Source organism: Barbus barbus, assembly GCF_936440315.1.
Source record: "Barbus barbus genome assembly, chromosome: 22".
Taxonomy (NCBI): domain Eukaryota; kingdom Metazoa; phylum Chordata; class Actinopteri; order Cypriniformes; family Cyprinidae; genus Barbus; species Barbus barbus.
In genome coordinates, this window is record NC_136750.1 from 15327893 (window position 1) to 15390143 (window position 62251).

The 62251-nt window shown below is 38.0% G+C and overlaps 1 protein-coding gene across 1 annotated transcript; it reads left to right on the forward strand.

Annotated features, from left to right (window-relative positions):
- Nucleotides 1-36311: 36311 nt before the first annotated feature.
- LOC306888323 (centrosomal protein of 126 kDa-like) lies at nt 36312-54553 on the forward strand (the record flags this gene model as incomplete). The annotated part of the gene is given in 13 exon segments (XM_079446539.1): nt 36312-36338; nt 36341-36381; nt 37865-37984; nt 39823-39968; nt 40110-40224; nt 40822-41011; nt 42469-44473; nt 50046-50201; nt 50512-50633; nt 51015-51072; nt 53948-54124; nt 54302-54366; nt 54467-54553. Coding segments are annotated over 13 exon segments (3309 nt in total).
- Between the last annotated feature and the right edge of the window lie 7698 nt (nt 54554-62251).

Here is a 62251-nt window from a genome sequence, read left to right on the forward strand (position 1 = left end):
TCACTTTTTCACTAAGTGAACAACATTTACTTGGCCATTTAACTATAGATTTACTGATAACCAAGTTTAAAGATAACACTGGCTCACCAATCAATAGCTCAGCTCCAGTCAGATCAGTGGTTTCCATGGTGATCATGAATGTACTTTGAGAGGAGCAATGGTGAGAAATGGCTAAGAAATATTCAGTCTCTTCTGATTAGAACATTTGTTTGAAAACGCAACAGGGGAAAGTGTATGTTTTGACATAGCTGTTATGCCTTACGGTGCCTTTCCTGGCAATGCTCTTTGGCACTCACTTTCAGAGCATTCTGGGCCTGATTGATTGCACTCTGTAAACTATCTGCAAGAAGGAACAATTCACTTAATCAGTGGATCGCAGAGATTGACAGCAGAATTTTAATAAGAACACAAGCTGTTTCTCTCATTCTTTTAAATGGGTATTCAGTTGCTACTTTGTAAACCTTAAAGGGATATTTCACCCAAAAAAAATACAAATTAGCATTTTTACTGTATTTACTCACTATAATGTGGTTCCAAAACTGTGTAACTTTCTTCTGTCATTGACAAAAAATAGAAGACATGAAAAAATAGGATTTTGAAGAACTGGACTTCTGTACATGCAATTTAAAGATTCAAAAAGGCCCTAGGTCTACCGGTTACCTTCATGATAGTTTATTAGAGAATTTGTAATTATTTTTACTCATATCTTTTCAATGAATGATTTGTTCACGACTTGGAATATATGGACCTGGTGTCCATTTTTACAACACCAAAAATGAGGACATATTGCAGAAATAAATTTTTCCATTATAAGAGGTGACATTTGCGGCCTTAAACTGAGTTTAAAGTTTAAATATAAAATATATTGAATAAAGAAATATAAAATATTTAAAAAGTAGGTGGTGGCAAATCATTGTTTCATTCAACCAATTCATTCCAAATTACTGATTCTTTCAAGCAAGTGACTGAATGGGTCATTGAATCATTGACTCATCCAATTCATTCGGAAATTCATTCAGAAAACTCTGAAACACTAAACACAACTGTTTTAGGAAATACAACGGTTCTACTGTGACTCTTTTTCTTGGCGGCACAAAGAAAAAAACAGTCAATACTGACAGTATTGTGTCTAAAAGGCCAATGCCAACAGTCTCTAGATTACAGTATGTCCCTACTCAGACATTTCAAGACCCAACAAACACCGATTCAACAAATTCAACCTGTGAAAATAAGGGCCAATCAATGCCAACAGATGCTGACTGGGTTATTAGCACTTGTAAGACTTGAAGAACCTAAGACACTTTGATCTTCTGAGATATGGAAAATACACACACAGCGCTTTAAGATATAGACTTCTGTTTCGACATCTCACTGAGAGAAGAAGCAACAAAAGTCCCTTCTCACCTATCCTTTTCATCCACTTCCTTCATCTCACCCATCTCCCTTCACTCAGCTCACTCAGAATGGTCGACAGTGTTCTACATGAATGAAAGTGAAATTCACAGCCATGTTTGGTATCATTTGAATTGTCTCTGTGTGACTGGTACAATGGTCTTAATCTTACAAGATGTAGGCTAAAAGGTAATAAAGATCCTAAGAGTTTAGAGATATTTTGCTCACTGTAGAGCAATGGTCTCAAACTCAATTCCTGGGCCACAGCTCTGCACAGTTTAGCTCCAACCCTAATCAAACACACCTGAACCAGATAGCCAAGGTCTTCAGGATCACTAGAAACTTCCAAGCAGATGTGAGTTGGAGCTGGCTAGAGCTAAACTCTGCAGAGCTGTGGCCCTCCAGGAATTGAATTTGAGACCACTGTTGTAGAGGGTGTGCCCTTTCCCAGTGTCTTTCAACCAAATGATAATTTGCCCCCAAAAGTAGATCTTGATCAATGCAAATTCCAATTGTTTCCAATTCCAATCGTATTTACACTGCATGGTTCAAGTGACCAAATTTAGATTTTTTCATCCCATGTGGCACAGATCGGATATGGCCCACGATTGCAGGAAAAAGATTGCATGGATTCCGATATTCTCAGATCGGTTTAATTCAGATCGGCCTCATTCAAATGTGCAAATAAATCAGATATGAATCCGCTGCATGCATTTGCGCCTGCCGTGTAAGATATTCCCCTGTAAATGCGACTCCTACGTCATTGAAAAGGGAGTTTTTTTGCTGCTGTTGTCAGTGACGGTGGCTCATGCACAGACGAGCGCTTCAGTCCTGTTTGTTCCATTGAAACCACAAAATAAATTGCACACAAACATGTCCCTGCCTTTGATATACAATCACTGATGAACAAATTTGGATTTCATTTCTAAAAAAAAAACACAGACGATGTGACATGCTTAACAATATCTACCACTTGAATCTTATTCCACTCGCAAGCTTTCAGCGGAGCTGCGTACATCACTGTCCTGAAGAATTTGTATTATTTTGATGTATAGATGTAACTATTGCATTAAAAACGTTTCTATTTGAATTCCATGTTAATAAATTAAGCTCAATGTACTATTCAAATTGATTTGTGATGTCATATGCTATTTTTGGCTTGTTTCACCAAGTGCAGTGTAAAATGCACACATCAGATAACGGGTAACAAAATTGAAATTGGTCATCAAGACTTGCAGTGTAAATGCAGCCTTAGAGATCCGGCTAACACTTGGTATTAGTTCAAGTGTACTTGGACTGTAAGAGCTAAAAGAGAATTTTCGTTTAGGTCAACTGGATGTTAGTCAACCAACCTAAATAGGGTGAGCCTAACCTCTGTTTACTGTAATGTTACTCTAGCTAAGTGTACATGGGAAGCATGGCACGACCAAACCAAAGCTACTATCATAGAACGTAATGTTGGTCGGCTTATATCTTATTAGTGGTCGTGACCTCTGACTAGAGATAATGTTGCTTTATTCAAGTGTGTTAGAAAAAAAAGAGTCCAGCACTACTTGTGATGAAGGAGACTTTATTTAAACAATAACGACACGTTTCGGCCACACATTATACACAAAAAGCACTGGATTACTCATTCAAAAATTAGCAACAGCTGAGAAGCTTAACTCAAGTCATCTCACTGATTAATAGGAGTTAACTCTCCAAAAGTAACAATCACCCAATCAGAGTAAGCCCACATCAAATTAACACACATTAAAAAAAATAAATTACAAAAACATACTTAAAACCATCATTGAAACTCTTTAAGAGAAAAATCATTGTTCATATATTTTGGGAAAAGACTTTTCAAATACAAAATCCAAAAAGCTTCCCACTTCTTTCTTATACAATCAATGTTACCACCTCTTGAATTCTGCTTAACCTTTTCAATTCCAAGAAAGAAGAAAGATTACATTTTATGGTTATATTCACAAACATGTATTGCAACAGGACTCTTTAGATCCTTTATATTCATTGCACTTCTGTGCTCTGTGATCCGTTCCTTTAATGAACGGGATGTTTCACCAACATTAATTTTATTACATGGACATTGAATTATATAAATCACATTGTCTTACATGTTATAAAACTCTTGATAAAATAGGACTTTTACTATCAGGATGATTAAAAAAACTTTAAATTTTTTGTGAATTTACAATTAACACAATTGCCACATTTAAAATTGCCAAATGAAACCTGACCTGTAAGAGTATTTTGTGGAAGTTTTTTTTTTTATAGAACACACTTTTACAACTCTATTCCTTATATTACTAGCCCTTTTATATGTATTTTATATGTTCTTGGTTTGTAATTAATGGTTCTTTATTAAATACCGCATTAAGTTTTGAATCATCTTTCAGAATGCACCAATACAATAAAATATCTTTAATGTTAGTTGCCTTTGGGGTATATGTAGTACAAAAGATAAGGTCTGGAGTAGTCTTCTGTAATTTTTTAGAATTCACAAGCAGATCGAGAGTCACGTGACGTGCTCATGAACCTAGTCGCACCTGAGTAGAGCTCTGTACGTTGGCCCCTTTTTGCTGATTTTTTTTTCGTTTTATTTTAAGTTTTATTTGTTAAGAATACTTTCCCTGATGGCATACAATCGGAAACAGCAGGAGTTGTCTCCATCAGCTTCTCCGATTAAGAAGAAATCCAAAGCCACCGAACACGAGCGATATGGACAAGATGGCGAACACTGTTACACACTTTGAGGACATTCTAAGAACTGAGTTAACGGCGATGCGGAACAAGTTCGCTTCTCACATGTCAGTTGTTCAGTCGCTATGCTCTAAACTGGATCTTCTTACAGGGGAGATGAGAGAACAAAAGAAAGTTGTTGCAGATCACGATAGGTGAGTTGCTGCGCTCGAACAACAGGTTGTGGATTTACAGGATCGCAATAGGCGCAGCAATCTGGTTGGTTTGCCTGAAGTTTCCGAAAAGGACGACCCTATGGGCTTTTTGAAAAGATCGCTACCGACATGGCTCCCGGCTCTGGCAAAGAGATTGAAGTGGAGCGAGCGCATTGCGTGTGCACAAGGCTCTCCTCAGATCGCGCTAAACCACGGGTTTTCATCTTTAAACTGCTGCGGTACACGGACAGGGAGATCATTCTGCGGGCCACCAGACTTCACACCCCGGTGAAACACTGTCTTTCTTTCCAGATTTTTCTCCCATCACCGCAAAAAGAAGTAGTGCATTTGCGCCAATCAGGAAGGAAATGAGAGAAGCTGGCATCCAGAATTTTCTTCTTTATCATGCAACGCTGAATGTCATTCTCAATCAAGGTGAACTAAAATGCTATAGTCCCCAGAAGAAGCAAGAGTTTTTCTCAGATCCCATTCATCCAACTCTCAGTGAGCTTCAACTGGACATTTGCTGTCTAATCGGAGAAGAGATGCTCTAAATGGTTAGGTGACTGTGTCTTTCACTGTTCACTTCTTAATTCATAGTTACTATAAGCTTTCAGTATCGCTTACTGATTATGATGTTATTTTATTTGTTTTAGTTGTATTCTTTATCTCTATTTCTTTCTTTTTTTTCTTTTTTTTATATAGAGATACTATCTGGTCAATATGTGACTATGGGCCAATGTTGGTGCTACAGTAATGTGCAGGTTTTTGTTGACGCCACGAATCATATTAAGGGGTGCTGGCGGATAAAGGTTTGTTCTTGGTTTGATCTGCCATAGTCCATGGTAATGTGTTTATGTTTTTTTTTAATAGTAAAGGTGGAGGTGGGGGGTGGTATAATGGTAGACTCAACTGGTTTAATTTTCAAACTTGTGTTTTGTCTTATTATGCAGTAATTCTGTTTAATTCTCAATTCTAAAATTTATTCCATGTCAACTTTCTATATCTATTCCATTGGTTCAAAACATTAAGTACTTGGGGATAGATGTTTTTCCTTCCCTGCAGGAAATCGTCTCAAAAAACTATAATGGTATTCTATCCAAAGTATCCTCAGATTTGGAAAATTGGTCTCGTCTTCCTACTTCTTTTCAGGCCCGTATATCGGTGATTAAAATGAATGTTCTCACACGCAGGGCTCGAAGTGAGGGGGGATGCGGGAAGATGGCATCCCCCTGGTCGAAAAAAATGACAAAAAGCATCCCCTCTGTAAAACCACCATGCCCACTTACCATCCCCTTTGGATTATTAATTTTGTGCATTACTTACAACTTATTGGCCAATCAGAACTCGGTACTGTAACAATCTGCGCACAAGTGGAAGCAATTTCGTAATTTTTCGCGCAAAATGGTTCAAGCGCAACTTGAGCAACTTGAAGTTTTTTAAAAAGACAACAGAAGGTATGATTTTTTCTTGATTAGAATTTAAAGACATTCTCCTGACAATGTATGTGTGACTGTGAGGTACCGAGAGATAGGAGAACTGATATTATCCAACTTTAAGAGAGAGAAAAGATGTATAAAAAACACGCCTTGAAAGTCCAAAGGCATTCAATTTGTGATGAAGCCCATTAGAATACAGTTAGAATGCCCTTATAATTCCAGCAATGAAACAAAAAATACCAATGAATGAGTTTTTACGTTTTTATATCCATTGCACAAGCAATGTACTTTTCTGCATATCAGCATGTGCGTGGGGCCGCAAGCACAAATGTGCTATTTGTTTTATACAACAGTGCAGAGCAACACGATGTTTCATTCAATGAATGAATTAGTTTTTGAACGAATTGAGTGAGCCAGTGATTCAACTGGCTCACTTGTTTGCTTTTCTATTTAATCAGCCATTTTGAAGGAATCGTTTGATATGAATGATTCAGTAAGTCATTTATTGTCCTATTTATGTATCCATGACAGACCTAAACCAGCCAAGGTACCAGCACAAAAATACATTCAGCAAAATATTGTTTAATTATCAATATTGACCAAAATTCCTCTATTTCTGGCCCCAGGAGGGGAAAAAAACTTATAAATAATAGTTCATTTAATAAGGCTAATTTTTCATTACACAGAAAACTTTTTAAAAATGAGGCCAATTTTGTAATCATTGTTTCAAATTAAAAACAATTTAACAATTCCCCCCACCGGACCACACCATCCCCCCTGAAATTCTTTTACTATTCGACCACTGTTCACACGTATTAATTTTTTTTTCTTCTATGATTCCTCTCGCTCCACCGGTTGGCTACTGGAATAAACTAGATGCATGTGCTTCACGGTATATATGGGATGGGAAACGTCCTCGTCTTAAACTGACTACCTTACAACGATGTTGTCAGACTTGTGTCCATGTGCCCTGTGTTTTTCCTCCCTCATGTTTCCTCATGCCCTTATTTGGTCTTCCTGTTCCTGTCCTCGTTTAGTGTCATTATTAGTTCATTGATTTCCAGGTGTGTCTCTTCATCCGCTCATCTTGTATTGTGTATTTAAAGAGTGTTCTGTTCTGTAGTCCTTCGTCTGCTGTTAAATAACATCTTGGTGTTTCCTTGCCTTTGAGTCATTGAAAGACTACTTTGAGAATCTGATTCCCATGTTTCCATGCTCCAGCGTAACATGACAAATGTAGATTGCATGAAGGTCTTTCTTTCCCTAATTTTAGACTGTATGCTCTTTTTCCTCCACCATCAGTTTGGTTTGATCCTGATGCTTCTGTGTCTTGGAGAGCAATTGAGGAATCTATTGTTTATCCGTATAAATTGAAGCATCTTGTTTTTCGGGAGTTCTGCTTAGGCAGTGTAAGTCTCTGTTTGGTCCCATTGTAACCCACCTCCTCTCCACATGGAAGGATGTTGAAAGACGTTCACAACTAGTTACAATATGACATAGGCATTCACCTATTTTCCACAATAATAACCTTTTTTCAGGCAGTACTCCATTTCATTGTCCGCAATGGAATTATAATAAAGTAAACACTCTGGGAGATATCTATGATGATAGTGGTTTAAAATCCTTCCAGAATCTCAAAACTCAATATAATTTGCCAGACACCTCCTTTTTTTATGTATTTGCGCAATAGATCAGCCCTACGGGTATATGGGGTGCCGTGGAGCTCTCAGCTGCCTGTTCACCCTTTGCGCAAACTAATCCTTCCTTCTGAGGAATCTCCCTCCTCTGCTTCAGTCATCTATCTTGTTCTTCTTGAGCATTCATACAAACCTTTATCTATTACAACTTGTGATACAAGTGTGATCTCTGTTCCCAAGGAGTTTTAGGCACATTTTTGCATTTTTTGGGAGTGCCCCTCTCTCTCACCTTTTTGGACTCACAGCTCTCACAGAACTCATCATATTTGTTGGGTACTGAGATATGTTTGACTCCACACCATTTTTTCATGAATGACTTTTGAGACCACCTTGTCCATCCATCAAAGATGATTACTGTTAGCTGCTCTCACAGCAGCAAAAAAATTGCTGGTCAACCGTTGGAATCCTCCTCTCACAATGGACAGACGAACCTGGACTGTGTATTTGTTGGACATTATCTCGATGGAACTCTCAACTTCTCGTATACATGGATCTAATGTGAAAATTGTAAATTCATGGCATTCAGCTTTTAATGTTGTCATCTTTTCTAAAATCTTTGTAAAAATTATTTTATTGTTATTTATCTATTAATATGAATTTATTTTGATTATTATTATTTAATTTTATTTTTATTTTAAGTCTACCAGGGGGTGGGTTCCAAATTTGTACAGCTGCTTTTTGTTTTGTACTACTGTTTCCAGAATAAAATTCAATAAACAAAAAAAAAACATGCATCACAAGCATAACTCGACTTTTAACCTTATAGCCAATCCTCCTTATATTGATGTTCTTTGAATTTTTACATTATATTTCTCTCTTTCTAAAATTCCTCATCATCTTCACAAATCCTTTTGATTCTGGTTAACTGGCTAATGGATAAACCTTTTTTCAAGGCAACCAGATAATAACTCTTTGCGTGAAGGAGTGTATTTCTGTGTGTAGGTTTATAGTGAAGAAATTAAAACTGTTCCCCTTCTACATACACTCCTGCTGCGGTACACGGACAGGGAGATCATTCTGCGGGCCACCAGACTTCACACCCCGGTGAAATACTGTCTTTCTTTCCAGATTTTTCTCCCATCACCGCAAAAAGAAGTAGTGCATTTGCGCCAATCAGGAAGGAAATGAGAGAAGCTGGCATCCAGAATTTTCTTCTTTATCATGCAACGCTGAAGGTCATTCTCAATCAAGGTGAACTAAAATGCTATAGTCCCCAGAAGAAGCAAGAGTTTTTCTCAGATCCCATTCATCCAACTCTCAGTGAGCTTCAACTGGACATTTGCTGTCTAATCGGAGAAGAAATGATAACTCCTTCGAGTTATCATTTGTCATCATCAACATATACCCCAAAAACACCTAACATTAAAGATTTTATTGTATTGGTACATTCTGAAAGATGATCCAAAACTTAATGGGGTATTTAATAAAGAACCATTAATTACCTATAAAAGGGTTTGCAATATAAGGAAGAGCGTTGTAAAACCGTATTCTATAAAATAAAATAAAACTTCCACAAAATACTCTTACAGGTCAGGTTTCATTTGGCAATTTTAAATGTGGCAATTATGTTAATTGTAAATTCACAAAAAAAGTACTTTTTTTTTTTTATAATCCTGATAATTAAAGCCCTATTTTTATCAAGAATTTTATAACATGTAAGACAAATAATGTGATTTATATAATTCAATGTCCATGTAATAAAATTAATGTTGGTGAAACATCCCGTTCATTAAAGGAACGGATCACAGAGCACAGAAGTGCAATGAATATAAAGGATCTAAAGAGTCCTGTTGCAATACATGTTTGTGAATATAACCATAAAATGTCATCTTTCTCCTATCTTGGAATTGAAAAGGTTAAGCAGAATTCAAGAGGTGGTAACATTGATTGTATAAGAAAGAAGCAGGAAGCTTTTTGGATTTTTGGATCTTTTTCCAAAAGGTATGAACAAGGATTTTTCTCTTAAAGAGTTTCAATGATGGTTTTAAGTTTGTTTTTGTAATTTATGTTTTTTAATGTGTGTTAAGTTGATGTGGGCTTACTCTGATTGGGTGATTGTTACTTGTGGAGAGTTAACTCCTATTAATCAGTGAGATGAGTTTAGTCAAGCTTGTCAGCTGTTGCTAATTTGTGAATGAGTAATCCAGTATGGAGATGTGCTTTTTAAATGTCTGTGTATAATGTGTGTTGAATACCCTGAGGAAGGCTCTTAGGCTTACAGCTATTTAAAGTCAGAAATCAGTATCTCAAAATATTAGAATATTTCCTAAAATCAATCAAAAAAAGGATTTGAAAAACAGAAAAGTTCAAGTTCTTTAAAGTATGTTCATTTTATGTATCATGATCAGCAAAGCACTTGGAAGTGGTTTTGGCATTGTGGGCCGGTGCTAAAGTCCTGCTGGAAAAGGAAATCAGCATCTCCATAAAGCTTGTCAGCAGATGGAAGCATAAAGTGCTCTAAAATCTCCTGGTAGACAGCTGCATTGACTTTGGATTTGATAAAACACAATGGACCAACACCAGCAGACGTCACGGCACCCCAAATCATCTCTGACTTTGGAAACTTCACACTGGACTTCAAGCAGCTTGGATTCTGTGCCTCTCCAGTCTTCCTCCAGACTCCAGACCTTGATTTCCAAATTAAAAGCAAAATGTACTTTTATCTGAAAAGAGGACTTTGGACCACTGAGCAACAGTCCAGTTCTTTTTCTCCTTAGCCCAGGTAAGATGCTTCTGACGATGTTTCAGAATTCAGAAGTGGCTTGGTAGCCCTTTTCATGAAGCCGTCTGAGCGTGGTGACTCTTGATGCACCAACTCCAGCTTCAGTCCACTCCTTGTGAAGCTCTCCCAAGTGTTTGAATCGTCTTTGCTTGACAGGATTCTCAAGATTGTGGTCATCCCTGTTGCTTGTGCACATTTTCCTACCCAATTTCTTCCTTCCAGTCAACTTTGCATTCAATATGCTTTGATACAGCACTCTGTGAACAGCCACCCCTTTCAGTAATGACCCTCTGTGACTTACCCTCTTTGTGGAGGGTGTCAATGATCGTCTTCTGCATCATTGCCAAGTCAGCAGTGTTCCTCATTATTGTGGTTTCAAAGAACAAGATATACCCAGAATTTATACTGTATGGATGGTCATTTATTGAAACTCAAATGTAAATATTCTAATATTTTGAGATACTGATTTTTTTACTTTCATTAGCTGTAAGCTCTAATCATCAAAATTAAAACAAAAAAAAAACTTTTGAAGTGTTTTACTTTCATATATTTTAGATTCAGTACATGTAAAGTTTCACTTTTTGAAATAACAAGAAAAAATGAACTTTTTCGCCATATTCTCATTTTCTGATATGCACATACATACACAATCGTGGTCAAAATTATTGGCACCTTGGTAAATATGATCAAAGAAGGCTGTGAAAATTAATCTGCATTGTTAATCCTTTTGATCTTTTATTTTAAAAATTCACAAAAATCTAACCTTTCATTGGAGAATAAGAATTTAAAATGGGAGGAAATATCATTATGAAATAAATGTTTTTCTCTAATAGACATTGGCCACAATTTACGGCACCCTTTTATTCAATACTTTTTAAAACCTCCATTTGCCAGTTTAACATCTCTAAATGTTCTCCTATAATGCCTGATGAGGTTAGAGAATACCTGACGAGAGATCAGAGACCATTCCTTCATCCAGAATCTCTCCAGGTCCTTCAGATTCCCAGCTCCTGACGGTGCTTCCTCTCTTCAGTTCACCTCACTCATTTTCTACAGGGTTCAGGTCAGAGGACTGGAATGGCCATAGCAGAAGCTTGGTTTTGTGCCCAGTGACCCATTTTTGTATTGTTTTTGTGTTTGGATTATTTTGTCCGGTTGAAAGATCCAAACATGGCCCATTATAAGATTTCTAACAGAGTCAGTCACTTATTGATTTTTTTTATCTGGCGGTATTTGATTGAAACCCACAAAGTCCATCACTGTCCGGGCCAACCAGAAGCCGTGGATGACAGGGGAGGTCTACAGACTTCTGAAGGCTCGGAACGCTGCCTTTAGAGCTGGAGATGAGGAGGGCTGAAGACAGCTAGGGCCAACCTATCCCGCGGCATCAAAGAGGCCAAGAGACAGTACTCCAGGAGGATAGCCCATCGTTTCAGCGACAGCAGAGACACGCGGAGCCTGTGGCAGGGGATACAGACCATTACGGATTACAAGCCCCCACCACAGACCTGTGACAACACCATCCCCCTGCTGAACGAGCTGAATGCCTTCTTTGCTCGCTTTGAGGCACAAAACAGCACCACTGCACAGAAGACTCCACCTCCTCCCGGTGACCAGGTGATGACACTGTCCCCGGACACTGTGAGGAGATCCCTCAGCAGGATCAATGCACGCAAAGCTCCGGGTCCTGACAACATTCCTGGGCGTGTACTGAGAGACTGTGCAGTGGAACTCACTGAGGTCTTCACAGACATCTTCGACATCTCACTAAATCAGGCTGTTGTCCCCACATGCTTCAAAGCTACCACCATCATTCCAGTCCCTAAGAAGTCATCTCCATCCTGCTTCAATGACTACCGTCCAATAGCACTCACTCCCATCCTCATGAAGTGCTTTGAACGGCTAGTCTTGCACCACATCAAGTCTGTCCTCCCCCCCTCCCGGGACCCCTTCCAGTTTGCATATAGGTCCAACCGCTTGACCGATGATGCCATCACCACTGCCCTCCACCCAGCCCTCACACATCTGGAGAAAAAAGACTCATATGTCAGGATGCTGTTCATAGATTTCAGTTCAGCATTCAACACAATCATCCCTCAACAGCTCACTCACAAACTGGCCCAGCTGGGGCTCAATACCTCTCTGTGCAACTGGCTGTTGGACTTCCTGACCGGGAGACCTCAAGCAGTACGGGTCGGCAGTAACACATCCAGCACCATCACACTGAACACTGGGGCCCCCCAAGGATGTGTGCTGAGCCCCCTCCTCTTCACTCTGCTGACCCACGACTGCACACCATCACACAACTCCAACATTTTCATTAAGTTTGCGGATGACACGACTGTGGTGGGTCTCATCAGCAACAGAGATGAGACAAACTACAGGAGCGAGGTGAGCCGCCTGGCCGGGTGGTGCAGTGACAACAATCTCTCTCTGAATGTGAAGAAGACGAAGGAGATTGTTGTTGACTTCAGGAGAGTACACACTCAGCATGCCCCTCTGACCATCAATGGTGCGACTGTGGAGAGAGTGAGCAGCACCAAGTTCCTGGGTGTGCACATCACTGAGGACCAACAAACTGTGACTGGCACCTGTCACTTGTGCAGCATTGGCTGATCACTACCCATCCAACATTGACTGCAAATTACCTCTTCGGATAGTCTGACAAAAATCTATCCGAACAGTCACTTCGACTTGTCACTTTAACAGACTGATAAGCTCTTCTTGCACTACACTCATAACAAAACAAAACAAATCTGCACAGTTTTGTTTTTGTACATTCAACTGGTTTACACTCCCATCTATTCTGCCATGTGCCTTATGCACTTTATCTATCTCTCTTTTTTTATTTTCTACAATGTCCTCAGACTGATAAGCTCTTTTGCACTACAAATATATCTACACAGTGTTGTTTTTATTTAACTGGTTTTGCACTCTATCTGCCATGCGCCTTTTGCCACTTTATCGATCTAATTCTTTTTTTTTTTTTTTTCTACAATATCCTCATTTGTATATTTGTATAGTTGTATGTACATATGTCTAACCTGTATTTGAACGTGTTTAATGTTAACTGTATGCACCAAGGGTCTGAGAGTAATGCAATTTCAATTCTCTGTATGTATGTGCTGTACATGTGGAAGAATTGACAATAAAGCTGACTTGACTTGACTTGATACTGTCTCGGAAGCTAGATTTGTGTAGTTGCTAGATTTGTTTTTTGTTTGTTTTTTTTAGAAAAAAGTCACTAAAGGGATCTGAAAAGTCATTAAATTTCACAAAAATATTAAGTTGGCTACACAGTCTAAACACAGTATTTGTGTTTTGTTCCAGTGAACCAGTGTTTTTGAGTGAATCGCTTTGAGTGAATGTTTAGGGGTTTTTTTTCTTTGCAACTGGAAAAATGCACAGACTTGGCAGTCCATCTGGAACATATCATATTTGATCTTCCTTTTAAACAAATATGTTTGCCTTTTCAAATACTATAAATTAGAAGACTCAACACAAATCACTTATGATTCTGTTCATAACTGATTTGTGCTGAGTCTGACAAGATATGTCAGATTTGCTTTAAATATACTGCAAACTCCAGCAACATTTTTAGGGCCAAATTTAATAACAGCTTGTGCCAGCATAAACCCTCTTCAGATGTAAAAAAAATACCGGCAGGATTTACTAAAGACTCGAGGTGGAAAAGGTTATATTCTGCCATGTTGTGTGTTGCACATTCTCCCATTCATAAGTAATGTGAATGCACGGTCTTTGTATCTCTAAATTCTTTGATTGCATATGCATTTGTAGGAGTTTCCTATTCAGGCACACATTTTATGGGAGCAGAGTATTTGAATGAATCATGCAAGGTTTTCAGTAGTCAGTTTACTGCTATTTGTGCCATTAATGCCCACAAAACATGTCTTATCCCATTTTGCTTCTATGTTGTTAGTAGTTCACCCACATCTGATTATCATCCACAGTGTCCGAAATCAAATACTTCCCTACTATATAGTTCATGAAAAACATTTTACCAATGGAGTAATATGTAGGAATTCATAGTAACCTAAAAAAAGCAGGTGAAATGTACCCGATGACCAACTAGTTCTGGCGAGAGATTCTGAAATGCACATCTGATGGACACTTTACTATCCTGTGAGGCCATGGAAGAGAATTTATAAATGACAGTGAAGCGGCAAATGCCAAGTTCTGCCTTGAAACTCTAGATGGCACAGGTTGATGGGTCGTTAACGCAAAATGATTTATATATAAAATATATAATGTCATACAATGTTTTTTGAGTTCCATTTTGTATTGTGGTCTAAAACGTGCATGCGGTAAAGAAATTATAAATCTTTTCTCTCCTTTCTGTGCACCCAGGGTGATCGGTTTAATGGTGAGTGCCAAGGGAGTGATGACATCAAGCTGACACCTGCTGTGATAGATTCATGATTGTAGAGGGCATTTTCTCTTTCATGTCATACAGTATTGCAGGGAGATCTCCCTCCTACAGAATGGTGACACCAGATTTGAAAAGCTCTTTGAATAAGGAACATTATGAAAAGGAATAAGAGATGAAGACTCAGCGAGTATCCTGTTGAATCCTCCTAGTAATTGGATCACGGCAGATCTGCATCTCAGCTCCGCTGGGGCCAGGGCTTAGGTTTGCTTTCGACATTGGTGGGGACATAAATCCGACTACACACCCCCCGTTATAATTCATATCGCTTACAGAGTTTCTTTTTCTTTCTTTTTTAAATAGCATGTTTAACAGACAATAATTGCACAATTATGATTTTGTGAACCAACAACATCAGCATCAGAGCGCTGGGTGTCTTAAAGGGATAGTTCACCCAAAAATTAAAATTGTCATCATTTACTCACCCAGTATGAATTTCTTTGTTCTGCTGAACACAAAGGAAGATATTCTGAAGAATGTGGGAAACAGAGCAGTTCTGGGGCACCATTGACTTTTTTTCTACTATGGAAGTCAATGGTGCCCCAAAACAGCCTGGTTACAAACTTTCTTCAAAATATATTCCTTTGTGTTCGGCAGAACAAAGAAATTCATACAGGTTTGGAACTACTTGAGGGTGAATAAATGATGACAGAATTTTCATTTGTGGGTGAACTATCCCTTTAATCACACATCACTTTATTTTAATATTAATTGAATTGGACCCAGGATGATTCTGAAAGAATAGGCTACACTTCTGTTGTTGTAGTAACGAAACTCGTGCCCATCTGATTGACAGATAAACTGCACGCTCTTATATCAGTGTTGTTTTTTTTATTTTGTGGATATTTCAGCTAACAGTTAAACAACATTAAAGTAATACTGTCCGCGCCGACTCAGGACGCATGTTCCAAATCCTGCTGCACCACAGAGTGCCACTTACATAGTTTAACAAAAAAGAAAAATCACATTATATTTATCCCAAATTATTGTTGATGTTCATGACTTTATCCTAGGCTGAAAGATGTTGTGTATCTTTCCGAACAACGTTTGTCTTTCTGTCCGTATGCATTATATAGGGAGCTAATGATAGCCATAGATAGTGTGATGCCTTGTAGAGCAGGACACACACACAAAATAATTTCAAGACAGCACATTCCTTAGCAGGAGTTAAGACTTCCTCTCCCAGCATCTGCATTTGACTGGCTGGCCGATTTCCTGCCCTAAATCTCCTTATCTCAGGAGACCTCCAAAAACCAAGATAAATTTGAGAGAACATTTGGAATGGATTTAGAACACAACCTTCAATGTTGTTCCTGACTGGTTTACCACAAATAAAAGTCGCATAATCAACAGTAAAAAGCATGTGACATCTGGAAAGGCTCCAGCACAGACCCTCCCTGATATCTCCTGATCGTTTAACGCAGTAATTCAATAATGGTATCAACAAAGATGATGGTTTTACAACAGACGTCCGAGCTAAGAAAATCACCAGATCTCCATTCGGAGTGACATTCCCATGAACTCCCGTCTCTCCCCAGCAGAGAAACGTGCCTTTTCTTCTTATTGGCAGAACAAAGAAGATCGGACCTTTATGGGTGTTCTGAAAGAGATAATTGTTGCTGCTACCAAAAGTATCTAAAAGTAAGTAGAGCCAAAAATGTTAGAATTGTGTCGATGTCCCAATATTTATGGACCTGACTGTATATATATATATATATATATATATATATATAGACAATATATACTGAGGTTGTGTTTATTTTATGTCTTTCATATGCTTAGTGTGATTATTTAGAAGGTAGCATGTTAATCGATGCATTAACCCATGTAGTATATAAAATTACGGTATGTACTTTGTGTATACCAAATACCTTTTGTTTGATTTTGAATGAAAGCTAGTTGCGTCAGCAATAATTTGGTGTGGATGAAAGTTGACTTTTCTCATCATAATATATGATTAAAACACTTATAGGGATCTGCTAGGACATATTCTTCATTTACGCACGGAAAACTGAGCCGTGCGTGGCGGGGCTCTGCCCTACAGAAACACTTGTGATTGGATCAAGCAGCAAAATGGGCGGACTGAAATCAGCCCGTTAAAGACAGATGCCCAGCTTTGCTAGTCGTTTGCTGCTTGCTCGCGCGCTGTTTGAAAACCTTGGCTTCGTCTCATTGAGTTGCGCCAAAGCGCTTACAGCCATTAACATCTGGCCGAGCATTGAACAACTATTAAGACTTAGTCAAACTTCTGAAGAAACCCTTGAAAGTCTGAAGCTACGCGAAAGGAACTCAAGGAAGAACTTCGAGCGTCTTCATTTCACAGAGAAACCAACCAATTGCAAGAGGGCATCCCCAGTGACATCACGCGACGACGACACATCAGCAGGCAATCAGTCAGAGGTTCCACCAGAAACACCCGATCAGCTGTCAGACTCTGCTGGAAATTCTGCTGGAAACTGGTTGAAGTAATTTAAGATCAAAGATAGACAAGTTCTCTGCTTGAAACTCCCTCAGGGAAGGTTCAGCACCTAGCAAAAGAGTGCTAGTTTAAGCTTTCTTCAAGTTCATTGCCTGCAATGTTTGTGTGTGTACGTATTCTGTTTTGTGTTATTTTAGCTTAGTAGTGTTGTAGAATAGCAAATAAACTTTGATTTATAAAGAAATCTTCTGTCTGGTTTTAAGTCTGAAACTATTTGCCAAAGATTGCGTTACCTATGCTAAAGTTACCTATGCTCAAAATTACCTAACCAATTCTGTATTACTGTGGCCATGGGAATAATCTGAATTGTTAAGACATTCTGATTTTAATGCTTGCTGGACGAGTCGTTAATGAGGTATCGTTAACAAGGTATAACTTGGACGTTTGATTAATATCAATTAATCATAAATATCTAATCAATACGACCCGACTTCCAAGAGCTAAAATTAAAATAACAGTTCTAAAATTACTACAATAGCGCTTTCTCTTTCAGTTTGCTCTGTTTTGTCAAACAAACACCACTTCAAACTCATCGATGCAACTTAGTTAATTCCTGAAGTGGGCTTTTATATTAACTGTTTTAGACTGCTGTCTTGAATTGGGTGCAATACCTGTGAGTTGTTCTAAACACGGCTGTACTTCTTGTCTGGTGTGCGACTACATTCCGCATATGTATTAAATGTGCATCCTTGAGAGCGCGCAGATTTCGAATGTATTTTCTTTAACTTGTTAGGTAATATCAATGATATGACGTTTCAGATGCATCTGAAATGACAAAAACATATACATATATTTAATTATTTGATTAAAATATTGCTAGGGACAGTTTGATAGTGGCTGGATATTGGTAGGGACACGTCCCTAGCGTCCCCCCCTACTTCTACGCCCCTGGCTGGGGCAATGTGACCCCCATGATCAGTTCCGAACGTGATATGATGTGTGCTGCTGAATGTTCAAAGGAGAATAGGAACATGGGAAATGCAGCTCAGATATTGGAGACAGAGGTTAAAGATAATGGATTTTGCAGATACCAACAAATTTTATATTAGCCTCTAGGTTTTAAAATCAAGATATTGAATTTAGGAGTTTTTCATTCATTTAAAATCCATTTACATCTGGCCTAGTCTAGCTTCATTTCACAATATGGTCTCCAGATGCTTAAGTGTGCATAACAAGGTAACAATTCTTAATTTCAAGTTGACATTACTGTTGAAAGTTGTCTTTATTTGGTGAATGATTCATTAGAATGATTATTTAGAATGATTTAAGCATCTTATGCTCACCAAGGCTGCATAATTTGGTTATGAATACAGTAAACATAGTAAACTGCGTTATATAGTAAAAAATAAAACAGTAAAAATAAAGATATTGTGAAAGTTAAAATAACCAGTTTAACATTTGAAAATGTTGTTTATCCATGTATACTGTCATGGCCAAAAATATCGGCACCCTTGGTAAATATGACCAAAGAAGGCTGCGAAAATTAATCTGCATTGTTAATCCTTTTGATCTTTTATTTTAAAAAATTCACTAAAATCTAACCTTTCATTGTATAGTAAGAATTTAAAATGGGGGGAAATATCATTATGAAATAAATGTTTTTCTCAAATACATATTGGACACAATTATTGGCACCCCTAGAAATTCTTATGAGTAAAATATCTCTGAAGTATATTCCATCATATTCACAATTTTGAGCACTCCAAGGTGATTATGAACATGAAAATATCCAGTCATGGCTTCCTGTTTCACAGAAATATAAATATGAGGGAAAACAAAGCCCAAATTCCCTTAATCATCCATCACAATGAGAAAAACCAAAGAATATATTTCTGATGTGTAGCAAAAGATAATTGAGCTTCACAAAAAATTAGTGGAGTCTCTTTAAGAAAAGAGCTAAAGCTGTGAAAATTCCCATTTCCACCATCAGGACAATAATTAAGAATTTCCAATCAACATAAAATGTTACGAAACTGCCTGGATGAGGACATGTGTCTATATCGTCCTAATGCATGGTGAGAAGGAGAGTTTGAGTGGCTAAAGACTGGGGACTGGCTTCTATGGTCAAATGAAACTAAAGAATTAGATTTTTAGCAGCAAACACTCAAGATGGGTTTGGATAAAAAGTACCCCATGTGTACAATCAAATATACTGCTGTATTTTTTATGTTGTGGGCCTATATTTCGGCTGGAGGTCCTGGACATCTTGTTTAGACATATGACATCATGGATTCTATTAAATACCAACAGATAAAAAATCAATAAGTGACTGACTCTGTTATAAATCTTATAATGGGCCATGTTTGGATCTTCTAACCGTACAATAATACAAACAAAAAACCTCAAAAACAACACAAAAATGGGTCACTGAGCACAAAACCAAGCTTCTGCTATGGCCATTCCAGTCCTCTGACCTATAAATTTTAGTTCTTAAAAAGTGAATTTTTACTCTCTATGCTACTCCAGCAATTTACCTGTATGCTTACCGCCATAGTATACTTACTCCTGCGTTCTCCTCTGCTCCATTCCAATGTCTGTTCCCTCCAGCGTCTTCAAGTGTGTCTCCATCGTCCATTATTGAGCTCCATCCGTCTTATCCACGAGTCCCTGTGAAATCAAGATAACCTTCATTATAAACCTCATCATTCCATTGAACTGCATATTTGAACTGAATACTCGCCTTAACCAGCTTCCCGTTGACTCTGCTGTTTTAAGTTACCTGTTGAATTCTAATCCCCTGTTTGAGTCTGCTTCCACAACACATATTTTAGCATGCCTTTTCTGTGAAGCTGCTTTGAAACAAACACTGTAAAAAGCATTAATAGACTAGAACGGGTAGGCAATGTCAGCCCTGGAGTGCCTCTGTCCTGTAGAGTTTAGCTCCAACATCAAACACACCTGAACAAGCTAATCAAGGTCTTCAGAATTAGTAGGGCTACAGGCAGGTGAGGTTTCTTTCAGGGTTGGAGCTAAACTCTGCAGGACATCGGCACTCCAGGATTAGCGTTGCCTATCCCTGGACTAGAATATTCTAGAAGTCTCCAGCACTGCCCGAAAAGAAACCATCACATTATTTTTTACAGATATTTGATAAACCCCCCAACCCCCCTAAAAAATAATTGAAAGAGCTATTAGGAGATACAAACTATCAAAGCTATTCTGTAATGTGATGTAATAAAGCAATAGGCTTATAAAAAAAATTAACAATGTATTTGCATCTTTGGGTGTCTCATGAACAAATCTGTGTTCTAACTTGAGATTGTAGTGTTGTCATATACTGAAACACTGTTTTAATATTTGAGTCAACAGCCTTAATGGTGGATGCATTCATGTTTATTTGCTCTTATGAGAACCGCATAATTATTGCTTCAGTCCTGATTAAAATTTCATCTTGGCATGCGGCTGATTAACAATAGTTGTTTCACCAACTGGTCTCTCTTTTACAATAGCTAAGTATTAATATTCCACTACAGAAGAGAATATTCTATTTATTCAAGAGAGAAACTGAACGTAATGTGACAAAGATCCTTGAGGAAAAGATTGCGATAATTAGTATTAACCCTCTACTGCATAGCGTTGCCCTCAGGCAACAGAAGGTTTTCTTAAGCCCCATTTCCATTACATGTTTTTTTAAAAGATTTCAACCAATCAAAACGGTCAAATAATTGTTAAAAAACAGTCCAAAAAGGTGTGGCACTCTCTATCAAGCATTATTTGAAGGCGGGACTTCCTTTTCTGACACGTGGTCACAGGAGTGCATGCTGTGAGAAGAAGGTAAGATTATTTGCTTTAGTAATCTTATTTAACATGACATAAATTGTAAATAAAAAATATGTACGTGTGCATGAAGGAGTAGATTAGCATTTTGTCAGGTTTTATTCTCTTTTTTTTATTTAGCATGTTAATCAATTCAGTTTTTCTTTTTGTTGCCTCAGGGCAACGTTATGCAGTAAGGGGTACTTTTCAAGGAGGTCTTCATTGACTGTTTTTTGATGTAATCACATATCATTACATGTATTTGTGCTCAATATAATAATAAAGAAATATATATAATTTTTACTTTATTTTTGCAGGCTAGTTTTCAATGCAATAACATGCTAAATACAGACATTTTACGTTTTTAAACGCCAATATCAGTGTTTCTGATTTTGCTTTGTTTTGTGCACTGATGTTTACAGGAAAATGGATGCAGGGACATTTTATGGTAGAAAGAACAGAGAGAAGCTATTTGTCAGAAATATAGCAAACAATGGATTTTGTAGTGAGGACAGTGAGCTTGAGGGAAGTGACAGTGATGAAGAATGGACCCCAGAAAGAGGTTTGAAAAGCAGAAAAAAAACATGTTTAAAAATAAAAGGCATGTTTAAATATTATATACCATAACTCCTGAAGAAAATAGGATTTTAGAAAGCTATTGGGGAAAGGAAGGCAATTCTATCAAAGTCACAATTTGCAATTCATTTAGCCACAAATGTTCTCTTATTCTAGGTGATGAAGAAAACGATAATGAGGGGAGTGAAGAAGAACAAGAATCTGAGGATGATGATGGTGAGGATGTCCCTCGGCAACCAAGGTGGAAAACCAGCCATGATTCTAGTTTCCCTGCATACCCTGATTGGCAAGACAGCCTTCCAAATGCTGATGACATCTTATCCCCTTATCAATACTTCAAGACATTCTTCTCTGATGATATACTTGACGTTGTTGTAGAACAGTCAAATTTGTATGCAGCACAGGTTAATCTTAACAAGCCCCTTAACCTAACCACAACCGAACTGGAGAAGTTCTTGGGCACTACCTTGTACATGTCCTTGTTTGGACTGCCAGCAACACGAATGTTTTGGCGCCCTGAAAGCAGAATTTCTCAAGTAGCAGATACACTCACTCTAAACAGATGGGAGGAAATCAAGAGATTCCTGCATTTCAATGATAATGATGACCAACCAGTTCGATCTGATGACAATTTTGATGAGCTGTTCAAGATCCGACCCTTGATTACTCATCTTGTCTCTAAAATGAATACAATACCCATGTCAGAGAAGCTGAGTATTGATGAACAAATGGTCCCATTTAAGGGACGAAATCGCCTGAAGCAATATCTGCCGAAGAAGCCCAAAAAATGGGGGTATAAGCTTATGGTTTTGGCTGGCTCTGATGGTATTCCACACAACATTGAAGTATACACTGGAAAAGTAGTGCAGCCCACCCATTTGGTAGATATAGGAGCCAGTGGAAATGTTGTCCTCCGCCTTGCTCAACCAGTGCCACAACACAAAAACTACAAACTGTACTTTGACAACTGGTTCACCAGTGTCCCACTACAACTTGAGCTAGCTCGTCAAGGGGTGCACTGTCTTGGTACTGTTCGCTCCACCAGATTACCAGGCAGCAGCATGGTTTCTGATGCTGAACTGAAAAGATCTGGCCGTGGGTCTTTTCAAGAAAAGACAGCAATTGTTGGCAATACCACTTTGTATGCAGTAAAGTGGTATGACAATCGCTCAGTGACCCTTCTGAGTGATTACGTGGGAGCACACCCAGTCACTCATGTCCAGCGATGGGACAGAGGAAGCAAGGCAATCATTGATGTCCCCTGTCCTGCTGTTGTAAGAGACTATAATCAGCACATGGGAGGGGTGGACCTCCTCGACTCACTTATAGCCCTCTACCGAGCCAAAATCAGATCAAAAAAGTGGTATCATCGTCTGGTTTTCCACTTTCTAGATATGATTGTGGTGACCTGCTGGTTGTTGTACAAACGGCATTGTAAATGCAATAACCTGTCAGATGCTGAGGTCATGCGGCTGTATGCATTCAAATCCTACATTGCACAGGGTCTCTGCAAATCTGGGAAAAGTCTGGAAAAGAAAAGAGGACGGCCCAGTGGTGGAATTTCAAGTGATTATGAGACAAAGAAGAGGCAGGGACCCACTGCTCCAATCCCAATTCCAGATGTGAGGTTGGATGCTACAGCCCACTGGATCATCATGAGTGAGAAGAAGGGCAGGTGCAGGGTACCAGGCTGCAAAGGCACTCCAAAAGCTAAATGCAGGAAGTGTAATGCCCACCTCTGCTTCACAAGCACTACAAACTGCTTCTTGAAGTTTCACACCGAGTGAGAAAATGAACACTGCAAACATGTCTACAGCATGATTTAAAAGGAAATGGCCACTATTTGTTGAATTTGTATGGACTGAGAACAAGTTTTGGTTAAATAAAATATTTGTTAAGTCATATTTGAAGTGGACAAATGTCAATTTGAAACACATTTTCAGTTCAAAAGATTACCTGTTCCCTCAAGTTTCCTAATAAATGTTGAGACAATATTACATTTTTCTCTGTGATTTACTACCTATACTGCATAGCGTTGCCCTGGGGCAACAAAATAAAATCTACTAAGGGGGGGGTGGTGTTTTTAATTTTTTTTGATTTTGTTAATCTGTTATCTTAAATCTTCCATAAAATTAGATAAAAAAAATTTTTTGAGTACAAAACCATAATTCATGCATTAGAGGGTGGAATCCACCTTAATGGTGGATGCATTCATGTTTATTTGCTCTTATGAGAACCGCATAATTATTGCTTCAGTCCTGATTAAAATTTCATCTTGGCATGCGGCTGATTAACAATAGTTGTTTCACCAACTGGTCTCTCTTTTACAATAGCTAAGTATTAATATTCCACTACAGAAGAGAATATTCTATTTATTCAAGAGAGAAACTGAACGTAATGTGACAAAGATCCTTGAGGAAAAGATTGCGATAATTAGTATTAAAATAAAATAGCTGAAGTTACATACCCAGCATTTCAAACTACAGAAAGTGTTGTCCTGGCGAGATTTTACAGTATACACATTTCTTTACAAGTATTACCTGTTTACCGCACTCCCCCCCCCACTATTAGTCACTGTCCACGTGGCTCCTTTATAAATGGTCAGGGATTGCTATAATCAGTGGAGTTGTGTAGTCATTCCCAGAGTTATAATTTGTTTTCAGTCATACATTGTTAAACTCATGCGCACGGTTCTCGCCCAGATATGGGCCATTAGTCACCGCCACACGTGTCTCCCCTCATTGAGCGCAATAAGGTCACTTCACCCTCTCTGATTTTGTCTCCTATTTCAGTGTTTTACCGTCAGAAGATGCTGAGAAGAGCAGCAAGGCTGAACATGAGCGCAGACGAGAATCAGAACAGCAGCCTCACACCACTCAGCCTCAAACACACCTCAGTCTCATGCTGATTACACAGGACGAGTGATAGCACAGATATCACCCAATCTTCCACTTTCACAAAACACACGGGCACGGCTAACGCTAGCAAAGGGATGGAAGCCTTAGAAGCGAGTGCCAACACTGATACACAAAAGGGTAAGCCTAAATGTGAGGAAAACCCAATATCATTCAAAGATCATGCAATTCTCACCAATAGTGACATTAAAACACATTTTAGGTTTAATATTTAAAAATATGCATTGTGCACAGGTAGTACTCCAAATAAAGTTTAATTTTAATTTTTATATCTCGAGTCTCTAGCAATATGTTAGTAAATGTTAATAGATTTGAACTAATTAGTATGAAACAAATAAACATAATACATTTTTTAGAATTCTGAATAATAGAAAATTCAAAAGAGAAAAAAAATAGAAGTCTGAAATAGATTTGAAACAAATCTTTGTAACATTATTAATCGATTTGCTGTCACTTTTTATCAGTTTAATGCTTCCTTGCTGAAAAGAGAAAGGACATGACGTGTAGCCAAGCATGGTGTCCCATACTCGGAATTCGTGCTCTGCATTTAATCCATCCAAGTGCGCACACACACAGCAGTGAGTAGTGAACACACACACACCCCTGGAGCAGTGGGCAGCCATTTTTGCTGCAGCGCCTGGGGAGCAGTTGGGGGTTTGGCGCCTTGCTCAAGGGTCTCACCTCAGTCGTGGTGGTCATGACTGAGGTGAGGAATAGAGTGCTGGTCATTTAATCCCTGCCGGTCCCAAGACTCGAACCTTTGGGTAAAAAGTCTGACTCTCTAACTATTAGGCCATGACTGCCCGAAATAAATACTGACCCCAAGTTTTTGTTGCTTATTTTAGAAGTGTTGAAATATTATTTCATTCTTTTTACTTAAAAAATTTCAAATTTCAATTAACTTGCCTTTTTTGGTAATTATTTTTTAAATTTATTAGCAATTTGTAAAAGTGAAAATTGTTTCTACAAGTCTAGTTTTTTTTTTTTCTTAGTGCACATTTTAAAAGTCTTAAGAACGTTTTTCCACTATAAAGAACCTTTAGTGAAATGGAAAGGTTCCATGTATGTTAAAAGTTCTTAATAGAACCATAGATATCCAAAAATGGACCATTATTTATCATTCTAATATTTATTATTATTTATTATTTTTAAGGGTTTAATGTGAGTAAAAGTTAGCTCTGGGAAGTGAATAAAATATTTAAATTGAATTTTAAGTATGATAATCCAACCCTTGATTATACAAATGATATGAGTGATTAAAATCAAAGATTAAACTCACTAATTAAGGTGTTGGAAAATTTATCTGATGCAGATATTTTTCTTCTAGATCTCCATGTGCCAACAAATATGTGGAATATTCTTCACTGTAAGCAACCAAACCATAAATCTGACAAAAACTGATCTGTGCTGCAATGGGTTGTGCAAGTTAATGGATGGGGTGACCTGTGGGTCATGCTGTGTGGTTCAGCTGGGTAGTGCAGCAGCGCTAAAGCACTTTGGTCTCTTTTTTTGTTGCTTTTTGTTATCCAAACATTCAAGATATATCCCATCAGTTATACATCACTGTGTAACTGATGGGATAGCACTTCATGTCAAAAAGGTTACCAGCACCTACACTGGAACAAAGAGAATGTCTTTTCTTTTGGAATTAGCTATGATATGAACAATTATGGAGTCACAGTTTGTGTTGAAGTATATGAGTGTAAATAATTCAATTGCACAACATCACTGAGCTCAATGCTGCAGTGGCAACAACAGCAACAGTAAAAACCGTCCTCTGAAAGGGCAAATGACCTGCAAAGATAAGGCAAATTGCTGTTATTCAGAATTACCTCTGTACTTGGTGTCATTCATTGAATGTAATAAAAAATGAAGAGTCTTTGTTTTGGATCATATTTTAGTACTGTGTAATGTTTCCATGGCAGTGTTGTTTCCATGAGATCAATTTCCCAAGAAACGTCATGTTTCCATGGCAGTGTTGTTTCCATGAGATCAAGTCCCATCGAAACGGCCTAGTGAAGAAAGAAAATATTCAAAATGACAAATCTTGTATTTTTAACTCACTCAGGATTGATTCAGTCTGAATAACCCGTATAGAAAATTCCAGCTTACAGTTATTGCAATTAGTCTGCAGGGAGAATGTATGCCTACTGAACAGTAAAAGCTCCATGTAATATTTCTTCAAAAAGGCCCGTTGTTGTCAGGAAGAAATGCATTCTAAGCTCAAAAGCCCAACCTCGGTCAAGAAACTGATGCTCATTTTAGTGTTAGTAACCGATCAATAAACACTGCAATTTAGCATTTTCTAAATAGAGAGTATCACATAGACCCTCTTTGGCCTGAAATCGTATCCATCCATGAATTCTCATAGTTATGGAGATAAAAGGAAACAGCTAGTAAGGACAAGCAGCAAACAAATTACCCTAATTGTTTACATTTAAGCACAATAATGGAGGTTGTAAAAAAGATCTGCAGTAAACCTTATGTCAGAGTTGTGAAAAGCCTTATAATAGACAGGGGAAGGTTTTCTATAACTGAACTGGTGATCTGGAAAAGACATTGTACAAGGCTATTGCTTTCGTCTCATGATGTTCTCTATTTCCAGCATTGTTGTGGACAATCATCACCACTGTATCATCAGCTACACAGCAGGACTTATCTAGGTATGAACGTTATATATTTTTATATATTACTAACAAATAAAGCTGCTGGTCCAATACTACTCTATATTTATGGGTTGATAGAACTCTTTTTACCTTTAACTGGTGCTACATAAAAAAATATTTAAAAAAACATTAAAATAATCGAATGTATAAACAACAAGCAACAATAATGGTCTAAGATTGCAAAATGCACAATACAGCCAGATGATGCATTAGCACATCTGAGAGGTTTTTTGCACAGTTTACTGTATTTGGCCACAGAAATGATTATGGCGATAATAGGCTGAGAGCAGGAGCTATTTGAAGGACACGGGCATGAAATAAAGAGTCTGTTGTGGCATACTGTGAAACACTCAGTTGCCACAGGGGAGTTCAACATCCAGCAGACAAAGACGCCCGACTGACTGATTGACTCAAACTGAGCGTTTAAGGGAAACAGAGAGGCAGCATTTGTCATTCATATTACTAAAGTTCTAAAGTGTTTTTCAAACCAGAACAGAAGTGGAAGAAAATTATAATAGCAAAAGAGAGCAGGAGTACATTTTGATCAATAATACTGTGTGAAATGTGTTTTCATTAACCTGTTTTGTTCAATAAGTATATTGGGGAGACTGGGACTAGCTGTCAATTAATTTGCGAATTTTTTTGTTGCCTTTGTGTTTCATTATTGTTTTACTGAGAGACACCCCCCCCCCCCCCCCCACATGATTGTAAAGCGCTTTGGGTGTACGGCAATACACAATAAATGCGCTATATAAATGCATCATTCATTCATTCATTAAATATTAAATTTTACTGAAAATCTATGATAGATTCCACTGAGACAACCCATATAGTCTAAAAATATGCCACACTATTGGGCATGTTGTCAACAAAGGTCAACCTGCGTTCAGCTGTATCTTTCTTTCCAGTGCAATAGAGGTAGAAATGTTTGATATAGCTTTTTTGTAGTTAAAACTTTCAGGTAGGTGGTATTGGTTCTCAATCACACTTTTAACAAGCATAACATTATACCAACAAATTCCAATCGTTGTGGGTTTTGTTGGGGTCAGTATGTTAAGCCTGTTGTTTTGTTTGGGCGGAGTGAATCAGCCCATACACAGTGTTATAAAAGAATGATACAATCAATAGTACGTTTTACCTTGCCTGTAAAAAAAAAAAAAGTGACTCTGCTAGCTTTACAAAAAGAACTGAGGTAAGTGATTCAGACTGACTAGGCATACGGATCCTCACAAACCTTATAATCTTGTGCATTTACCACACACCTCAAGATAAGAAAATAAACTAGAGTCCGAACAAATCTGTGAGACAGCAACAAGCAGTGGCCTTCAGGTTCTGCAGTAATTATTCTGCCTCTCTAGGCTTGTTCGGTTGGTGACTTTGTAATGCTAATAAATGAAAGCTTTCAAAGATAAGACCATTACTCTCTGTACAAAATGCAGAAAGTTTTCCTCACAGCAATGTGAAGTTTTGAAGCTTTGACCAATATCATCGAGGGAAATTTCACTAGGAGACTCATTATTTCACCTCATCAGATTATCATATGCAGAAGCCCAGAAGGCAACTCGTGAAACAGTGTGTACCAGCCACGCAGTTATTCACCTTAAGCATTTCTGTAATTGGCTAATTAAAAGATGAGGTTTTGTAATGGTATTATCTTTAAGAACCCACAATCAGATTAGACTTTAAATAACAAACCTATAACAGGAAATGTTCATTTTGAAGAAGGGAATAGAATTTCTGTATGTGATTTTGCATGAAATGGCATAATGAGTACTACTGAGTTTACCCAAAAATGAAAGTTCATTTACTCATGTCGTTCAAAACCTGCATGCATTTCTTCCTTCTGTGAAACACACAAAAAAAGATATTTTGGACAAGAAACAAAATTGTTTATACTTCATTGATTTTCATTATTTGGACAAAACATTGTGTTTTTTTCCAAATATCTTGTGTGTTTGTGTTCACCAGAAGAAAGGCGGTCACAGGTTTAGAATGAGAAGAAAGTGAATGAATGGTCACAGAAGTTTCATTGCTGGGATAATTACACTTTTAAACTAAATGACTAAATTTAGTCATTTATACATATTACCCACTTTTTCTTATTTGTAAGTCGCTTTGGATAAAAGGCTAAATGACTAAAAGTAAAGTAAAATTAAATGGGTTACTTCCCATTTTGTACTGCACGAAGTTTAACTCGTGTGTCTATTTTGTTCAAAAACCATATTGGGGAGACAAAATCTGCAATTAATTTGCTATTTATTTTTTATGTTGCCTTTTGCATTTCATTACTGTTGAACAGTCTATAACAGGCTGCTTAATAGCAGGATCCATCGTGACAAAACAATATGCCCCACTATTGTTCTATGGCTTCTTTTGTAGCTAAGACTTCAAGGTAGGTGTCTGTATAGAAATTGACGTTCAAAAAGAAAGGCAGAAGCGTGATAGCTAGCCCCAGTCTCCACTATTTACTTCCTGATTATTCCTTCTCAGAACACGGGGACAAATTCATCCTTTATAAGAAAGAATAAACACAGTCCAATGGAAATCCGGTTACCTCGTGTTTTACTGAACAAAGAGAGGGCCAATCAATCCCAGACGATGCAGTTTATGAGACGCTTTTTGTGACACGTCAGCCACCAGTCTGGGAGAAATGATCACTCATGTTACTCTGAGGGCCACAATAAAAGGAAGGAAAGCTGGCTTTCACTGTCAGACTCTCTGCACTATTGAAGCACTTTCCTCCTCAGATGACAGTTCGACACAATTGTACTAGCAAAATTTATCTGACCCCCATCTCTCCAGAGAGAATGTCTTTCCCACACATACACACACACATTTTCCCACCCACGATTTGGAGCCAAATAAAAGGGACAACAGCGCCCTCTAGAGCAGAGACTGAGAAGTAGAAATCAGTCAAGAGCCATTGATGGTGCCTGCAGAGACACAACACCCACTACTGTTTTTCAGATGAACCTTCGGTCCCTTAAGATGAAAGGGGACCAGTATCTCAAGGGGTTTTGCCAGTTTTGTAATGTGTGTTAATATCGGGATTGTATAAACAGCTTTAATCCCTATGCGGTGTGGAAGAGCACTTCTGTGGCAGCATACATTTCACACCCTCAGTGTTTCATTGTGACTGTAAATCCGGATCAGAGAGGATGTCTCACAGTAACTGGATTACAGAGATCTGGATTACATTTGTCCTCCACATTCTTAGCCTGGGTTTATTATTTGCTATGCACAAACAGGGGTTCAACAGGGAAATAGAAGCAACAAGAACATGGGAGCCAGTGGAAGTCATATTAATTCATTTCAGATCCCTTGTAAACACAATCTTAACTGTGGCAACAAGCCAGTATGGTCAGATATTACCAGGGAACTTTTGTTCCGCTCTTTGCAGTTTTTAAATCAAAACTAATCCAGCTACTACTTTATTTGTACATGTAAAGTTGTAATGTAGAGGATGACATATTTTAACTGTATAAAACAGTCCCATACAGTATTGTAAAGTCTGATTCTGAGCACTTTCTTAAAGTGAATTGTAGAGAATATAAGAAAAATCCTGATGAAAGAATTAATGAATAATAGATACATGAGCAGTAAATACATGAAATGTTTAAATAAAAACTGAAATTAATAATTTATTATAGAAGTTAAAACTAATAATTTATAGTGTAGAAGTCATTTAAAAAGCTAATATATACTAAATGAGTAAAGAAGTGCAAATATGTTAAAGAAAATCCTAAATTTTCCTTTAAAATGTGTAATATAATTCTACATCATACGTACATAACTTTATTTTTTATATTTATTCATTTTGTATTTTTACTGTGTACTTAAATTAAAATTGATTCATTTAAAATTCATATTTAAATCAGTTTATTTTCTCGATTATAAATTATATTTTTTATTCCACTGCCATGTTATTGCATGTGTGAAGTCTGCATCTCTTCGTGTTTTGGCACGTGCGGATAGCTCAACACTGAACATGATGCATCTGAAGAGTCGCAAGGGTCACTCGCAGACAGGCAGACAGTAGAGTACAGATCCTGCACAGCAAGCGATCTGTTTCAAAAGAGGCTATGTCATGCTGGAAGAACCATACCTGAACGGGTCACGGCTTGTCAGCTACTTACTTTCGCAGTCTAGCATCTCTAACCCAGCAGTTTCGCAGCGGCTGTGACAGACGGGATCCTGGGAGGACCCGCGTTTCACAACTTCACTTAAGCAGATAAAGGGCATATTGCAGGTTAGAGACTCCAGTGAGTCGATTTATAGAAAAATACTGTAGGAACTAGATTTTCTTCAAAATATACTTTAAAATACGTTATTAAGGTTTCTGGAGGCGTTTTTGTGAGAGAATTTTACTTCCGCATCTGAAACACCCAAAACCGGAAGTGACGCATCAAAAGGGAGAGCGGTCCATTTAAACCACAGGAAAACAATGGCTCGCAATGACAGTTCGGACGCTGAGGAAATGTTAAATGTGTATTTACACTTGTATGACGGACCACAGATAAAATTATGAGCCTGCTATGCAGCCAAGAGAGCAGGACAGGCCAGGATTAGACAGAACAACGGTCAGAGAAGACAAATTGAGTTGATGTGAGGAGAACAGGGCAGGTGTTTAGTGAGAGATCAGTGTTAGCTAATGTAATCAGATAATGTAATTCATTCATAGGTGCTTGTGTGGGAAATGTAAGGAAAGCATAGACCTCTCCAGGCAGCAGACACACGTTTTAGGGCAGAAATAATTTATTACTCTAAGCTAAATACTTGTATACATGTATAAATACATTGTTATAGATTTTAATATTAAAACAGTCTGAATAATTTTGATTCTCAATTACAAGTTAACTATTAGGTCATGACTACCTATAAGTAACACTTTTTGATGCCATTGGTATAACACAATCAATAATGACAGCATACAGACAAGTTGTCTGCTGGGCCTATGGTGCATGTGTTGTGTCAGCCATTAGAAGATAGTTTACAGAGGAAGGAGGACTTTATAAAGGTTTTGAATGGCCCCATTTTGTTGACAATCAACAAAAAATAAAATCACAATCAAGCAGATCTGCATTTATGGTTAATTCAATTCAGTTTTATTTATACAGCACTAAATCATACATATTATTTCATAGCACTGTTAATACCCAACTCAAAACACAATTTCAACTGTTAATATATATATATATATTTATTTATATATACAGTGAGGTCAATAAGTATTTGATCACCCTGTTCTCTTACTTAGAAATCATGGAGGGGTCTACAATTTTCAGCATAGGTGCATTTCCACTGTGAGAGACAGAATCTAAAAATAAAAATCCGGAAATCACATTGTATGATTTTTTAACAATTTATTTGTGAATTACTGTGTCAAATAAGTATTTGATCACTTGCTTATCCGCCAGATTTCTGACCCTCAAAGACCTGTTATTTTGCTTTTAAATAGTCCAGCTACACTCTGCTCATGATTCTAAATTAGTAGCAACTGTTTGAGGTCATAAAGACACCTGTGCACCCCACAATCAGCCAAAGTCTAAGTAGCAACATGGGCAAAGCCAAAGAGCTGTCAAAAGACACAAGAGACAAAATTGTAGACCTTCACAAAGCTGGAAAGGGCTACGGGGCAATTGCCAAGCAGCTTGGTGAAAAAAGAACAACTGTTGGAGCAATTGTCAGAAAATGGAAGAGGCTAATGATGACTGTCAATGTCCCTCGGACTGGGGCCCCACGGAAGATCTCTCATCGTGGAGTATCAATGATGCTAAGAATGGTGAAGAATCAGCCCAGAACTACACGGGAGGAGCTGGTCAATGCCGTGAAGAGAGCTGGGACCATCGTTTCCAAGGCTACTATCAGTAATACACTAAGACATCATGGTTTAAAATCTTGCATCGCACGGAAGGTTCCCTTGCTTAAGTCAGCCCATGTCCAGGCCCGTCTGAAGTTTGCCAGGGACCATCTGGATGATCCAGAGGAGTCATGGGAGAAAGTCCTGTGGTCAGATGAGACCAAAGTAGAACTTTTTGGTCTTAACTCCATTCGCCGTGTTTGGAGGAAGAAGAATGATGAGTATCATCCCAATAATACCATACCTACAGTGAAGCATGGGGCTGGAAGCATCATGCTCTGGGGGTGTTTGTCTGCACAGGGGACAGGACGACTGCACTGTATTAAGGAGAGTATGAACGGGGCCATGTATTGTGACATATTGGGCAAAAACCTCCTTCCCTCAGTCAGAGCATTAAAGATGGGTCATGGCTGGGTCTTCCAACATGACAATGACCCAAAGCACACAGCCAGGAAAATCAAGGAGTGGCTCCATAAAAAGCATATCAAGGTTCTGGAGTGGCCTAGCCAGTCTCCAGACCTAAATCCAATAGAAAATCTGAAACTCTGTGTTGCTCAGCGACAGCCCCGAAACCTGACAGATCTAGAGAAGATCTGTATGGAGGAGTGGGCCAAAATCCCTCCTGCAGTGTGTGCAAACCTGGTGAAGAACTACAGGAACCGTTTGACCTCTGTAATTGTTAACAAAGGCTTCTGTACCGAATATTAACATTTTTTGACTCAAGTGATCAAATACTTATTTGACACAGTAATTCACAAATAAATTGTTAAAAAATCATACAATGTGATTTCTGGATTTTTATTTTTAGATTCTGTCTCTCACAGTGGAAATTCACCTATGCTGAAAATTGTAGACCCCTCCATGATTTCTAAGTAAGAGAACTTGCAAAATCACAGGGTGATCAAATACTTATTGACCTCACTGTATATAAATGTAGATGTACCAAACATATACTACTAAAAGAAATACCATCTGACCCATTTAAAAACATTTAACAATCTTTCAGTCTGGGTATCACACTAATGTGTTGTTAAAGTGTGTTAAATGGTGAAGGCTGTGCTAGATATACACCAACAGCCTCATCATGTTGATCCTCTGACTGGAGGGATCTGGAGAGAGGAGCAGGTGTAGTGGACATAACAGTGCTGTGTTCTCCTGGAGCCTGTGGTGACCTGCAGTATTTCTCTCTCAGACGGCATATGCTGGGAGAAGCAAACACAAGTTTAGATCACATTCACTGCTGACCATGCTTTTCCACTTGGCCTCCATCACATCTGTTAAGTTACACACCACCGCGGTGTTTGAAGCAGATGCATTAATTAAGTCCAGTCTCTTCAGCTGCACTAACGCACCGAGGCCCGGAAGATACCAGACTATTTATTGTTAGGAAACCTGTGGACTCGATGTCCTGACAGGCTGGAGTTCGTGCAACCTCCACAAACATAATAATTTACCATGACAATGATAAATTGAAATAAAAATAACTACCGAAAACACACTGGGTGCTTCTCAATATCCCTCCTCGCTTCCTCACTCCTCCGTCCTCCATCCTATGACCCGGAAACCGATCGAGCTTAGCCATCTTGAAGGACATCTCAATTCTCTAATTGCACCGTGAGGAGGCGAGGAACGAGGAGTGAGGAGCCTTCCAAAGGAGCTATGAGCGAGGATACACAGGTGTATCCTATGCGGAAGTCTTTTTCATCGAAAAACCTGACGCATGTGTAAATTCTCCTCCCCCTTCTCATCTGTTGTAATAATTTTTAATTTATATTTTACCTTTGCAATTTAAATAAACCATACATGTCATATATTTCAACAGGGCATCTTGCTTTATTAATGTTTATTTTGAAAGTCTTAAAAAACAAACTTTAACAACATAAGGGCAGATCCATTTTGCGCAGCTGATGACGCTCTAAAGTGATGCTAAAGGGAGCGAGGATATATCATTTCACTTGATTCAATTCCTCCATCCTCGCGTCTTTTATGTGCATCCTTCCCTCGTATCCTGAAGGGGTGGAGCTAAGATGCGAAGAAAGGACGCAAGGAAAGGAAACGAGGATGCACAAATAAGAATTGAGAAGCACCCACTGACTCGCGCGCGCTCAAAGCAGAGTGCGGCACACGACTCCCTTATGTGACGTAATATGACGCGATGTTGAAAAAAACGTTTTTTGAGAACTGTCCAGGAAAGCCTCTCTTTTTTATCTAAATTTGTGCTCTCGCGTCTTGTAAAACATTTTCAAATCCTGCATTAACGGTTCATGTTGGGTTTTCATACAAGGTTATATATTCATTTGAAAAAAAATTTAACCTGCAATATTTAATGTATGAAAAATCTTCAAATAAATGGACGAAGAACCTAAGAGTGAGCAGTACTTGGGAACTAGCGACGTCCCATTGGTGAACGAATCATTCTGTTCAACGAATCAGTTTCACTTGTTCACGAATTGAATTGAATCAGCAAGAGCGGTTCTTAAGTCCTGACTCATTCATATGGGATTCCTTGTGAGCATTTGGAATAATGGAGCAAAAAGTAAGTTAACTGAAGAGCAGAAATGTTACAAATAAAACGTAAAACCAAAAAAAACATGGTTACTACAGTTAAACCATGGTAACCACAAATTAGCCATAGTTTAACCATGGTATTTGTAGTATAACTGGTTATACAAATGGTAAACAATACACCAAAAACGATGGTTACTACACTTTTACTTCAATAAAACCATTATAATCATAATACCAAAATTCATTTTCGTAAGGGATTAGATAAATGGCTGTAGAAAACTGAACTAGGACACAAGAAATTGCAACAAACATCTTAATACAAAATGACAAAGTACAATAAACATTAAAATGTAGCCTACCTGTTTGGTTTTAGCACTCCACGCAAGAATAACAAGGGCCGCGCGATTACGTTCTTGCGTCAAGACGCAAATAATCACATTATTTAACCGGTTCTTTGAAACTTGCTGTTTAAAAGAGTTGTTTCTTGGAAATGAGTGGGACTTGCAAATTCAACAAATGTGGCAAAAACCTGTTGCGTATTTAATCCAGCAGGTGGCAGCATCCCTTGAGACTGATGAACGTCAGACGCTTCTGACAGACGTGACCACGCCTCCACCGCGAGTTTGTGTCTGTTGTCAAGGAAGCGCGTCGATAGTTACCGAGTCGTGGCGCAACTGTCTCGGCTTTAGCGAACGACGATAAAGGCTTATATATTACCTTTGCCTGCTTTAATTTAAAACAATGTCAAGATAGCATTCACTCGGTTTTGGTCTAGGTGAATTTCGTATTAAACTACAGGAAGTTATAAAGTTATAGGTAGGAAGTGTTCTGTGCTGTCTGTATTTATGTAGCAACTGGCTGGCTAACGTTAGTCTTAATGCTTCAGAGCACAGATAAATAATAAATGTTATTGCGCGGCCGTTCCAACATCAATAAGATGCAGCTTTTCTTGTTCGGATGAGAAGTGTGGTGTGTGGAGACCTGTCATCATCGGGATGCCAGTCCTGGAGGACACGCTTTACTTCTCGTATCCTTTTCCTTGTCTGAATTACCAGCGTCTGTTTATATGGAGGTCGTTCTCACTAGTGGTGCATAAACTACTGTACTTTAGAAAAACATAATAGGCTTTATTTATTATTCTTGCAAAATGGACTTGGCTCACTAATGACCAAGTATAGGGGCGGTACTATACTGTGAAACATTATTACAATTAAAAAAAAAAAAAAAAGATTCTATTTAAATGTATCCTAAAATGTAATTTTTTATTTTTTTTCCCAGTGATGGCAAAGCTGAATTTTCAGCAGCAATCTTTCTAATGATTTGAAGCTCAGTTATTAATGGTGCTCAATTAGTAATAATGGTTCTTGTTATTATCTAGACTATCTTATTAATATCTTATATTATATATAATGTTGTCGAAGAGCTTTTGCTGCTTAATATTTTTGTGGAAGACCTTGATATATGTTACCCTGGACCACAAAACCAGTCATAAGTAGCACAGGTATATTTGTAGCAATAGCCAACAATATATTTTATGGGTCAAAATTATACATTTTTCTTTTATGCCAAAAAGTAAAGATTGTGTTCCATGAAGATATTTTGTAGATTTCCTACCATAAATATATCAAAACTTAATTTTTGATTAGTAATATGCATTGCTAAGAACTTCATTTGGACAACTTTAAAGGCGATTTTCTCAATATTTTGTTTTTGTTTTTGCATCCTCAGATTCCAGATTTATATATCCAATATATATCAATGGAAAGACATTTATTTATTCAGCCTTCAGATGATGTATAAATCTCAATTTCGAATAATTGACCCTTATGACTGGTTTTGTGGTCCAAGGACACATATTTTTTCAGGATTCTTTGATGAATAGAAAGTTGATTGAACAGCATTAATTTAAAACATTTATTTATTTTTTTAACATTATAATTACTTTTACTGTGACTTCTGGTGGATTTAATGCAAACTTGCTGAATAAAAGTATTCATTCTTTTCTTCTTTTTTTAAAAATATATCATACTTAACCCAAACTTTTGAATGGTAGTATATCCCAGTTTTACATAAAAAATATTAAGCAGCAAAACTTAATCAATTTTAAACATTGATAAAAAATAATAAATATTGATTGAGCACCAAATCAGCATATTTAGAATGATTTCTGAAATATTATGTGACACTGCAGTAATGGCTGCTGAAAATTTAGCTTTGCCATCACAGTAATACATAACATTTTAAAATATAATAAATAGGAAACAACTATTTTAAATTGTAATAGTATCTCACTAGAGGACTTTTTACTGTATGATCAAATAAATGCACCTTGGTGAGCATAAGAGACTTTGGCCACCACCTGTATATATTTATACATGTTCTATAATATCTATGTTTAGATATTACTTATATTTTTTTGTTTTCTTTGTTGTTGTATCTTTGTGCTGTGCATATCATGAGACAATGTTTTTTCCTATAATAATACCTTCCTTGATGTTGTATCACATTAGGAACATTAGATCAGATGTACATGAAGAGAATGAAGATGAAAGAGAAGCGTTGGTACAAGAACAGAGGTACTGTCGAACTCGGGCTCACAAGCTTTTCCTGGAAACAAATCGCAGACGAAAGTAAGTGTGTCAAAAATAAATCAGATTTTATATTTATTTCATTACCGTGTAAAAAATCTTAAGTGATTATATGTGAGTAATTATTTTTTAGTTGACATGAATCAAAAATGAAATAGCATTTATTTGAATGAGAGAGAAGTATTTAGATGATGTATCAGTTTGTATTTATTTACTTATTTCAGTTTTAACCACTTGTAATAAACTTCTTGGTTTCACTGTTTCATTTCAAATGTCCTGTCCAAATTCATTTTTAGATGTACAAATAAGTAATCACTGCTTATTCTTAACTTAACATCTTATTTACTTCCTGTTAAATTTGTGAGTCACTTAATATTAAGTCAATAATAGACCTTTTCTTACATTTTAGGGAAATCTGTAAATTCTTCACCAAACAACAATGAAAAAACTAATTGAATAGATCATTTAATGTTAAAAAATCTTTGTTCTTTGCTGTCCATCTAAATGATACATGTATAAGTGTGTCAACATCTATTTCCTAAAACATTTAATACATTGCAGCATGATATTAAACTGCACAGCTCTAGCCTTTCAGTCTCTGTGGACTTGTTATTAGATGAGGTGGCAATAACAAGAAAAAAATAGCGTCAGCGTATTCATCATGAGGCAACTACGCTAAAAGACTGCCGGGTGAGTGTCCCAGAGATCAGAAGCAATGCACAGCTGCTAAATCTAGTGTTGACAGTGAGTGTCAGATATACTAAGAACTGTCTCCATGCTGTTAATGACTCGGTCTGGGTGTTTGACCTGGTCAGTCCCTGTGCTCATTGAAAGTGAAGCTACCCTACAGGGCACAGATACTGTTATACAATCCTTTATTTGTCAGCCAGGATTTACCCGCTTGAAATAGAAGCTCTAATCAGCAAGAGCAAAGGAACATTACTTTATAGAAGGCAGTGATGATGAGGAAGACGAGTGCGTCCCCCCACTGAGTTCAGAAAAGGCTGGGACACAGATCCGGAGCTATTTTGGGGGTGATTAAATAATTCCTATTCCTAAAACATATTGAGTTTATTACAGAATTTTATGACTGTGCAATATTGTCAATGACAGGACACTCATTTTTGTCTATTCGGAAATAAATAAAATAAATAAATGCAAAACCATGCATATGAAAACACTTTTATGATGTGCATGCTTTTAATTTATGTGTTAAAATAAATTTAAATATTTTAAGTTAAACATAACAGGGTGATAAAATTGTCCTAATATCATAATGAAGAAAAAAGCTTCATTAAAAGAATGCAATTACACAGTAGAAACCTTATTAAGTAGTAATCTTTTATTATAAATTCTTAAAAAAATACTTACATTATAGGTAGGACCTGTGACTATGTGTCAAGGTCAATAAGTCTCTTAAAATATTATTATTTTTAAATATTTATTTATTTAATGTTCTTTATGACAAAGCACGGTTAGTTCAAGTTGCTACTATGGTAAATGATTTTGCATCAGTTTAGTTGCAATTCTCAGTGACAGCTCAGTGGGTGCGCAGCACAGGCATGTACTAGTTTCTGTGCCATTAACAAATGAATTTAGCTGAAATGCATCTGTTACAGAAGTCTCAGGTTTCTGTTGACCCTGGAAAGTAAACGTCTGAGATAACGCCAGCTTGCGCAATGAGCTGATATTGCAAATTAGATTAAAGTCTCATTTCCATTTTAAGTCAAGTGGTGTATATGATATGCTGCACACGGTTGTCAAACTTCTCATCCATCTTAAAAATAATTAATTATATCTTTAAGAGGACACAGTGTGTGCAAAGCATTGTCTATCTGTCAAAGGTCACATATTTTTGTACGTTCTGATTGTCTCTCAAGGGCTCTAGAAGAGAAAAGGAAACAGAGGGATGTTCAGGAGAAGAGACTGAGGGAGAATATTCTACAGCAGCGCCATCAGAGGGTCCAGGATGCCACAGAGAACTTCCAAAGAGCTCATCTCCCTCCTTCCCAGAGAAAAAGACCAGGTAAGTTCAGCGAAACAGACTAATCCATGTGTCTACATGCTCTCTTTATTTCTTGAACTGTCTGTTAGCGGTTATTATTAGGTCAGTATGTGATGTAAACATCTCATCCTCCATTTAAATAAAGTCATTTGTGTCCTTCAGCAGCCTTTAAGAGAAGAACACTCAACCTTGATGAAGCACTTCATCATATTCAGGGCAGTCCGCACTTATACACTCAACAATCTCCATTTTTGGCAAGTGGCTCCACCATTAGCAGGTACTACACTATTGCCATGGCAATATATTATTGGTTGAAGATACATAACATTTTGTAATCATTTTTAGAACTTTAATTAATGAAGCCCATCTAAATAATATTAAATATTAAAAAGTTAAAGCTGAATCAATAGTACTTGTGAAAAATAATTTCAATTATTTTTACAATTAATAGAAAATTTAATATTATATACTGTGTATATATATATAATGGAAATGTAGCTACTTTTTTATTGTCTTTTTTATTTTGAAAAACATTACTTTTGGCAGCACTTAAAAAATCAGAGTTCTATATAATTTTAGATATTAGGGAAGCTAAAAACTTATCTTTTAATTAGCAATGACGTTTCTGAAGCATTCTATGCATTATCTTTTTCTTTTATTCCATATTTTAATTTAAATATTTTTTATGCATTTTGTTGATAGTAATTTTCATCTTTAATTGTATGTTACATTAATAATGGTAGTCATGGCTTTATGCTTGTTGTAATATTTTTAGCATTGTACACACTTTGGGCTGTATTTCTTGCATAAAAGGTGCTAAATAAATGTGTATTCATTATTACTGTGGTTGTGTTGAATCACCCCTTTATTTCAGGAGCTGCACTCCCTCCCCAAAGCCTTCAGGGGGCGCCCGTCACCTACGTGCCTTATCTGCAGCCGAGGCCTACGCCAAGCTCCTGCAGGAGAAGAGCCTGCGCAACTTCAAGAACAACCAGCTGCTCTTCCTCAGTGAGCAACAGGAGACCCAGGCTGTTCTGAAAGAAAAAGAGCAAGCCAATCTACAGGTTAATAAGCATACTCATAAAACTAAATGTATAGTTAAACCGTACCTGATGGTATTTATTTAAATAACTTTTTATAATAAAATGTCGCTGATGAGTTTAGTCCATCATCTGGAAGTTTATGCAAAGGCGAGTTGATTGTGTGTGTTGAAAGGCCTGTTGGCAAATTTGCTTAAGAAGTGTGTGAAGGTTTTAAGATCCAATTCCAACTATTGGGGAAACAGAACGACTTTGTAATTTTAGCCCAGGGCTCCTCCTGCTACAACATGCTGCAGCATCTTCTGAACAAACTGAGGTGTTTTAAAGAGATGAGCTCATCCTGAAGCTTTAATCACATAAACGCATATTAAAACCATAGCTACACATTCCCCTTTCTCTATACCTCAAACAAACATTCTTTCACTCTCACACACTTAGTTATGTCCTCTTACACACACCAGCTGGAATGTTACCTGCACTGGCTTGTAGCCAACACATTATTTAATACAGTGAACTGTGAACAGAGCAGGACACAGAAGGTAATAACCCCATTTATAGGATAGGTTTTAGGCTTAGGTATTCTTGGAAAAGGGTTCCATTCAGTGCACAAATGTAGTCTTATGGAATGCCCTTCATAGGAATGTCTGTCACCATCATGCTCTATCTGCCTTTAGTTTTCCTTCTGGATATTTGGTATCCTGTTATATATTATGATTTTACTTATTTTTTGGATAAGAAGATTTTAATATTTGTGATCCTCATGCTTTTTTGAAACGGATACATAAATACAGATTCTTAGGAACTCAATTGTCTTACATAATTGTAGATCCATGTTTGAGAAGGAATATACATTTACAATAAAATTCAAAGGTTTGGGGTAAGTACTTTTTTTAAATAAATTGAAACCTTTTGTAACATTTTAAAATGTCTTTCATTTATTTCAATTTCAAATAAATTTTGTTTATTTTAACTTTGTTCATCAAAGAATCCTGAAAAAAATGTATTACATTTTATTCAAAATATGAACTGCATTCAGCATTGATACTAATAAGAAATGTCCCTTAAGCACATCATATCATCAAGTCATCATATAACAGAATCATTTCTGAAGGATCATGTGACATTAAAGAAATGGCTACTAAAAACTTAGCATTGCAATCACAGGAATAAATTAAATTTTCAAATATTTAAAAGTAGAAAACAGTTATTTTAATAGTAATAATATTTCAGTTTTTAACTTTATTTTGATTAAATAAATGCAGCCTTGGTGAACATAAAAGACTTCTTTCAAATACTTCTATTCATTGTAAAAAAAAAAAAAATAGCTGAAACATTATTTCCCTTAGAGTTAAAGATTAACTTCCTATGTTTTATTTTCCATCCCTCTGCTGCATGCATGCAACATGATCTCCAAAAAGCACCCAGTCTGCTAGTATTAGTGCATAAGTGCTCTAATGTGTTTTGTATATATTGATTTTCAGGAGTATCTTGATACCCCACATAGCGAGACAGAGAGTCTGTCTAGTCTGGACAGCTTAGAGAATGGAGACACTCAGAAGACCCATGACACTACACCAGTTTGTTGTTCCCACCAGAGCACCACTTGTGCCCAGTTTTTCTACCTCCCCGTGGATCCCCCCAAGCTCCAAGACCCCAAAAATCCTCCAGCACCATTTAGACAGTTCAATAACCCATGTTCACCATCTCACCCCTCCTCTTCTGTAGCAAAGAGCTTCCTGGAGGAGTTCTTAAATCAGGAAAGCAAACTCAGTCTCAACTCACCCTCACCAAAGGATCGTAAGTCAACAGAAGAAAACAGGAGTCTCCGGAATTGCACGCAAGTAAGATTTGATAACTCAAAAGACCAATTGCAAACCTTCAACACCCATAGTTGCCAAAAAGAGTTGACTCAGCAGGACTTAGATACTAATTCAGAACATATGACTCATGATAATGACAGAAATGCTCAAGGGAACATTTTGAAAGACAAAGGATCTGTGGTTGCCCACTGCAAAACACAAGCCGTGCCAGATACCACACCCCTGGAATTCTCAAGTCTGACTAAAGACTTCAAGTCAGAATCCAAGCAGCAGACAAGAACCCTGGAGGAGAAATATGCTAAACATTTATCAGAAACACAGACGGCTCTTCCAGCCAACAAATGCAAACACAGCAACAGTTCATTCGAAGCCTTTTTGAGCTCCTCTGCCCATCTTAGCATAACATATCGGACTGACACGAGTTCCCCAAACATACAACCAATAGAAGAACTGAGTTCTTCGCAGTCACATAAACGCAAACCAGATGTACATGTTGCCACAGGGCTCAAGATAGAATCCAAACCACTGAGCATGGAGGAGAGTATAAGCATAGATCCTAAAAATGAAACGGATGTCACCAAATTGGCAAAAGCTGGAATGCTGAAGTCTTCTAAAAGCATGGAGGAACCAAACAGAACATCTGCAGACCCCGTGACCCATTCTGCCCCTAACAACAATGTCAGATTCCTGAAAGGGATTCTTAAAAACCATTTAAAATCCAAATCAGGAAATGTCAAATTCACTTACACTCCTAGCCATTTGCTTTTCACCAAAGAAGTGGCCATATTAATCCGGGACAGCGTAGAGCTGGCCAGGACAAAACTCAGTGAGCCAGAGCAAAATAGGACAATTAAGAAGAAACTACGCTGGTTTGATGAGGTAGATAGAGTTGAGGGGGTGGACCGAGTGTTTAGAGACCCCAGCAGGCATGCAAACCTGCCTCAACAAACCCATAAACAGCTCTCAGCAGATCACTCGGACCATGTGAATTTACTCACAGGGGTATCAAAGAACATCTCCAATAAGACCTCTGCTGTCCCCGCTGGGCCCCAATCCACTAGACAGGCCTGGGCAGATGTAGAGCACCAAGAAAGCCGTACACAGGAGCCCACCTCCCAAAGAAGAGCCCTCTGCACTGGGGGCCCACGGACTCCCCGGAGAGCACGCTCAGCCAGAGTCGGCTCGTGTCCCATTACCTCCCGGGCCAGGAAGGGCGCTGTCATCAGACCGCAATCTGCCAGGGAAGCGCAACATGTGGCCAAGACCCAGGGGAAGATTTTGGTGCCTCGACCCCCTCCAAAACCTGAAGCTGTGGAGTGTAATTTAGCTGAGGGTCCCGTGTACATCTCAAAGGCATTCTGCAATGACAATGGTGTGCAGATCAGACCGGATCTGCAGGATCTGGCCCTTTGCAAAGACACTCCAGATAGCCAGGCAATAGTTCATCGGCCTACCCTTAGAACAGATGCCATCTGTGCTCCAGTGCCACCCTACTGTACCTACACCCATGAGACAGGCATCTGTTCCCTCTCCCCTCCAGATGCCCTTGCAGACAGTGCCAGGCGCAGGTGTGGAGTGAACGGGATATGTTTGGATCGGACTCCAACAGATGAGGAGATCTCACTGCTGTGGCATGGAGTCCGAAGTGCTCTCGCCAGTAAAGATGGTAAAGAAAATCCCAAACTCTCTGTATTTCTATCCTAATACAGGTGCTGGTCATAAAATTAGAATATCATGAAAAAGTTGATTTATTTCAGTAATACCATTCAATTAGTGATCAAACTCCATCGCACACCTGCAAGTAATAGGTGCGTAGGACAAAGGACCAACCAGGTGGATCGCCTCAACAGACAAGCAATTCCTGCACACTATCGTAACTTGCAAAAAAGTAATATTTATTAACACAACGTTTATACTCCTAATGAGCTTAATTGTTTACAGATGGAGCTTCGTTAAGTGGTCATGTGTTCATCTTAAAAGAGATGAATTTGAACATTTGTATACTCCTGATGAAGGTCGTGTGACCGAAACGTTGTGTTAATAAGTAATACTATTCAAAAAGTGAAACTTGTATATTAGATTCATTCATTACACACAGACTGATATATTTCAAATGTTTATTTCCTTTAATTTTGATGATTATAACTGACATCAAATGAAAGTCCCAAATTCAGTATCTCAGAAAATAATATAAATTAAGACCAATGCAAAAAAAATGATTTTTAGAAATGTTGGCCAACTGAAAAGTATGAACATGAAAAGTATGAGCATGTACAGCACTCAATATTTAGTTGGGGCTCCTTTGGCCTGGATTACTGCAGCAATGCGGCGTGGCATGGAGTCGATCAGTCTGTGGCACTGCTCGGGTGTTATGAGAGCCCATGTTGCTCTGATAGTGGCCTTCAGCTCTTCTGAATTGTTGGGTCTGGCGTATTGCATCTTCTTCTTCATAATACCCCATAAGTTTTCTATGGGGTTAAGGTCAGGCGAGTTTGCTGGCGAATCAAGAACATGGATACCATGGTCCTTAAACCAGGTACTGGTAGCTTTGGCAGTGTTTGCAGGTGCCAAGTCCTGTTGGAAAATGAAATCTACATCTCCATAAAGTTGGTCAGCAGCAGGAAGCATGAAGTGCTCTAAAACTTCCTGGTAGACGGCTGCGTTGACCTTGGACCTCTGAAAACACAATGGACCAACACCAGCAGATGACATGGCACCCCAAACCATCAATGACTGTGGAAACTTTACACTGGACCTCAAGCAACGTGGATTATGTGCCTCTCCTCTCTTCCTCCAGACTCTGGGACCTTGATTTCCAAAGGAAATGCAAAATTTACTTTCATCAGAGAACATAACTTTGGACCACTCAGCAGCAGTCCAGTCCTTTTTGTCTTTAGCCCAGGCAAGACGCTTCTGACGCTGTCTTTTGTTCAAGAGTGGCTTGACACAAGGAATGCGACAGCTGAAACCCATGTCTTGCATACGTCTGTGCGTGGTGGTTCTTGAAGCACTGACTCCAGCTGCAGTCCACTCTTTGTGAATCTCCCCCACATTTTTGAATGGGTTTTGTTTCACAATCCTCTCCAGGGTGCGGTTATCCCTATTGCTTGTACACTTTTTTCTACCACATCTTGTCCTTCCCTTCGCCTCTCGATTAATTTGCTTGGACACAGAGCTCTGTGAACAGCCAGCCTCTTTAGCAATGACCTTTTGTGTGTTGCCCTCCTTGTGCAAGGTGTCAATGGTCGTCTTTTGGGCAACTGTCAAGTCAGCAGTCTTCCCCATGATTGTTTAGCCTACAGAACTAGACTGAGAGACCATTTAAAGGCTTTTGCAGGTGTTTTGAGTTAATTAGCTGATTAGAGTGTGGCACCAGGTGTCTTCAATATTGAACATTTTCACAATATTCAAATTTTCTGAGATACTGAATTTGGGACTTTCATTAGTTGTCAGTTATAATCATCAAAATTAAAGGAAATAAACATTTGAAATATATCAGTCTGTGTGTAATGAATGAATCTAATATACAAGTTTCACTTTTTGAATGGTATTACTGAAATAAATCTTTTTCATGATATTCTAATTTTATAACCAGCACCTGTACACTTTTAAAATGCTTCACCTGAGTGAGTTTAAAATCCCACTACACTTTGGTGTATAACATGTTAATTCTGTATAACCTGACACGTGAAATATTCTGAGGGTGCATTTTTTGTGATCAATAAATTATAATAAATTCCTGATTTATATCAGGATTTTACTATAATTTATTGATCAAAAAATGTGTTTTTGATTGCATTTATGCAATTAATACAATTATTGAATTAAATCTTTTTAATGAAGGAACTTGTGGTAGACAAAATATTAAAACTAAACAGAATTCCAAAAAATCATTCCACTGTAAATAAATCACAAATATTTTTTATAAAATAAAATTTATAGTTGAAACTGTAATAATAAAGTATGCCACATGTCAAAAATACATTATATAATCTTTTAACACTTATTTTAAGGACCAATTCTCACTATTAACTAGTTGCGTATTAGTATGCATAATACTACAATATTGTCTGTTTATTAGTACTTATTAGGCACATATTGCCTTATTCTGCATGACCAGATTTTAGATCCCTTAACCCGAACCAATACCTAAACTTAACTACCTTACTAACTATTAATAAGCAGCAAATTAAGAGTTTGAGGAAAAACTTAGTTAATATTGAAAGTGTGCCCTATTCTAAAGTGTTACCATAATTAGTTAATATGTAAAATGCATTACAATGATTTATATACTTCAAAAACATATTACACTGCATACAAGCATTTTCAACAGTTTTTCTATAAATAATGTATGAAATATTAAATGCGCATAGATGGACAGATTGTATATGTAACGGGGCGAACAAGACGCGAGACGTGCAGATCCAAGTGCAAGCTTTTATTTACAGGCCTGGTCAATAACAGGTATGGTCGAACAAACAGCAAACAGGTATAGAGAGGGCAAGACAGAAGAGTACTCAAGTAAACAGGCGTGGTCGGCGATCGGCGTACAATATCCAAGGGGCTTGACAGAAGGGGTAATCCAGGTACGAGAGCAATAATCCAATCGAGGTGCAAACGGAGTCCATGTGGTCAGTGGGTGACCTCTGGTGGTGATTAACCGGAAGTGCATGGACCAGATTCGTGACATAGCCAGCCCCCCACCCACCCCTGGTGGAGCGGAGGTGGAACAGGGGGAGGGACGGAGGGCCAAGTCCACGTGGAAGTGGAGTGGCCGGGGACCGAGGCAGAGAAGGAAACCTGGGTGGAGCCAGAGGCCAGGACAGGGCCGACAGAGCAGGGACCCACCAGGGCAGAGCAGACAATGGGACGTGAGCCCAACAGGGTGGAACAGAAGATCTCCGCGGCAGAGCAGGAAACCACCAGATCGGAGTAGAAGACCACCACGGCGGGGCAGACAGAGCAGAAGACCACCAGACCTGAGCAGAAGACCACCACGGCAAAGCAGACAGGCCTGAAGACCATGGCAGGGACTGGGACCTAGGAAACACTGAGACATATGAAACAGACAGAGCATCCATGGCAGAAAAACTAAAAGGTCATCAATAGATTCACTGGCTGACATAGGACATAATGATAGTTCATAATCGGGTTCATGGGCTGAAACTGGACGTGATGATAGTTCATTAGTATCTATGGTAGTGACAAAATAAACATGACAGACATGGGATGCATTGATATTTTCGGGGCTCATGACAGGCAAGTTTAAGGGTTCACAGGTGGGTCTATGGGTTGTGACAGACAAGGCAACAAACTTAGTATTGGTCTCCTTAAGAGTGGTGGGACAGACCGATTGTTCACTAATGGATTCTTTGGCAATGACAGGGTATACAGAAGGTTCATAAAACGATTCCATGGCAGTGATAGGCAAGATAGACAGTTCGAACTCAGACACATTAGTAGAGACGAGACGGACAGGCAGTTCACAATCAGTTACCTTGGCTAGTTCAGAACAGAGTGATAGTTCAGAGATGGCCTCCTCGGCCAGTTCAGAGCAAGAGTTCACAGATGGCCTCTATAGCCATGACAGGGCAGGACGAGGATTCACAGACGGCCTCCATAGCCGTGACGGGGCAGGACGAGGATTCACAGACTGCCTCTATAGCCATGACAGGGCAGGACACGAATTCGTAGAGGGCCTCCATAGCCGTGACAGGGCAGGACGAGGATTCATTGATGATACCACGGACACCTCTAGAGGTTCTGCAGCAGATGCCGCCACCTCTAGAAGTTCTACAGCAGTACACTCAGAGTTTGAACAAATGCAGAGAATTCAGTAGGGAGGTTAATCCAGGGTAATCCAGGTACGAGAGCAATTGAGGTGCAAACGGAGTCCGAATGGCAAGGCAAAAGGGTAAATCCAGAAACCATGGGCAGGAGTCAAAACACAAGAGAACACACAAGGTAAGGCAAGACTATGACTTGGGCTCCGTAGAGAGGCTATGATAGTGATAAACGCAATACAATACTCGGCATCTAGCAAGAGGAAGTCCATGGTTTATAAAGCCTGAGTGATTAGTGTGATCATCTGTGTAATCAGTGAAAACAGCTGTGTGTGTCGTCAGTGCAATGAATGATGGGGATTGTAGTGAAGTGCAAGAGTCCATGCGGTGAGTGGGTGACCTCTGGTGGTGATTAACCAGAAGTGCATGGACCAGATTCGTGACAGTATACAGAAGTTTTGTGTTGAACATGTGGTAACAATTTAGTATAGGGACCGATTCTCACTATTATCTAGTTTCTTATTAGCATGCCTATTATTAACATATAAAGCACATATTCTGCATGACCATATTCTACATCCCTAATCTTACCCAATACCTAAACTTATCAACTACCTTACTAACTATTAATAAGCAGCAAATTAGGAGTTTATTGAGGCAAAAGTCATAGTCAGTGGTTTGTTAGTAGCAAGGATTAGATTTTAAAATAAATTGTGACTGATCATGTTGCTGTAGACTGTAGAGGCTTTAGTAAGGATACATATGTTGTTATTGATAATACGTTGTAATTGTTTCACATTGTGCAGCATTTTCTATTACAGTGTGTATAAATTTCTTTTGCACCATGTTTGTAACATGTTACAACCTATATTTATACTACTTACAAAATTAATTACTTCCCTATTTCTGTATTTTTCCATTCTGCCTTACGGCTTTCAAATGTTGGGAATGATTGTTAACCTGCTGTGGAGAAAAGAAACATTTTCAGTAGGTGTCTTTCAACTAACAAAGAACATTCCGTTCACATATTACAAAACCAACAGTCATGGAATCATCAGCTTCCCATGAACTTTCACTGCACCTTGTCATATAGTCAAATGAGAGTCGATTGAAAGAACAGCAGCTTTGTTTGAGATTCTTGGGGGATATTTTTCTAGAGTCTTTGGAAAAGGATTTTTTTTGTGTGTGTTGGATCAATAGAGTCTGTTTTCTTTGGCCCTCTGCTCAGCACTGCACCACTTGGGATTACTACTCTGTTGAAATGGATCCATTTAATGATGGACTGTTGTTCCTCAGGGGTCAATAATTTTTTATAACATCAGGAAACCTCTTCATTTTGAGGACAGAGACCTCAAGAACAGGATAATTGACTTTCATGCATTGGGACATTTTAATTAAACTGTCTTATGTCTTCTTCTTTTGTCTTTTTGTGTTTTTCTCGCTGAATTGACTTAGGTGACCCTCAAAGTTTTCGTGCTCACAATGGCCCGTTGTCTTCTTCGCCTCAAGTCTGTGCCAGTCTGTCCCATGTCACTATCAATGGTGATGGTCTGATCAGTAGTGTCAAAGGAGCCTCAAAAATAGGTGGATTTTTCTTGTCTTCCTCTAACAGTAAGAGTCTATAGTTTTATGTAATTAATGTTGTCAAACATGCTCTTATAATGCATAGATCTCCTAAAAGACCAAAAGCCAGGACATTTGCCCTTGCTAGCACAATGAAAGTGATTAAAAAATGAATTAAGACATGTCAGTTGCTTCACTAGGGTTATTTAGACTTTAATGTCAGAGCTTACATGTGAGCCCATACATCCATACATTATTTTTCAGATATTCATGGTAATTGGGTCAGTTACCTAAGGTGAAGTCGTTTGCTGCTTAAAAATTAATGTACTTTTTAATCTGAGTTTCTTCTGTAAACCAGTGAGAAGTCCAACAAGGAGACAGGCTATGGAGAGTAAAATGGTGAAGAACCGAGTTTCAGTGGAAAACAGTAGGAACCAAACGGCAGGAACAACACAGAGAAAGCCTAGTTTTCCTTATCAGGTAAACATGCGCATATTCTAAAGATACTGTCCTAGAAAGCAAAGCAAACTAAGCTATTATTAGAGTTGACTTACAACTGGTTCATTTTGCATAGATGTATTTATAGCATCTAGTTCAGTGCTGTGGAAAAAAGAAACATTTTCCATAGGCGTCTTTCAACTGACGAGGATATTTATATCATTTTGATGAATAAAAAAATATAGAAATAAATACAAATAAACTTAATTAAAGCTGCCCCTTGGAAGTTTGCTTACCACTTATCTGGTGTGTAGTTAAAATAATAAAAGTAATGTTGACGATATACTTGCAAAACTTTGTGTTCCTGTTATGTTGCTTTTGGCTTTTTAAGTGTTCATTAACTGTTGACTTTGGGTTTAACAGGTCACTGTGCCAAAACCTCAACATCCAGATAAAAATGGTAATGCAGCTGACAGTGAAGGTAATTTATCATGTAAATGAATATCTGATATCCTGTTATGTAGATAAATGGGTCTCCTCTACAGATTTTCAACAGGGCCAAAGCAAACCATTTTTAAAATGTAAACCTTTATTCTCATGTACAAACATACATCAATGTAAGGTGCAGCATGTTTTTAAAAAATTGCTTAACCAAAATCCTTTTTATACACAAAATTATTATTGTGCCAAATATTGTCAATATTTACTTACTGTCATTTCAGTCCCATGTGCTGTTATTCTTTCTTTCTTTATTTCTTTCTTTCTTTGGGATAAAGAAGACTTTTTTGAGAAAATGTTATACAGCCATACAATGACAGTTCATAGTGACAACAGCTGTCAGGCTCCAAAAATAGTCAAAAAGCACCATAGAAATATCATAAAATTAGTCCATATGACACATAATATAATTCACAGGGAGGGCAGAATTATCAGAGAATATGTTTACCTAAAGTTATCATATGGTTTAAGAAAACTTGGAATATAGTGCACAAGATGGATTTTTAAGATACTTCATTGTGTTTATTTTATTTTATTTATTTTTGTGTGTTTTTGGCACCCCCTAAAATATGAACATGAGGGAAATCGTTGATTTCATTTCCATTTTTTTGCTAATTTTTACAAACTTACACTACCATTACACCACATTCATTAAGATTTTTTAGTGTTTTTGAAAGAAGTCTCTTCCGTAAAACTGGAAAAATAATATTGTGAAGTACTTTAAAATGTCATTTATTGCTGTGGAAACCCTGAACATTTTTTTAAATAATTTTTGATTAATAGAAAGTTCAAAAGAACAGCATTTATTTGAAGAACATAAATGATTGACAGATTTTCAAATCAAATCAAATTCAAATTTTATTTGTCACATACACAGTCATACACAGTACGATATGCAGTGAAATGCTTGTACGGCAGCCAGTGACCTTAAAAAATATTAATAAGAAGAAATACAAAAGAAAATAAATTTAACTAGTAAATAAACTGTACAAATAAGGGCATATATATATATATAAAAATTTTAAAGTGGCAATGCAAAAGTGACTTATGAAACGTTAAAGTGACTTATGAAGTGTCATGTGCAATGGTTCAGATATATAAATATGTATTGCATGAATGTGTCCATGATTGTCCAGTCAATGTCAATGTTCCAAAGATATTACTCCTGTGTGATGGTGTGATTGAGAGACCTTATCGCCTGCGGGAAGAAGCTCCTCCTCAGTCTCTCTGTGTTGGTCTTCAGGGAGCGGAATCGCTTCCCAGACCGCAACAGAGAGAACAGTCCATTGTTGGGATGGCTGAGGTCCTTTACGATCTTCCTGGCCTTGGTCCAGCACCGCTTGCTGTAGATTGAGTGCAGGTCAGGGAGTTCGGTGTGGATGATGCGCTCAGCTGATCGCACCACCCTCTGTAGTGCTCGTCTGTCCTGCATGGTGCTGTTTCCAAACCAGGTCGTGATGTTTCCCGTCAGGATGCTCTCTATGGTACAGGAGTAGAAATTCCTGAGCACTTTAGAGGGCAGTCTGAAGTCTCTCAAGCGTCTGAGGTGGTAGAGACGTTGCCGGGTCTTTTTCACCACGGTGTTGATGTGACAGGACCATGACAGGTCCTGCGTGATGTGAACACCGAGGTATCGGAAGCTGTCCACTCTCTCCACTGGGCTCCTGTTGATGATGGGGGTCTGGTAGTTCCTCTCCTGCTTTGTACTAAAGTCCACTATCAGCTCCTTTGTCTTGCTGACGTTCAGGAGGAGATTGTTCCTCTGGCACCAGTTCTCTAGATTTACAATCTCCTCTAGGTAGGCCGACTCATCATTGTTGGTGATCAGGCCCATCACGACAGTGTCGTCAGCAAACTTGATGATGACGGTGGAGTTGGTAGTGGCCACGCAGTCGTGGGTGTACAAAGAGTACAGCAGGGGGCTCAGAACACAACCCTGGGGGGCTCCAGTGCTGAGAGTGAGTGAGGCTGAGACATGTCCGCCCATCCTTACTGCCTGTGGTCTGCCAGTCAGAAAATTGGAGATCCACTGACACATTGATGAGCTGAGTCCCAGGTGCTCCAGCTTGGTGGTGAGTGTGGAGGGAATTATGGTATTAAATGCAGAGCTGTAGTCGATGAAGAGCATTTTAACATAATTCCCTTTCCTAGTGTCCAGGTGAGTAAGTGATGTGTGGAGGAGATGTGAGATTGCATCGTCTGTGGAACGGTTCTGGCGGTATGCAAACTGTAGTGGGTCGAGTGTGTCCGGTAGTGAAGAAATGATGAAGTCTCTGACCAGGCGTTCAAAGCACTTCATCACTACTGAGGTGAGGGCTACAGGGCGATAGTCATTGAGAGAAGCAGGATGAGGTTTCTTCGGGACAGGAACAATGATGGACTCTTTGAAGCATGTGGGGATCACCGACTGAGATAAAGAGATGTTGAATATCTCTGTGAACACAGGTGCTAGCTGGTCTGCGCAGGCTCTGAGAATACGACCTGAGATGCCGTCTGGTCCTGCTGCTTTCCTGGTGTTCACTCTCTTGAAGGCTCTCCTCACGTCATGCTCGGAGATGATGAACGCGTTTCCGGTACTGGCAGAGTCTTCCTGTCTGTAGCCGTTAGCGTCGTTAGCATTAGCATTGCTAGCGGCGTTAGCTGCAGCCTCGAAGCGAGCATAGAAGGTGTTCAGCTCGTCTGCCAGAGTCGCGTCCACGTTCGTCATACCGGTTGTTGGTGTTTTATAGTCCGTAATTGTCCTTAATCCCTGCCACAGGCTCCTAGATTTTGATATGGTAGTGTGTTTTTTATATCAAACCACTATAAGAAGCCAAATTGTTTAACACCCTTGACTTTAAACATCAATATTGTTGCAGGCCCAGAGGTGTCAGATGGTGCCCATGAAGTAGTGGACTGTGCTCAGACCCATAAGTTCTGCGGCGGTCTGATTGGTCCATTGAGCCAGAGAATACAGTTGCCCAGTGTCAGCGCTCTGTCACTAGAGGAGCAGAAGATCCTGCAGTCACTCCAGAGACTTAATCAACGCTTGCAATGTCAGTTTCATTTTAAAATCATGTACATTTAATCCACATAGTCAAAGCTTATATGTTTATCACAGGTTTGAGGCGAGGGCAGTACCTATTAATTTTGCCCTATGTATGCGTTTCTTGTTTTAATGTTTTCAAAATATCAACAGCTGTGTTCTTGATCACTTCCACTTGATTTTACAGATGTGCAAGATACAGCTGGTGGCAACCCAGCAGTGAGGGGCATCTTTACTTTGGGTCCTGCATTTGTGAGTATTGCCGTGTGTTCAGAGGAAGTGATCTGTTCCCTTGAACTAATGTGACCTGCTCACAGCTCTGTCCCCTCTTTCTGTCTTCTCATCCTTGAAGAACAAGACGGGTGAGACTGTAGGTGTCACCATGCGTAAGCGAGGAGCCTCTGCTGATAATCGCACCAGAACTCAACAGCGTTACTGACTACACCTCCCATGATCCACCACTCCCTCCTTCACCTTCTCTCAGCTGCACTTTGCAAACCTTCAAATCTTATGATTATATGCTGTATATTGCTGAGACATATTCAAATACTTTATCTGAGTGGTATTGAGAGTATTTAATTGTTTTTTAAAGGCATAGTTCACCCAAAAATGAACATTTGCAGAAAATTGACTTGCTCCCTGGCCATCCAAAATGTTAATGAATTAGTTTTTTCATTGGAACAGATTTGGAGAAACTTAGCATCGCATAACTTGCTCACAAATAAATCCTCTGCAGTAAATGGGTGCCGTCAGAATGAGAGTTTAAACATCTTATGAAAACATCATCCACAAGTAATCTACATGACTCCAGTCCTTCAATTAACATCTTGTCAAGTGGAAAGCAGCGTATCTGTAATGAACAAATCCATCAAGACATTTTTAACTTCCGATATGCATTGACTCATAATATTGCTTTTCCCAGTGAAAACGTTGTCTCTTCTGAATCAGGAGAAATATGCACAGATCAAGCAGTGTTTATAAGCGAAAACAGTCCCAAACAGTTCTAAACAAATCTGAAAGATTTTGATGAGAGAAGATAACAGGAGGAAGTTTTTTCTGGAGGTAGTGTTATTATGGATTTTGGAGGCAACAGCTTAAAGTTTATTCATTATTCATTAGTAATGGATTTGTTTCTTACAAACCAGCAGTTTTTCACTTCACAAGATGATAATTGATTGACTAGAGTGTTGTGGATTATTGTGAATTTTTATTTTATTTATTTTTTCAGCTCTTTGGACTCATTCTAATGGCACCCATTCACTGCAGAGGAAAAATGTATTTCAATTTCTCTAAATCTGTCCCAATAAAGAAACAAACTCATCTACATCTTGAATGGCCTGAGGGTGAGTAAATTTTTATTTTTGAGTGAACGATTCCTTTAATATGTGTGAAATGACTCAATGTTTGTGTAATAAAACATTTTTAAAGAATATTTGAAAGAAAATGTATTTTATGTTCATGTGTAACATTTTCCTTCTAATACCTGCTTTGTTTTCTTAGTGCCAAGACAGGATAAAGGGCTTTTTGTGTAACTTAACCTCAGTCAAGTGTCGGTTAAGCATGAAATGGATTACATTGTATGTGTGGCATAATCATGACAGGTTTTTCTGGGTGTGTATTTTACGTTTGAATCTGTGTGCCTGTGACCTGTGTGAGTGATGTTTTGTGTTTGTGTGTGTTTAATCAGTGTATACATGCATGGGAAAGCTTATCTAGGTGTGTGACAGTGACGTTTGAGTGTCTATTAATTACTCCAGTGCATTAGAGACTCACCACACAGGCTTTGCAGGATAACCAAGTCAAACTCCTGATGCTCTTGTGCCATTACCACCCTATAACTGTCATAATGTCATGTGCCCCCTCTGTACAAAGCTGTCATTCTTTTTACAATGCTTACTATTCTGAGCAATCAATTGCTACATCAAGGAAGGCTACATTTTCACTTTGCTAAAAGTTTGCTTTTTTGATTATTATTGCAGAATCTTACATATGTTTTTTTGTTTTATTACCTTTATATAAAACATTTTTAAATGTATTTGTAATAAGTCTCCTATGCTCACAGAAAAAATTATCAAAAGTACAGTAAAAGCAGTAATATTGTAATATTTTATATATTTATATTATTGTAATTCTGTTTTCTTTCTTTCTATTTCTATAAATTCTATTTTCTATCTTTTATTATTGATTATTTTTATTTAATCTTGTGATGGAAAGCTGCAAGTCTTCAGTGCCACATGATCCTTTAGAAATCATTCTAATATGCTGATTTGCTGCTCAAAAAAATATTTCTTATCAATGTTTTTTGTGGAAACCATGATGCATTTTGTCCGTGATGAGTAGAATAGAAAAAGAACAGCATTTATTTGAAGAAGAAAAAAGTCACTTCTGATCATGTTTGCATACTTGTTAAATAGAATTAATTAGTAAGATGAATTTCTTTAAAAAAAACAACAAAAAAAACTTGGTAGTCTTTTTTTGTTTGTTTTTGTTTTGTTGTAACGGCACTGCTGTGCTTAAATGAAACATAAAAACGGTAACACTTTACAATAAGATGTCATTTATTAACGTTAGTTAATGTGTTAAATAACATGAACGAACAATGAACAATGCATTTATTACACTATTTATTCATCTTTGTTGAAAATAACTGTTTATTCATGTTAGTTCACAGTGCATTAACTAATGTTAACAAACACAACTTGTGATATTAATAATGCATCAGTAAATGCTGAAATTAACATTATCTAAGATTAATAAATGCTGTAGAAGTTCATTCTTAGTTCATGTTTACTAATGTTGTTAACTAATACATTTTATTGTAAAGTGTTACCAGAAATTATTCTCCAGAGGAAATCTGGTCTTCCGAATGAATCTGGTTTCTCTCAAGGCTTTATCTCTCCAAACCCCCCCCCCCCCCACCCCCACCCCCATGCGGTGTAATGGTAGTGTAAGTTTGTAAAAATGAGCAAAAAAATGGAAATGAAATCAACGATTTCCCTCATGTTCATATTTTAGGGGGTGCCAAAAACACACAAAAATAAATAAAATAAAATAAAAACAATTAAGTATCTTAAAAATCCATCTTGTGCACTATATTCCAAGTTTTCTTTCACCCATTCACTGCAGAGGATCCATTGATGAGAAAGTGATGTAATGCTAAATTTTAAGTAAATGTTCATTTTTGGGCAAACAGTTCCTTTAAATGATAGCTGAAAAAAAAATGATTTCTATAATCTTGCATTTAATTACACATTGTACAGTGTAAATAGTTTAATGTTAATTTTTAACTTGAACTTTTCTAAAAATCTTGAAAATCTAAAAAACTGAATAGACTACATTGTTGCGACATAACTCTTTAATGAGCTACATTACTCGTATTATTATAACTATTATTTTCTAAAGTTATTGTGGACATCTGTACAGTTTGCCATTCTTCTGCATGGCTATAACTGCAGTTATCTCATAATCCCCAGCCTACTATGTCTGTGATGGTTGAATTGCAAGGTTTTGTTGCATAACATGAACATCTGTCAAGAGCTGACTGATGCTATTATAATGAAGACAAGGAAATTGCCATGCCCTTTCTTTTGTATGTATTCACTTAATTCAAATGTAAAAAATTGATTTCAGAATGATAATGGTGCTCAAATGCAACCGAACAGCACCTCTAGATTACACTTAGGGTCATTAGAGACCAAATGTTTGCTCCAAAAACCAAGTATCAACCCAAAGTCAATCATGTCCTAAGTCATTTTATAATGAACCACACCCAAGGTAATAAATAGTTTTGTTTTTAGTTTTCTCATCTCTAGTAGTCTCTTTTTATAATGACCCATTAATCATTTTAAAAAGAGAACAACATATAGTCATGTGAAGATAATGAAATGCATGATTCCATGTTCTCTACACAAACAGCATTTGAACTTTAAAAAGTTTGATATAAAATATCTGTCCGCAAAGGAAAACCTCCCTCTGTCAAGTGGAAAGAGAAATTTAGGTGAGAAACTGCCCTTTAGACAGTACAGTACAGACACACAATGAGTCGAAAACCTGTTCAGCAAGTGTGTTCTTGCAATACATTTCAATTTGTCACATTTCAAACAGGGAAGGCAATCTCTGCCAAATTCTTCAAAGGTGCAGGGACCTCCTCCACCCCGCTGCAACAAGCCAAGGCAAGCTGACCGGAGAAGAGACTGCACCCTTCCCAGAAAGACCTGAGAGAATGAACGCCAGCGGATCTTAAACCACACAGAGCATGAAGTTATCAGGGTGTTTTTCTTTCTCTTTTGCATGAGCGGTTAAGTAAGCATCGGTCTCCTGTAAACCTGCTATCCAAGTTAATAACTGAATTGGAAAATTGACTGTGATTAGCGTAACACATCAACCAGCGTTCTGTCGAAGAAGACCGAAAGCTGGGCTTCCTCCAAAAAAGTCACGTTTGTTACCAAACAACCAAAGAATTGCTTTTTTATTTTATAAATGATGAAGGCACACTTATTACCTCTTTAAAAGTGCCTGATGGATGGATTTTAAATATAAAGTCATTTGCAAACTTTTCCAAAAATTTGCTTGCAAAATTTTCTGAAACACACATTTTTAAAAATACTTATGAAAAATGTATGATTTTTATATAAGTTCACAATTCTATTTGGATTAAACATTCCTCAGTGTTCTAGTTTTAATATTCAGTCTTCAGGTTCAGTCTTTTACAATAACTTTGCAGGCAGATTGTTCAGATTAGTAGTGTTTGTTCACTAGAATATTCAGGTCAACGTAACTAAGCAAAGATATGTACATATTTTAAGTAATTTACTCCAAAGCTTCAGGTTTTGCTGACAGAAAGAGATACTCTTGCAGTATTTCCTCGTATTTTGCACCATCCATTCCTGCCTGTTTATAGCAGGAGTCTCATCATAGCAGAGACCTGCTGGTTTGAGTGCCACAGGCAAGTTCCAAATTCCATATTCTATTTGGGTTTTTGGGCAAATTTCAGGTGTGCTTCCACAGTCATTTTTGCTCAGTGGCTTTTCCTGTGCAGCCTTACAAGCCTGTTTTGTGGAGAACATTTTATTGTTTACTGCTTTACCTGTTGAACTTTGTATTTTCATCAGTGATCATCATTCATTATTTGAGGGCCAACCGTTTTAACGTTTCTTTGGGTGGCTCCATGAACCTTCCACTTCCTGAAGCTATGCTCAAACCCTAAGACATTGTTTTGTAACCTTTTCAAGTCAAGTCACCTTTATACAATACAGATTGTCTCCATGCAGCTTCACAATAATGAACAGGAAATGAACAGAAATCAATGATGCGAACTTAAGCAAATACAAGACCTTCAAATTCTGCTGTTAAGCAGTTCTGACAAGTGTTGATGTGGCAAAATTCATCAAATTTGCAATAAAGCAGCTCTATGGACGACAGCAGTGTTATCATTCAGATCAATTAGGTTAAAGTTTTGTTTTGACCTGATAGCGTCAGAGCCGTAAAACCAATTATATTACAGATAACAAGATATTACAGAATAAGGCAAAAAAAAAAAAGTCAAGTTAAAATGCTTTAATGATGGATTTGTTTCTTAAAAAACATGCAGCTTTTCACTTAAATAAGATGTTAATTGATGGACTGGAGTCATTTGGATTACTTGTGGATTATTGTGATGTTTTTATCAGCTGTTTGGACACTCATTCTGACGGCACCCATTCACTGAAGAGTATTCATTGGTGAGCAAGTGATATAATGCAAAATTGCTCCATATCTGTTCCGATTAAACACAATTATTTAAATATGGGATGGCCTGAGGGTGAGCAAATTTTCATTCCATTTTTTGGGGGTGAACTATTTCTTTAAGGTTGGTAATTATTTATGCAAAAGAGTGTCAGAGATAAAATATTATGTAATACAATATAATGCCCAAAATTAATTAATATTAATCAAGATGATAAAAATATATATATATATATATATATACAGATGCTGGTCATAAAATTAGAATATCATGAAAAAGTTGATTTATTTCAGTAATACCATTCAAAAAGTGAAACTTGTATATTAGATTCATTCGTTACACACAGACTGATATATTTCAAATGTTTATTTCCTTTAATTTTGACGATTATAACTGACAACTAATGAAAGTCCCAAATTCAGTATCTCAGAAAATTTGAATATTGTGAAAATGTTCAATATTGAAGACACCTGGTGCCACACTCTAATCAGCTAATTAACTCAAAACATCTGCAAAAGCCTTTAAATGGTCTCTCAGTCTAGTTCTGTAGGCTACATAATCATGGGGAAGACTGCTGACTTGACAGTTGTCCAAAAGACGACCATTGACACCTTGCACAAGGAGGGCAAGACACAAAAGGTCATTGCTAAAGAGGCTGGCTGTTCACAGAGCTCTGTGTCCAAGCACATTAATAGAGAGGCGAAGGGAAGGACAAGATGTGGTAGAAAAAAGTGTACAAGCAATAGGGATAACCGCACCCTGGAGAGGATTGTGAAACAAAACCCATTCAAAAATGTGGGGGAGATTCACAAAGAGTGGACTGCAGCTGGAGTCAGTGCTTCAAGAACCACCACGCACAGATGTATGCAAGACATGGGTTTCAGCTGTTGCATTCCTTGTGTCAAGCCACTCTTGAACAAGAGACAGCGTCAGAAGCGTCTTGACTGGACTGCTGCTGAGTGGTCCAAAGTTATGTTCTTTGATGAAAATTTTGCATTTCCTTTGGAAATCAAGGTCCCAGAGTCTGGAGGAAGAGAGGAGAGGCACATAATCCACGTTGCTTGAGGTCCAGTGTAAAGTTTCCAAAGTCATTGATGGTTTGGGGTGCCATGTCATCTGCTGGTGTTGGTCCATTGTGTTTTCTGAGGTCCAAGGTCAACGCAGCTGTCTACCAGGAAGTTTTAGAGCACTTCATGCTTCCTGCTGCTGACCAACTTTATGGAGATGCAGATTTCATTTTCCAACAGGACTTGGCACCTGCAAACACTGCCAAAGGTACCAGTACCTGGTTTAAGGACCATGGTCTCCCTGTTCTTGATTGGCCAGCAAACTCACCTGACCTTAACCCCATAGAAAACCTATGGGGTATTGTGAAGAGGAAGATGCAATACGCCAGACCCAACAATTCAGAAGAGCTGAAGGCCACTATCAGAGCAACATGGGCTCTCATAACACCTGAGCAGTGCCACAGACTGATCGACTCCATGCCACGCCGCATTGCTGCAGTAATCCAGGCCAAAGGAGCCCCAACTAAATATTGAGTGCTGTACATGCTCATACTTTTCAGCTGGCCAACATTTCTAAAAATCATTTTTTTTGCATTCTTAATCATTCTTAATTGATATTCTAATTTTCTGAGATACTGAATTTGGGACTTTCATTAGTTGTCAGTTATAATCATCAAAATTAAAGGAAATGAACATTTGATATATACCAGTCTGTGTGTAATGAATGAATCTAATATACAAGTTTCACTTTTTGAATGGTATTACTGAAATAAATCAACTTTTTCATGATATTCTAATTTTATGACCAGCACCTGTATAATGTCTAATGATTAAATCATCTCATCAGTCCTTGACCTACAGAGGGCGCACAAACGATATGCAAGGTGAAAGATAGGGTATTAACCTATTTATGACAAGCGATATAAAAGATGAGAGGAGAATTTTAATAACATTTACATTTTCAATTTATATATTTTTAATATAGGGCCTACTGTTTCAAAATGCTAAAGCAATACCAAATAATTTTGTTCAATAACACTTCCGTTTCTTGTGTAATACTGATGTCAGCAATTGTCGCAGGCTCAAAGATGTTGGGACATGTTGACTAAATGATGGAGTTACCCTCAGGACAGCTAAGTGAGTGATCTCCCCCATGGGCTGAGCAGGGTAACCCCCAGAACAAACCTCAAATACTGCCTCAATCATTTCAGGATATTTACCACTCTGATCTTACACACACACCAACAGGACAATCAAATTAAGGAATATTTTCATAGACAGCAACTTATTTGGAGTATCATGTCGAATCACAATACTGTTGCAAACCTTCAAATACTGTCGTAAAATAAAATAGACTGAATGAAAAGGACCGTGGAGAATTTTGTTATAACATTGGTAACTCAGT